We start from the raw sequence: 72,089 nt of genomic DNA on the forward strand, positions 1-72,089 counted from the left end.
TATAATATAATAATAATTTTATAATATTTACAATACAGGGGGTGTGTTTTACAATATATTATATTTTATAATATAATAATAATTTTACAATATTTACAATACGGGGGTGTGTTTTACAATATTATATTTTATAATATAATAATAATTTTATAATATTTACAATACAGGGGGTGTGTTTTACAATATATTATATTTTATAATCTAATAATAATTTTATAATATTTACAATACAGGGGGTGTGTTTTACAATATATTATATTTTATAATATAATAATAATTTTATAATATTTATAATACAGGGGTGTACTTTACAACATATTACACTTTATAATCTAATAATAATTTAATAATATTTATAATACAGGGGGTGTGTTTTACAATATATTATATTTTACAATATAATAATAATTTTATAATATTTATAATACAGGGGATGTATTTAACAATATATTATATTTTATAATGTAATAATAATTTTATAATATTTATAATACAGGGGGTGTGTTTTACAATATATTATATTTTATAACATAATAATAATTTTATAACATTTGTAATACAGGGGATGTATTTTACAATATATTACATTTCATAATACTAATTTTATAATAATTCTAATATGGTGCGTATTTTACAATATATTATATTTTATAATATAATAATTTTATAATATTTATAATACGGGGGTGTATCTTATAATATATTATTAGGTATTTCATAATAATAATTTTATACTATTTATAATATAGTGTGTATTTTACAATATACAATATTTTGTAATATAATAATTTTATAATATTTATAATATGGGTTGTATTTTAGAATATATTATACTTTATAAGATAAAATAATTTCATAATATTTACAATACAGGGGGATGTATTTTACAATATATTTTATAATATAATAATTTTATAATATTTATAATAACGGGGGTGTATTTTACAATATGTTATATTTTATAATATGAGAATAATTTTATAATATTTATAATACAAGGGGTGCATTTTACAATATATTATAACATATTATAAGTTATAATAATAATTCTACAATATTTATAATACAGGTGATGTATTTTACAACATTATATTTTATACTATAAGAATAATTTGAAGATATTTATAATACAAGGGGTGTATTTTACAATATATTATAATCTATTTTATGTTAAAATAATAATTTTATCATATTTATAATACAGAGGATGTATTTTACAATATATTATATTTTATAATATAAGAATAATTTTATAAGATTTACAATACAAGAGGTGTATTTTACAATACATTATAATCTATTTTATGTTATAATAACAATCTTAAAACATTTATAATACAGGTAATGTATTTTACAATATATTATATTTTATATTATAATAATAATTTTATAATATTTATAATACAATGGGAAGTATTTTACAATATAATATACTTTATATTACAATAATAATTTTATAATATTTATAATACAGGGGACGTATTTTATAATATATTATATTATATTTTATACTATAATAATAATTTTATATTATTTATAATACAGGAAATGTATTTTACAATATAACATATTCTATAGTATAATAATAATTTTATAATATTTATGACACGGGGTGTATTTTACTATCTATTGTAATATCTTTGATAATATAATAATAATTAAACAACATTTATAATACAGGGAGATGTATTTTACAATATATTATATTTTATAATGTAATTTTATATTTATAATACAGGGGGACGTATTTTACAATGTAATATACTTTATAATACAATAATAATTTTATAATATTTATAACACAGGGTGATGTATTTTACAATATACTTTATAAGATAATAATTTTATAACGTTTATGACACGGGTGTACTTAACAATATATTGTAATATCTCTGACAATATAATAATTTCATAGCATTTATAATACGGGGGATGTATTTTATAATATAATAATTTTATAATATTTATAATACAGGGGGTGTATTTTACAATATATCATATTTTATAATATAATAATAATTTTATAATATTTACAATACAGGGGGCGCGTTTTACAATATATTATATTTTATAATAGAATAATAATTTTATAATATTTATAATACAGGGGGTGTGTTTTACAATATATTATATTTTATAATATAATAATAATTTTATAATATTTATAATACAGGGGGTGTGTTTTACAATATATTATATTTTATAATACAATAATAATTTTATAATATTTATAATACAGGGGGCGTGTTTTACAATATATTATATTTTATAATACAATAATAATTTTATAATATTTATAATACAGGGGGTGTGTTTTACAATATATTATATTTTATAATATAATAATAATTTTATAATATTTATAATACAGGGGGTGTGTTTTACAATATATTATATTTTATATAATAATAATTTTATAATATTTACAATACGGGGGCGTGTTTTACAATATATTATATTTTATAATATAATAATAATTTTATAATATTTATAATACAGGGGGCGTGTTTTACAATATATTATATTTTATAATATAATAATAATTTTATAATATTTATAATACAGGGGGTGTGTTTTACAATATATTATATTTTATAATATAATAATAATTTTATAATATTTATAATACAGGGGGCGTGTTTTACAATATATTATATTTTATAATATAATAATAATTTTATAATATTTATAATACAGGGGGTGTGTTTTACACAGTGAGGGGGTGGGGGTGGGTCTGTAACGCTCTGCCAAGCAGAGGGTGGACACACTGGGATGGTTTCACACTGATCTATATAAACAGACTGGGAATGGAGGGATTATAAACACAGGCTCCAGTGGGGCCTCATCAAACACCTTCTCTCCCGGCGGGAGCCGGTTTGCTGCTGCTGCAAAATGGCGCCGGCTCCTTCCCCATCCTCACCCTGAGGAGAAGGGGGGGGCGGGGAAAGGGGAGAGAAACCCGGGGATTGGACCGCTGGAGGGGGCGGGCTCAGCGCCGATTGTGCCACGGGGATGTCAATCAATGGGTGAGTGGGGGGGAACCGAGCACCCGATTGGTGAAGCCGGCTCTGCTTTCCATATGACTGGGTCACGCGGCTGTCAGTCACCAGGGGAGAGCGGTTGTAATTGGCAGGCGCTGCGCCGATTGGCACTGCCGCCCACCAATCGGCAGTGAGAGTCCGCCCCCATGGGCGTGAAAACGTGGATTGATGGAATGAGCTGTCGGTCAAGACGCTGCGAGGAACTGATGGATTGGCCATGCTAAATTGTCCCTTAGTGTCCAAAGATGTGTAGGTTAGGGTGGATTGGCCGTGCTAAATTGTCCCTTAGTGTCCAAAGATGTGTAGGTTAGGGTGGATTGGCCGTGCTAAATTGTCCCTCAGTGTCCAAAGATGTGTAGGTTAGGGTGGATTGGCCATGCTAAATTGTCCCTAACTGTCCAAAGATGTGTAGGTTTGGTGGATGCTCCCTTCCTCCAAGCGTAACTGATTGAGAAAAGCTTTGTGCACCCACCAACCTCTCCGACTGAACCTCAATGTGTCCCCCGAGCACCCCACACAGACTAATCACACGTCGCAGGCTAAATGCTTCTCAACTGCATTTATTGGAAAATGTAAGATTATACAGATGCAAGAGCAGTTCAGCAAGCCTTCATGTTTGTCGCTGCACCGCCTGGTGTGCGGAATCCTTTGCTTTACTGTGATTCATTCAAAGCGCCTCTTTAGGTCAAAGCATTCAGCGTTGCTGCTGCGATAGGGAGCCTCCACTGAAATGCCGGTTGAGGGAGTTGGGATCCGGGCCTGGAGGAGTGTCTGGAATTGGGTGACAGACAGTTCATTCGAACCTGATTGGCCTCTGGACCGAGGCTGATCGTGGCACCTCCACCCGGGTGTCATGGGTGATTCCGGAACCCTTGACGGGGTGTTGAGACGGTTGGGGGGGGATGATTGGGGGCGGGGGTGTCTCTCTGATCGACCCCATTCTGAGGTGACCTGGCGACAAAGTATTGTCCTGATTTAGTGTACCCGCTCCGCGGAGATCAGAAGCCAGTCTTGGCGGGGGGATGGGAGTTTATCTCGATCCCCTCCGGTCAAATTGAGGGGCTGGTACCTTGGGCAGGCTGGCAGTTTTGGGAAGCAAGGACCAGGATTCTCCCGGAGGCAGGATCGGGACGGAGCACAGAGGAGCGGGCAACGCTCTTCAGTGGGTGGGGAGAGGAGAGGAAGGTGGGAGGGGAGGGGTAGCCACAAACGGGGACAGGGGGCAAAACCCCAGATCTCAGGCCAGTACGACCGAGGGAGGGGCCTCTTCCGCTGGAGGTGGAGTGGGGAAGACCGGGAGCAGGGTGGAATTGGCGGATCCCAGGTCGGGGGTAAAGGCAGGTCCGTCAGGCCGGGGTGTGTAATCCTGGCAGGTGGAACCCCCAAGGTGGGGACCACAGGTGAAGGTGTAGGAGTAGGTCACCTTGCCGTACTTGAGGTTACAGGTCTTCTCGTGAGTCCCGGAGAAGAGGGTCTCTTTACACTCGCCCAGCAGGTCATCCGCGCTGGTGGAGTCACTGTCCCAGACATCAATGATTAATCTGAGTCCATTTCCTCCCATGACCTCCCCCAAGTCCAGCTTGGTGTTCCAGGTGGGGTTGTTGTTGCCAGAGATGACCGAGGTGTGGGCTTTGGCTAGGCCGTAATTGGCAACGACATAGCCATCCGTGCCACCAAAGATGTCACCCCAGAGGTCGCGGCCTTGCTTGACCATCACCGTCAGCCTCCCAATGCCCTTCTCCTTGGGGCAGCACTGCCTGTCCACTCTTGTGTCCCCCGCGCAATAGCAGGAGCAGGTCTTCCTGTCCCGCCGGAACGAGCCAGCGGGGCAGTGTGTGACCGCGCAGCTCTGGGCCAGGGCGTTGGTTCTGATGTACTTGCTGATGTAGTCCCTCAGGATGGCGTATCGGGCATCGTTGGTGGGCAGGAGGTGGTGGAGGGGCTTCAGGCCGTAACTCACCACGCCCGGCTCGATGTTCAGAGTGTCCATCCAGTGGGTGAAGGCCGACCCAGCCCTCGGGGAGAAGATGTCGACCCGTGTGGCGGAGCCCCCAAATACTTCAATCTCCCGGTCAGAAAATACCTGGCTCATGCTCGCTCGGTGCGCCATCGAAGTGGCCAGTTCTTTGCAGCGCCTATAGCCCAACGACACTCCTATAAATCCCATCTGGACACCGGCTTCTGTCTTGAGGCAGTCCTTTACCTTCTCCACAGTGGCGCCGGAGGATACCGCCTTGCAGGTTTGTATGGCCGTCACCTCCCTGATGCGCCCGCCCAGAGTAACGTCCTGGATGAAGTGGGTGCCATAGGTTTGCACCAGGTCCTTGTACTTGGCATCGTTGTAGCCGTCCCAGGTTTTCGGCAGGACAGCTAGGGCTCGGGCAAATTCGGGACTCAGGCGTGGCTGAGTCTTCACTCGATACCGATATTTACGGCACAGGAACTCCTGTCTGGTGAAGCTGTAATGGTCCAACTTGGCCCGACTGGTGCTGAAGCCGGTCAACTTTGATTTGGACCCGCCGAACATCCAGTTGACGGTGGTGCCGGGGGTGGGGCCCACCTTGAGGTCCATCTCCCAGCCGCTGGAGATCATCGAGGTGGCCGACTCCAGCAGCTCTGCGGCCGAGCGGTAGAGGCGGCTGGACACATCGTGCCGGCACTGCCGCTGGACCCTCCAGTCCACCAGCGAGAGGGGCAGCCGCTGGCGGGCGCCAGAGAGCAGCTGGTTGCGGCAGAGGACGCAGCTGCCATTCGCGTTCCTCCAGGTGTTGACATCGATCACGGAGGCCGCCTTTGTCTGTAGGGTCACCATGTCGTAGCCGGACCCTGCCAGGCTGGCCCCCGGCACGTTGCGGGCATAGCGGCACTCCTCAGCACTGGCCGTGTTGCAGCTGCCAGAGACATTTCCTGCCAGGAGGCAGAGGAGGAGAAAGCGGGTGACCCAGAGTCTTGTGACTGGCACCATGGCATTGAGGGCACAGCTGCAGAAAACCCTGAGAAATGGAGAGAAGATTGTCAGAGTGAGTCTCACCTTCATAGGTGCCTTTGGAAGAAGGAATTTTTGAATGCTTGGCTGAGCTGCTAAAAGATTCTGCTCAGCAGGGGTTGTTGCCACAGCTATTGAGGGGAATATAAACTCCATTTTGATTTAATAATGGGCTGTTCACATAATGCTGCTTTTGCCAAGGGGTGGAGGGTGTAATATAGTCTTTGTTTTTTTTTGACAAATTTTTGAGCATCCCAATGATATCGTAAGACAAGGGTGCTGAGGACAAGCTTGTCAATGGGTAGGTGATGAGGTATTAGTGAGAATGAGATGGTGCAGGGAATGACAGTGCAATGGGGAGTGACTGGTGGATATTGGGAGTGAGGGGTTAAAAGTGAGAGAATGCTTTGAGAATTGTGGGGGAGGTGGTTATGGGGGAGGTACGGTAGGGGTAGTCCTGCAGAGTGAAACATGGGTAATGGGTTCTGAGGGTGGTTGTGTAGAGTAGAGCAAAGAGTTCTGTCTCTCCAGGAGCCAGGCAGGGAAGAATGGCTATTGGGGATTCAGGAATATTCGGGCTGTGTGGAACCTATGAGGTGGGTAGAAGGTATAGAGGGGGCATGAGGTTTCTCGATGGGTTGTCCGGGGACCTGAAATGGAAGGACTATAACAGGGCAATAAGGGGCTATGGCAGGGTGAGTGATGGATGGTGTCTGAGGTGGGTGGGGGGATGGTGACGGTGGAATCTTTGATTTTGATTTTATTTAAGTTTTTATTGTCACAATTTACTGAGATTCCCAGGAGTGACGTACAGACACAATCTCACAGTAAAACACCAAGTTAAAGAGCAGACACAATCTCACAGTAAAACACCAGGTTAAAGAACAGACACAATCTCACAGTAAAACACCAGGTTGAAGAGCAGACACAATCTCACAGCAAAACACCAGGTTAAACAGCAGACACAATCTCACAGTAAAACACCAGGTTAAAGAACAGACACAATCTCACAGTAAAACACCAGGTTAAAGAGCAGACACAATCTCACAGTAAAACACGAGGTTAAAGAGCAGACACAATCTCACAGCAAAACACCAGGTTAAAGAGCAGACACAATCTCACAGTAAAACACCAGGTTAAAGAGCAGACACAATCTCACAGCAAAACACCAGGTTAAAGAGCAGACACAATCTCACAGCAAAACACCAGGTTAAAGAGCAGACACAATCTCACAGTAAAACACCAGGTTAAAGAGCAGACACAATCTCACAGCAAAACACCAGGTTAAAGAGCAGACACAATCTCACAGTAAAACACCAGGTTAAAGAGCAGACACAATCTCACAGTAAAACACCAGGTTAAAGAGCAGACACAATCTCACAGTAAAACACCAGGTTAAAGAGCAGACACAATCTCACAGGAAAACACCAGGTTAAAGAACAGACACAATCTCACAGTAAAACACCAGGTTAAAGAGCAGACACAATCTCACAGTAAAACACCAGGTTAAAGAGCAGACACAATCTCACAGTAAAACACCAGGTTAAAGAGCAGACACAATCTCACAGCAAAACACCAGGTTAAAGAGCAGACACAATCTCACAGCAAAACACCAGGTTAAAGAACAGACACAATCTCACAGTAAAACACCAGGTTAAAGAGCAGACACAATCTCACAGTAAAACACCAGGTTAAAGAGCAGACACAATCTCACAGTAAAACACCAGGTTAAAGAGCAGACACAATCTCGCAGTAAAACACCGGGTTAAAGAGCAGACACAATCTCACAGTAAAACACCGGGTTAAAGAGCAGACACAATCTCACAGTAAAACACCAGGTTAAAGAGCAGACACAATCTCACAGTAAAACACCAGGTTAAAGAGAAGACACAATCTCACAGTAAAACACCAGGTTAAAGAGCAGACACAATCTCACAGTAAAACAACAGGTTAAAGAGCAGACACAATCTCACAGTGAAACACCAGGTTAAAGAGCAGACACAATCTCACAGTAAAACAGCAGGTTAAAGAGCAGACACAATCTCACAGTAAAACACCAGGTTAAAGAGCAGACACAATCTCACAGTAAACACCAGGTTAAAGAACAGACACAATCTCACAGTAAAACACCAGGTTAACGAGCAGACACAATCTCACAGTAAAACACCAGGTTAAAGATCAGACACAATCTCACAGTAAAACACCAGGTTAAAGAGCAGACACAATCTCACAGTAAAACACCAGGTTAAAGAGCAGACACAATCCCACAGTAAACACCAGGTTAAAGAACAGACACAATCTCACAGTAAAAACCAGGTTAAAGAGCAGACACAATCTCGCAGTAAAGCAGCAGGTTAAACAGCAGACACAATCTCACAGTAAAACACCAGGTTAAAGAGCAGACACAATCTCACAGTAAAACACCAGGTTAAAGAGCAGAGACAATCTCACAGTAAACACCAGGTTAAAGAGCAGACACAATCTCACAGTAAAACACCAGGTTAAAGAGTAGACACAATCTCACAGTAAAGCAGCAGGTTAAAGAGCAGACACAATCTCACAGTAAAACACCAGGTTAAAGAGCAGACACAATCCCACAGTAAACACCAGGTTAAAGAACAGACACAATCTCACAGTAAAAACCAGGTTAAAGAGCAGACACAATCTCGCAGTAAAGCAGCAGGTTAAACAGCAGACACAATCTCACAGTAAAACACCAGGTTAAAGAGCAGACACAATCTCACAGTAAAACACCAGGTTAAAGAGCAGAGACAATCTCACAGTAAACACCAGGTTAAAGAGCAGACACAATCTCACAGTAAAACACCAGGTTAAAGAGTAGACACAATCTCACAATAAACACCAGGTTAAAGAGCAGACACAATCTCACAGCAAAACACCAGGTTAAAGAGCAGACACAATCTCACAGTAAAACACCAGGTTAAAGAGCAGACACAATCACACAGTAAACACCAGGTTAAAGAGCAGACACAATCTCACAGCAAAGCACCAGGTTAAAGAGCAGACACAATCTCACAGCAAAACACCAGGTTAAAGAGCAGACACAATCTCACAGTAAAACACCAGGTTAAAGAGCAGACACAATCTCACAGTAAAACACCAGGTTAAAGAGCAGACACAATCTCACAGTAAAACACCAGGTTAAAGAGCAGACACAATCTCACAGTAAACACCAGGTTAAAGAGCAGACACAATCTCACAGTAAACACCAGGTTAACGAGCAGACACAATCTCACAGTAAAACACCAGGTTAAAGAGCAGACACAATCTCACAGTAAAACACCAGGTTAAAGAGCAGAGACAATCTCACAGTAAAACACCAGGTTAAAGAACAGACATAATCTCACAGTAAACACCAGGTTAAAGAGCAGACACAATCTCACAGTAAAACACCAGGTTAAAGAGCAGACACAAACTCACAGTGAACACCAGGTTAAAGAGCAGACACAATCTCACAGTTAAACACTAGGTTAAAGAGCAGACACAATCCCACAGTAAAACACCAGGTAAAAGAGCAGACACAATCTCACAGTGAACACCAGGTTAAAGAGCAGACACAATCTCACAGTAAACACCAGGTTAAAGAGCAGACACAATCTCACAGTAAAACACCAGGTTAAAGAGCAGACACAATCTCACAGTAAAACACCAGGTTAAAGAGCAGACACAATCTCACAGCAAAGTACCAGGTTAAAGAGCAGACACAATCTCACAGCAAAGTACCAGGTTAAAGAGCAGACACAATCTCACAGTAAAACACCAGGTTAAAGAGCAGACACAATCTCACAGCAAAGTACCAGGTTAAAGAGCAGACACAATCTCACAGCAAAGCACCAGGTTAAAGAGCAGACACAATCTCACAGCAAAGCCCCAGGTTAAAGAGCAGACACAATCTCACAGCAAAGCACCAGGTTAAAGAGCAGACACAATCTCACAGCAAAGCACCAGGTTAAAGAGCAGACACAATCTCACAGTAAAACACCAGGTTAAAGAGCAGACACAATCTCACAGTAAAACACCAGGTTAAAGAGCAGACACAATCTCACAGTTAAACACCAGGTTAAAGAGCAGACACAATCTCACAGTAAAACACCAGGTTAAAGAGCAGACACAATCTCACAGCAAAACACCAGGTTAAAGAGCAGACACAATCTCACAGCAAAACACCAGGTTAAAGAGCAGACACAATCTCACAGTAAAACACCAGGTTAAAGAGCAGACACAATCTCACAGCAAAACACCAGGTTAAAGAGCAGACACAATCTCACAGTAAAACACCAGGTTAAAGAGCAGACACAATCTCACAGCAAAACACCAGGTTAAAGAGCAGACACAATCTCACAGCAAAACACCAGGTTAAAGAGCAGACACAATCTCACAGCAAAACACCAGGTTAAACAGCAGACACAATCTCACAGTAAAACACCAGGTTAAAGAGCAGATACAATCTCACAGCAAAACACCAGGTTAAAGAGCAGAGACAATCTCACAGTAAAACACCAGGTAAAAGAGCTGACACAATCTCACAGTAAAACGCCAGGTTAAAGAGCAGACACAATCTCACAGTAAAACACCAGGTTAAAGAGCAGATACAATCTCACAGCAAAACACCAGGTTAAAGAGCAGACACAATCTCACAGTAAAACACCAGGTTTAGGAGCAGACACAATCTCACAGTAAACACCAGGCGAAAGAGCAGACACAATCTTACAGTAAAACACCAGGTTAAAGAGCAGACACAATCTCACAGTAAAACACCAGGTTAAAAAGCAGACACAATCTCACAGTAAAACACTAGGTGAAAGAGCAGACACAATCTCACAATTAAAGTCCTGGGTATCTTTTATTCTATATATAAGTCATGATGTCGAGATGCCGGCGTTGGACTGGGGTAAACACAGTAAAAAGTCGGACAACACCAGGTTTTAGTCCAACCGATTTATTTGATAGTAAACTCACAAGCTTTCGGGTTCCCCCCTTCGTCAGGTGAATGGAGAGTTCTGGCCTCAGACAGAGCATATAAAGCACAGACAGTTTGCAGATTACTGATTAGAATGTGAATCTTTACACCTAACCTGCTGTTCAAGTCTTAAAGTGGCTAACAATGTGTGTGGAAGGAGCACTGATCACAAGTTAAAGAGATGTGTATTGTCTCCAGACAGCACAGTGAGTTAACTTTTGCAAACCCAGGCAAGTCACGGACGTTACAGATAGTGCGACGTGAACCCAAGATCCTTGTTGAGACCATCCTCATGTGTGCGGAACTTGGCTATCAGTCTCTGCTCAGCAACTCTGTGCTGTCGCATGTCATGAAGGCCGCCTTGGAGAATGCTTACCCGAAGGTCAGAGGCTGAATGCCCGTGACCACTGAAGTGTTCGCCAACAGGAAGGGAACAGTCTTGCCTGGTGATTGTCAAGCAATGTTCATTCATCCGTTGTCGTAGCGTCTGCATGGTCTCCCCAATGTACCATGCTTTGGGACATCTTTTCCTGCAACATATCAGGTAGACAATGTTGGCCGAGTTGCAAGAGTATTTACCGTGTACCTGGTGGATGGTATTCTCACGTGAGATGATGGCATCCATGTCGATGATCCGGCATGTCTTGCAGAGGTTGCTGTGACAGGGTTGTGTGGTATTGTGGTCACTGTTCTCCTGAAGGCTGGGTAGTTTGCTGCGAACAATGGTCTGTTTGCAGTTGCGTGGTTGTCCGAAGGCAAGAAGTCGGGGTGTGGGGATGGCCCTGGCGAGCTGTTCGTCTCCATCAATGATATGTTGAAGACTCCGGAGAAGGTGTCGTAGCTTCTCCGCTCCGGGGAAGTACTGGACGACGAAGGGTACTCTGTCCACTGTGTCCCGTGTTTGTCTTCTGAGGAGATCGGTGCGGTTTTTCGCTGTGGCGCGTCGGAATTGTCGATCTATGAATCGAGCGCCATATCCTGTTCTTATGAGGGCATCTTTCAGGGTGTGGAGGTGTCTGTCACGATCCTCCTCATCTGAGCAAATCCTGTGTATATGGAGGGCTTGTCCATAGGGGATGGCTTCTTTAACATGTTTAGGGTGGAAGCTGGAGAAGTGGAGCGTCGTGAGATTGTCTGTGGGTTTGTGGTACAGTGAGGTGCTGAGGTGACTGTCCTTGATGGAGATGCGTGTGTCCAAGAATGCAACTGATTCTGGGGAATAGTCCATGGTGAGTCTGATGGTGGGGTGGAATTTGTTGGTATCATCATATAACAGCCTCTGACCTTCGGGTAAGCATTCTCCAAGGCGGCCTTCACGACACACGACAGCGCAGAGTCACTGAGCAGAGACTGATAGCCAAGTTCCACACACATGAGGACGGTCTCAACAAGGATCTTGGGTTCACGTCGCACTGTCGGTAACCTCCGTGACTTGCCTGGTTTGCAAAACTTCACTCACTGTACTGTCTGGAGACAATACACATCTCTTTAACCTGTGATCAGTGCTCCTTCCACACACATTGTTAGCCACTTTAAGACTTGAACAGCAGGTTAGGTGTCAAGATTCGCATTCTAAACAGTAATCTGTAAACTGTCTGTGCTTTATATGCTCTGTCTGAGGCCAGATCTCTCCATTCACCTGACGAAGGGACTAACCCGAAAGCTTGTAAGTTTACTATCAAATAAATCGGTTGGACAGAAACCTGGTGTTGTCAGACTTTTTACTATTCTATACAGAAACCAGCCCGAACCCCTCGATTAGATTCCAGTCTGTAACTCACTCCCGGGTATCTGTTATTCTATATATAAACCATCCCGAACCCCTCAATTAGATTCCAGTCTGTAACTCACTCCCGGGTATCTGTTATTCTATATATAAACCAACCCGAACCCCTCGATTAGATTCCAGTCTGTGACTAACTCCCGGGTATCTGTTATTCTATATATAAACCATCCCGAACCCCACGATTAGATTCCAGTCTGTGACTCACTCCCGGGTATCTGTTATTCTATATATAAACCACCCCGAACCCCTCGATTAGATTCCAGTCTGTAACTCACTCCCGGGTATCTGTTATTCTATATATAAACCACCCCGAACCCCTCGATTAGATTCCAGTCTGTAACTCACTCCCGGGTATCTGTTATTCTATATATAAACCACCCCAAACCCCTCGATTAGATTCCAGTCTGTAACTCACTCCCGGGTATCTGTTATTCTATATATAAACCACCCCGAACCCCTCGATTAGATTCCAGTCTGTAACTCACTCCCGGGTATCTGTTATTCTGTATATAAACCGCCCGGAACCCCTCGATTAGATTCCAGTCTGTAACTCACTCCCGGGTATCTGTTATTCTATATATAAACCACCCCGAACCCCTCGATTAGATTCCAGTCTGTATCTCACTCCCGGGTATCTGTTATTCTATATATAAACCACCCCGAACCCCTCGATTAGATTCCAGTCTGTAACTCACTCCCGGGTATCTGTTATTCTATATATAAACCATCCCGGACCCCTCGATTAGATTCCAGTCTGTAACTCACTCCCGGGTATCTGTTATTCATTTATAAACCACCCCGAACCCCTCGATTAGATTCCAGTCTGTAACTCACTCCCAGTTATCTGTTATTCTATATATAAACCACCCCGAACCCCTCGATTCTATTCCAATCTGTAACTCACTCCCGGGTATCTGTTATTCTATATATAAACCACCCCGAACCCCTCTATTAGATTCCAGTCTGTAACTCACTCCCGGGTATCTGTCATTCTATATAAAAACCACCCCAAACCCCTCGATTGGATTCCAGTCTGTAACTCACTCCCGGGTATCTGTTATTCTATATATAAACCACCCCGAACCCCTCGATTAGATTCCAGTCTGTAACTCACTCCCGGGTATCTGTTATTCTATATATAAACCACCCCGAACCCCTCGATTAGATTCCAGTCTGTAACTCGCTCCCGGGTATCTGTTATTCTATATATAAACCCCCCTGAACCCCTTGATTAGATTCCAGTCTGTATCTCACTCCCGGGTATCTGTTATTCTATATATAAACCACCCCGAACCCCTCGATTAGATTCCAGTCTGTAACTCACTCCCGGGTATCTGTTATTTTATATATAAACCACCCCGAACTCCTCGATTAGATTCCAGTCTGTAACTCGCTCCCGGGTATCTGTTATTCTATATATAAACCCCCCTGAACCCCTTGATTAGATTCCAGTCTGTATCTCACTCCCGGGTATCTGTTATTCTATATATAAACCACCCCGAACCCCTCGATTAGATTCCAGTCTGTAACTCACTCCCGGGTATCTGTTATTTTATATATAAACCACCCCGAACTCCTCGATTAGATTCCAGTCTGTAACTCACTCCCGGGTATCTGTTATTCTATATATAAACCACCCCGAACCCCTCGATTAGATTCCAGTCTGTAACTCGCTCCCGGGTATCTGTTATTCTATATATAAACCCCCCTGAACCCCTTGATTAGATTCCAGTCTGTATCTCACTCCCGGGTATCTGTTATTCTATATATAAACCCCCCTGAACCCCTCGATTAGATTCCAGTCTGTAACTCACTCCCTGGTATCTGTTATTCTATATATAAACCACCCTGAACCCCTCAATTAGATTCCAGTCTGTAACTCACTCCCTGGTATCTGTTATTCTATATATAAACCACCCCGAACCCCTCGATTAGATTCCAGTCTGTAACTCACTCCCGGGTATCTGTTATTCTATATATAAACCAGCCTGAACCCCTCGATTAGATTCCAGTCTGTAACTCACTCCCTGGTATCTGTTATTCTGTATATAAACCACCCCGAACCCCTCGATTAGATTCCAGGCTGTAGCTCACTCCCGGGTATCTGTTATTCTATATATAAACCACCCCGAACCCCTCGATTAGATTCCAGTCTGTAACTCACTCCCGGGTATCTGTTATTCTATATATAAACCAGCCTGAACCCCTCGATTAGATTCCAGTCTGTAACTCACTCCCAGGTATCTGTTATTCTATATATAAACCACCCCGAACCCCTCGATTAGATTCCAGTCTGTAACTCACTCCCGGGTATCTGTTATTTGCGTTCAGTTCCCTTTACCTCCCCACCCCTCGGCGACCCTCACCTGAAGAAGCTTCGCACTCAGTCAGAGGGCTGGCGATCGGTGTCTGAGACACGAGGCTGTGTGATATTTATACCAACCCAATCCCTGACCACAAGACAGAGCAGATAGCAGTTCACACTCAATGATTCAGACAATGTGGTTTGACAGAGAGACAGAGAGAGAGAGACAGAGAGAGAGAGAGAGAGAGAGACAGAGAGAGAGACAGACAGAGAGAGAGACAGAGATAGAGACAAAGAGTGACAAAGAAAGTGAGAGAGAGAGAGAGACAGTGAGATTGAGATTTAGAGAAAGAGAGAGAGACAGAGAGAGAGCGAGAGAGACAGAGAGAGAGAGAGAGACACAGAGAAACAGACGGACAGAGAGAGAGACAGAGAAAGAGAGAGAGATAGAGATTTCGAGAAAGAGAGAGAGCGAGAGACACAGAGGAAGAGAGACAGAGACAGAAAGACAGAGAAAGAGAGAGGCAGAGAGACAGTCAGTGAGGAAGACAGATAGAGAGAGACAGAGGCAGAGAGAGAGAATGAGACAGAGTTAGAGGGAGAGAGAGAGAGGAAGAGGGAGACAGACAGAGAGAAACAGTGAGAGAGACAGAGTCAGAGAGAGACAGGCAAAAACAGACAGACAGAGTGAGAGAGACCCAGAAGGAGAGAGAGAAGGCGAGACAGAGTGAGAGAGAGACAGAGACTGACAGACAAACAGATAGAGAGAGAGAGTGAGTGATATGGAGAGGGAGGGAGAAAGACAAAGGGTGAGAAAGAGGGGAAGAAAGAGGAGGTGAAAGCTGCCAAGCCCTATGTGCTCAGATCCAGCTGACAGCAGAAACCAAATGGACAGATAATGACACTGGGGTGTTTCCTGATTGGGAGTCAGTCAAGTGGGAGGCACTGAGGCCCTTGCAATGGGCTCGGGTGCCCAGAGTCGCTCGGTGCCTCACCAGCTCTGCAAGGCTTACCAACCTAGCTGGTGCTGAGTGTAAGAGCCCTGAGGAACTGCCCCCACAGCTCGGAGAATTACTAGAGCTCTGAGGCGAACCGGAGTGAATTGCTGAGGGCTGTGGCACACCATGTATTGATGGCCGGAGAAACAATGGAAGTCTCAAGGGCTGGAAATGAGAGGGAAAGTCTTGAGCGGGGTATAAACGTGGAGTGGAGTCCCTGTGCTATCGAGATATTTGGGCTTGGAGAGTTAACGTTGCTGAAATACAGTTATTTTGACCTTCAGTTAACTCTTGGACAGTAGACGCGTTTGATGAAGACATTCGTCCTGAGTGTGACAATTACTGTTAAAGAGGATGTTAAAGATCCTGGTTAAAGAGAGAGTCTCTCCATCAGGGACTCCCCTGTTAAAGAGGGATTTACTGGAGTTCTCTGAGGATGTGTCTAGAGCGGTGGATAGAGGAGAGCCAGTGGATGTGGTCTTTCTTGATTTTCAGAAGGCGTTTGACAAGGTACCTCACAAGAGGTTATTGCAGAAGGTCAGGGGGCATGGAGTTGGGTGTAGGGTGTTAGCGTGGATAGAGGACTGGTTGTCAAATAGGAAGCAGAGAGTGGGGGTCAATGGGTGCTATTCGGATTGGCGGATGGTGACTAGTGGAGTGCCCCAGGGGTCGGTGCTGGGGCCTCAGCTATTTACCATTTATATAGATGATCTGGAGGAGGGAACCGAGTGTAGGGTGTCGAAATTTGCTGATGACACCAAAATTGGTGGAAAGGCAAATTGTGCGGAGTGTGGTGAGAGTCTACAGAAGGATCTAGATAGGCTGGGCGAATGGGCCAGGAAATGGCAAATGGAATTTAATGTTGGCAAGTGCGAGGTGGTCCACTTTGGTAGGAATAATGGTAGGAAGGATTATTACTTACGTGGAGAAAAACTGCAGCAGGCGACGGTGCAGAGGGACCTCGGGGTCCTTGTGCATGAGTCGCAAAAACCCAGCTTGCAGGTGCAGCAGGCGGTCTGGAAGGCAAATGGGATGCTGGCCTTCATAGCAAGGGGGATTGAATATACAAGTAGGGAGGTCTTGCTGCGGCTGTATAGGGCATTGGTGAGGCCGCAGCTGGAGTACTGTGTGCAGTTTTGGGCGCCGTACTTACGCAAGGATATTTTGGCCTTGGAGGGAGTGCAGAGGAGGTTTACTCGGCTGATGCTGGAGTTGAGGGGGTTGAGCTATGAGGAGAGGCTGAATAAATTAGGCTTGTACACGTTAGAGTTTAGAAGAATGAGGGGAGATCTCATTGAGACGTATAAGATGATGAATGGGATGGATAGGATAGAGGTGGAGAGACTCTTCCCGCTCAGAAAGGATAGCAGGACTAGGGGGCACAGCCTCAAGATAAAGGGGGGGCGGTTTAGAACAGAGTTGAGGAGGAACTTCTTCACTCAAAGGGTGGTGAATCTCTGGAATTCTCTGCCCGTTGAAGTGGTGGAGGCTACCTCGCTAAATAGTTTTAAGACGCGGGTTGATGGGTTTTTGATAAGATAGGGGATTAAGGGTTATGGGGAGAGGGCGGGAATGTGGAACTGAGCCACGACAGATCAGCCATGATCTTACTGAATGGTGGGGCAGGCTCGAAGGGCTAGTTGGCCTACTCCTGCTCCTATTTCTTATGTTCTTATGTTCAGTCAGGGACCCCTGTTAAAGAAGGAGTCTCTCCATCAGGGACTCCCCTGTTAAAGAGGGAGTCTTTCAGTCAGGGACCCCTGTTAAAGAGGGAGTCTCCCCGTCAGGGACTCCCCTGTTAAAGAGGGAGTCTCTCCGTCAGGGACTCCCCCTATTAAAGAGGAATTCTCTCTGTCAGGGACCCCTGTTAAAGAGGGAGTCTCTCTGTCCGGGACTCCTGTTAAAGAGGGAGTCTCTCTGTCCGGGACTCCTGTTAAAGAGGGAGTCTCTCTGTCCAGGACTCCTGTTAAAGAGGGAGTCTGTTGATAACTTTGGGGACTGAGCTATCAGGAGGATGTGACAGAGTTTATGGCTCATCAGTTTGCTTGATATGGAACAGTCGAGGTTCTGCTGACCACGGTGAGGAGGACAGATACAGTTCCAGCACCTGTATCGAGCGTGAGGAGAGAGGAGGGTGAGAGCACATGGCGAGGTGTCAACCACTCTTCTCCATTCCTCTGCCCCTCTGAGTCCACCACCCTCCCGTGTGGGAAACTGAGAGAAACCTCAGCCACCATCAGAAGCAGACAGAGACACGGATAGAGGTTTCACACATCAAATATATCTCTACATCAACCTACCCCTTCACTTCACACCACCGGTGCCTGCCTGGACCCCACCAGTAAGAAGTCTCACAACACCAGGTTAAAGTCCAACAGGTTTGTTTCAGAGCACAAGCCACAACTTTCGGAGAGCTTGCTGCACCGACGTCAGGTGAGTGTGAGCTGTGTTCACAAACAGGACAGAAAAAGACACAAACACATAAAGACACAGACACAAACAGAACAATGGTTGGAATGCGAATCTTTACAGGTAAACAAGTCTCAAAGGTACAGACAGTGTGAGTGGAGAGAGGGTTAAGCAGAGGTTAAAGAGATGTGTATTGTCTCCAGACAGGACGGTGAGTGAGGTTTTACAAACCCAGGCAAGTTGTCGGGGTGACAGATAGTGCGATAGGAACCCAAGGTCCCGGTTGAGACTGTCGTCATGTGCGCGGAACTTGGCAATCAGTCTCTGCTCAGCGACTCTGCGCTGTCGTGTGTTGTGAAGGCCTCCTTGGAGAACCCTGACCTGAGGGTCAGTGCCGAGGGAGCGCTGAGGGAGTGCCGCATTGAGAGGGAGATGGGACTGAGAGACACCAGTCAGTGTACAGATACCTCCCTGAGAGAGAGAGAGGGGACTGAGAGACACCAGTCAGTGTACAGATACCTCCCTGAGAGAGAGAGAGAGGACTGAGAGACGCCAGTCAGTGTACAGATATCTCCCTGAGAGAGAGAGAGGGGACTGAGAGACACAAGTCAGTGTACAGATATCTCCCTGAGAGAGAGAGGGGACTGAGAGACATCAGTCAGTGTACAGATATCTCCCTGAGAGAGAGAGAGAGAGGACTGAGAGACACCAGTCAGTGTACAGATATCTCCCTGAGAGAGAGAGGGGACTGAGAGACATCAGTCAGTGTACAGATATCTCCCTGAGAGAGAGAGAGGACCGAGAGACACCAGTGAAGTAGGAAAAGGGTTGATGGATTTTGTACGTAGAATATATCACAAACATAACCCTTCGTCATGACTGATCTCCTCAAGCTTATACTGCTCCTGGCAGTGATATAAGTTATTTGTTCATGTCTTACATGCTTTAACTCATTATTTTATGAAGACAGATAGTTTAACGTGGCTGTTATTTTGTAGACTTTGTGAATCTTACCTGTTTGTGTTAGTTGGACATCGTTACAGAGATGACACTTTCCGATACCGGCTGTTGACAGCTGCTGATGGCAGACGGCGATACCGGATTTGAACAGGAAGACTCCTGCTGGGACAGTCACGGTCACACAAGTAACTTCAAACACAGGGATGCCGTTACTCGCTGCAGAAGGGGTTTCAAATCGCGACCAGATTGAAGACTGTGTCATGACTGCAGGACTGTGATTCCTGATTAAATCTGAGGCTGTGTCACAGCCGATGAAGGAAGAATGGGAAATTTGTACGGTGACTGACACTCAGATTCCTGATGGATAAATCCCCACGTGTGCTTGTCCTCAATGAGAAATCTGGCAGTCCGTGTTTCGATCCAGTTCTCCCAAAGCTCTGGAATAAAAGGCTTCGCTTTGAAATAAAAACCACAGCAATTTGACTCACTAACAGTCTCAGAGGTATTATTTTACCTATAACAGCCGCACTGTGGGAGGGTCGGTGCTGAGGGAGTCCCGCACTGTGGGAGGGTCAGTGCTGAGGGAGTCCCGCACTGTGGGGAGGGTCAGTGCTGAGGGAGCGCCGCACTGTGGGAGTCAGTGCTGAGGGAGCGTCGCACTGTGGGAGAGTCAGTGCTGAGGGAGCGCCGCACTGTGGGAGAGTCAGTGCTGAGGGAGCGCCGCACTGTGGGAGAGTCAGTGCTGAGGGAGCGCCGCACTGTGGGAGGGTCAGTGCTGAGGGAGCGCCGCACTGTGGGAGTCAGTGCTGAGGGAGCGTCGCACTGTGGGAGAGTCAGTGCTGAGAGAGCACCGCACTGTGGGAGGGTCAGTGCTGAGGGAGTCCCGCACTGTGGGAGGGTCAGTGCTGAGGGAGCGTCGCACTGTGGGAGGGTCGGTGCTGAGGGAGTCCCGCACTGTGGGAGGGTCGGTGCTGAGGGAGCACCGCACTGTGGGAGGGTCGGTGCTGAGGGAGTCCCGCACTGTGGGAGAGTCAGTGCTGAGGGAGCGCCGCACTGTGGGAGGGTCGGTGCTGAGGGAGCACCGGACTGTGGGAGAGTCAGTGCTGAGGGAGCGCCGCACTGTGGGAGGGTCAGTGCTGAGGGAGCGCCGCACTGCGGGAGGGTCGGTGCTGAGGGAGTCCCGCACTGTGGGAGGGTCAGTGCTGAGGGAGCACCGCACTGCGGGAGGGTCAGTGCTGAGGGAGTGCCACACTTTTTGAGAGTGTTAAATTTACGCCCCTTCATTCTGAGACTATCCTGACTGGACCTACCCTCTCCCATAAGGGGGAAGCATCCTGCCAGCATGTACCCCGTCAAGCACCTCCATAATCCAACATATTTCACTGAGATCACCTCTCATTCTTCAACTTCCAGTGAGCTGAGTCACTAAAACGTTCACTCTGCTTCACAAGGCAATCTCTCCATCCCTGGGGTCAGCCCAGTGAACCTCCTCTGAACTCTCTCCCTATGAAATATGGAACCGAAGCTCAACTACTCACTTTAGCTACTCCCTTCCTTTTATTTCAAATGCGGGAGAAACTCTTCCTTTCTGCACAGACATCTTTAGCTTGATCCCTCTCATACTCTAATTTCTCCCTCGATTTTCTCTTCTCATCCCTTGCTGGGATTTAGAAGGTCACCTTCCTTATCATCCTTGCTTCCGTCGTCATGGCTGGTACATTGTACCCGCAAAGTCTTCTTTCCACAAGGGAAGACATCTTTGCGGAAATTTGGAATATTTCCTTGATGTCAGCTGCAGAGTCTTTCCTCTCGTCCCGGATTTCATGGTTATCTTAATGCCCTTCCCTTTGACCTCTGCCCCCAGTTCACTTTCACCAATTCCTTCTGCCTGTTTTTCAGTTTAAGACACTTAGCTTAGACCCAAACCTCTCACCTTCCAACTGCGTGCGAAATTCGACCACGTTATGATCACTGTTACCCTGCTTGACAATGAAGTTATTCCTGTCCTCTTACCAGATTGAGAACGGCCCGCTTTCTCTCTCTCTCTCTCTCTCTCTCGCTGGCTCCCGAACATTCTGCTCCAAGAATTTTTCCGGAACGACATTCCATGAATCCCGTTCTTGAGGATATCTTCACCGTTCCTTCACTGTCGCTGAATACAAATGCTGGAACTCCCTTCCAAACAGCAAGGTGGGTGTGCCTACGTCTCACGGGACTGCAGAGATTAAAGAGTAAAATCATTGTTCGTCACTCCTCAGATACTGAAACAGTCCCGTGTCCAAACGCAGAAAAATCTGGACAATATCCAGGCTCAGGTAGACATGTGGCGGATAACGTTCGCCCCACACATGCACACACAGAAGTAACAGGCAATGCCCATCTCCAGCAAGAGAGAATCGAACCATCTCCTCCACGTTCTGTTCCATCACCATCACTGAATCCCCCCGTTCCCCCACATCCTGGGGGTTACCATTGACCAGAAACTGAACTGGGCTCCAGCCAGTTAGTGAGAATCTAACCATCTCCCCCACGTTCAGTTCCATCACCATCACTGAATCCCCCCATTCCTCACATCCTGGGGGTTACCATTGAACAGAAACTGAACTGGGCTCCAGCCAGTTAGTGAGAATCTAACCATCTCCCCCACGTTCAGTTCCATCACCATCACTGAATCCCCCCATTCCTCACATCCTGGGGGTTACCATTGACCAGAAACTGAACTGGGACCCAGCCAGATCAATACTGTGGCTCCCAGAGCAGGTCAGAGGCTGGGAATCCTGCGGAGAGTAACTCACCTCCTGACTCCCCCTCCCCCCCTTCCCAAAGCCTGTCCCACCATCCACAAGGGCACAAGTCAGGAGTGTGATGGGACGCTCTCCCCACTTGCCTGTATGGGTGCGGCTCCCAACAACACTCGAGAAGCTCGACACCATCCGGGACAAAGCAGCCCCTCTCCCTCCCCCTCCGCTCAATCGACACGCTAACCACAAACACTCACTCCCTCCACCACCCAGGCACAGTGTGTACTGTCTACAAGATGCCCCGCAGCGACTCGCCAAGTCTCCTTCCACAGCACCTTCCAAACCAACCACCTCTACCCACCTAAAAGGACATGGGGTGGGGGGTAGCATGGGGATTCCTCGACGTTCCCACACAGTGGCGCGCAGTCTACCGAAAGCAGAACTTGCCTTTGCTATTCTGCAGTTAACTTCTGTATCAATCGTCACTCCTTGGGAGAGGGTGCTGCCAAGATAAGTGAACTGGTCCACTGCCTGTAGTTTCTGCCCTTTGATTGTGATTATGGGTTCTGTGTACGGTGCATGAGGAGCAGGCTGGTGCATGACTTTGGTCTTTTTCATGTTGATGGTGAGTCCAAAGTTGTCACAAGCCATGGAAAATTTATCCGTACTGACTTGCATCTCTGGCTCTGAGCCAGCATACGGGGCACAGTCATCGGCAAAGAGGAAAGAACAGTCTCCTTCACTTTGGTAATAGCTTGAAGTCTCCTCAGGTTGAAGAGCTTCCCATCCACTCTGTACTTGAGGCTGATTCCAGCAACACTGTCCTGGAAGGCATCATTCAGCGTGGCAGTAAACATCATGCTGAATAGTGTGGGTGCGAGCACACAGCCCTGTTTGACGCCACTGGAGACTGGGAATGCCTCAGAGGACTCTCCGCCATCCAGTACTCTGGCCATCATGGAACTGGCGTACCATCTGAATGAATTTTGGGGGGGGGGGGCAGCCGAACTTTGATATGATCCTCCACAGGCCTTGTTGGCTTACAGTGTCGAAGGCTTTCGCGAGGTCAACAAAGGTTGTGTAGAGCTCGCGATTCTGCTCCTGACACTTCTGAAGTTGGCGCCCAGCAAAACTCTTGTCAGTAGTCCCACGCCCTTTGCGGAAGCCACACAGTGACTCTGGAAGCAGACCCAGCTCCAGATGAGTGACCAGACGATTTAGCAGGACTCTTGCGAGGGTTTTTCCTGTGATGGAGAGCAGCGAGATTCCTCGGTGGTTGTCGCATACTTGCCAATTGCCCTTCCTCTTATAGAGGTGTACGATGGAAGCATCTTTAAGTTCCTGAGGAATGGATCTTGCTTTCAAAAGGACTGGAACAACTCGGTGAGCTTCTCGATAAGTACAGGACCGGCAGCTTTATAGATCTCTGCGGGTATGGCATCTGCCCCTGGGGCTTTGCCGCTGGATAGCTGGCTGACAGCTTTCGTGATTTCGGCTACTACCGATGGGTCATCCATGGTGCTGTTGGTATCGACCTGGGGAACCCTGTCGATTGATTCATCATTAATAGATGACGATCGGTTGAGGACGGCTTCAAAGTGTTCAGCCCATCTCTGCAGGATCTGAGCCCTCTCTGTAATGAGAGTTGTATCATCTGTACTCAGGAGGGGGGAACTCCCCAGAGATTGAGGTCTAGAGAGAGTGTTGAGGGCTTCATAGAACTGTTTCAAGTCGTTTGTGTCAGTGTATCCCTGTATTTCATCTGCCTTGGCGCTCAGCCAGGCATCCTGCATTTTACTCAGTTTATAAACAGTTCTACAAAGAACAAAGTGCTTTAAACTTATTTTAAACTGGTTTTTAACAGGTAAAATCTTAGCTGTCTCTCTGCTCCTTCACTCGTCTGCTCCAGCAAACAATGGAATTCTTCAATTCCAATTCTTCCAGGTGGCAAGACGTGGATCTCGCCCAGAAAGTGAGAAGTTGGCTAGGGTGCATTTGAATACATTGCCATAGAATTAGCAAGTTTAAAGTCAGAGGAGCAGCTAGAGAGGTGATTCAAGTGAAGAGAGCTAGTAGGTAAAAGGGATTTTTAACTTACTTTTTTTTGGAGTTTTTTGCTAAGGTAGCCGGAGGTGTAAAATCGGAAGTAGGCCCCAGTGAGACCTAGGAAGTGTTTTTTGCCCAATAAATTTGAACGGGGAGCGTACATAACTGTAGGAGATTAAGTGATCAATGATTATTACTTTTACAGAGCATTCGTTATTTTATTGAGAGTTTATCAAATGTCAGCTGAGTCTGTGGGCATCTGGATTAAAATGTGGCCCAGTGGGAACTTTTCCAATAAGTTCACACTTCATGTTTCTTCACCATCAACAGCACTAATTCAGCATATGTTAGTTACCAGGACCATCAATGAGCTGAGAGTGAAAGGAATTCGGAAGTACAGAGGATAAATGCCACAGTTAAACATGATGCATGGAGTTAACAGCGACACTTACAGGGAACGCCAAGAGCAGCGATGATGGGATAATATATCTTCTGCACTTCCCAGAGTGTGAATAGTGCACGGATGTTTATTGAGAATTCCCGAAGCATGTTTCGACTTTGGCAGCAGAGAGTGAACCAGTCAGCACTCGAGGTTACTGAGGCATTGTGAAAGGGCATTGAAAGAAGCCTCACATTTATGTGGGAGTGGAATCCACAGAGAGGAGTTTCTCTGGGGATTAAAATTACTGACAATGGATAAACAAATGCAATGTTTTCAATATTTCAATTCTAACCCTCTGAGATTTTCAAAAATGCAGCTAAGCAGACACTGGACGGACAGAAAGGGAAAGCGTTCAACAAATAACAACAACCAAAGAACAAAGAATTTACAGGGCAGGAACAGCCCTTTGGCCCTCCAAGCCTGTACCGACCATGCTGCCCGACTGAACTCAAACCCTCTCCCCTTCCGGAGATCATATCCTCTATTCCCATTCTATTCATGTATTTTTCAAGACGCCCCTTAAAACTCACTGTTGTATCTGCTTCCATTCCTTCCCCCAGCATTGGGTTCCAGGCATCCACCGCCATCTGTGTGAAAGATCTGCCTCGTATATCTCCTTTAAACCTTGCCCCGGCACCTTGGACCTGTGCTTCCTCGTAAGTGACTCTTGCACCGTGGGAGGGGGCTTCTTACTATCCACCTTGTCCATGCCTCACAATCTTGTTGTTCATCCATCAGGACCTCAACACCATTAGTCATTTTGAGGCTGGTTGCGGTGTGTCTGAAGATGACTGATCAGGGCCAATTCGGGCACGGAATGTCCTGGCACATATTGGGCAGATTTGTGTGGGCACTGTAGTTGTTGCGCTGGTGGCTCTGGATTTGTGCAACTGGTGTTTAAGTTGTGCTTCAGCACTGCACCTTGCTTCATAAGCTTGACAGCCTTTGTGGGTGAGGCAGCAGCAGGTAGGGCGGTTTTGTGCCAGTCTTTCCCAGGTGGTCGTGTTTATGTCAAGCGACTTCAGGAGGAATTTAGTGTGTTTTTGTAATGTTTCCTCTGCCCTCCATGCGAGCGTCTTCCAGCAGAGAGTTCCCCAAAAAGGAGCTGCTTGGATATGCGCTCGTCCAGCAAATGGATGATGTTAGCGCGAGTGGGCGGACACGATCACTCCGGACTCAGGGTCAGGTTCAACAGCGGGACAGCTTTATTTTAACGTCGACGGAGGTGCAGTCAGGACAGACAGACCGAACTGTCCCGAAAGCACTCTAAAGACCCGCCGCAATGGGTTACAGTTATACCTGAACTTCAATACATTGTACAATTCAAATACGAATGTTTTGTTTCCAGTATTCGTCTCTGACCATCCTGTTTCGATGTCTTCAAGTATTGTAATGATGTTTTTAAGTGTGTGTTAATGGTTTCTGTCTGATGGGTTTATTGATGGTCTAGAATCTCCGGGGTTTGAACAATGGGTGTTCGACTGATCTCAGGAAGTTTGTGGGGCCAGGGATGCTTCCTTAGTTATGCTAATCCTTAGGTTTCTCCATAGAGGGTTGCTTGATTAGAGCAGAGGTGCTGATTTGGTTGGATGGGGGTGTACTTTTTAATTTTGATCCTGTAGGTGCCATCCTGTCCGGTTCCCTTTGTGTGCGAGCCCTCATTTGCATTCTAAAAGCATGTCCTTGCCTGCGAGTCTGTGTCTGTTCCCTTGTGACCTTTAGTGGGGAGGCTCTGAGTGCAACTTTAGTCTGCTTCCATATTGTGTACCCAATTTCATAAAATTTGTTGTCCGATAACAATGACATGACCTGCCCACCGGGTCTGTGCTCTCATCAGCCGTGTGTGGACTGATGGTAGACTTGCTCCAGAGAGAACTTAAGTGTCTGGTACTTTGTCTTGCCATCTAATGTGTAATATTCTGCGAAGACAAGTCATGTGGAAATGATTGAGCTGTCTTGCATGCCTTCGAAAGACAGTCCACATTTCATAGGCGTACAGGAGGCTAGTGCGTACCATGGTGCTGCAGACCTTCAGTTTTGTTTGTGAGCTGATTCCTCGATGTTCCCATACAGTGGAGCGCAGTCTACCGAAAGCAGAACTTGCCTTTGCTATTCTGCAGTTACCTTCTGTATCAATAGTCACTGCTTGGGAGAGGGCGCTGCTAATATAAGTGAACTGGTCCACTGCCTGTAGTTTCTGCCCTTTGATTGTGATTATGGGTTCTGTGTACGGTACATGAGGAGCAGGCTGGTGCATGACTTCAGTCTTTTTAATGTTGGTGGTGAGTCTAAAGTTGTTACAAGCCATGGAAAATTTGTCCATACTGACTTGTATCTCTGGTTCTGAGCCAATAAACAGGGTGCAGTCATCGGCAAAGAGGAAGTGTCTCAGAACAGTGTCCTTCACTTTGATAATGGCTTGAAGTCTCCTCAGGTTGAAGAGTTTCCCATCCACTCTGTACTTGAGGCTGATTCAGGGGGGGTAGTTATAGGACGGATGTCAGGGGTAGGTTCTTTACCCAGAGGGTGGTGAGGGATTGGAATGCCCTGCCTGCTGCAGTTGTAAATGCGCCTAGTTTGGGGGCGTTTATGAGATCCGTGGATAGGTTTATGGACGAGAAGGGATTGGTTTAGGTTAGTGGGTCATTGTTTTTTAACTGGTCGGCGCAACATCGTGGGCCGAAGGGCCTGTTCTGCGCTGTAATGTTCTATGTTCTATTCTGGACTGCCCTGCGAGCACTGGGAAAAGCATTTTTCTTGGCAGCTGAAGATGGGTTGGTCTGACAGGCCCGATGAAGATGGTGCTTTTCAACAAGTACAGCCTGTATCTCCTCATCATTTTCATCGAACCAATCATGCTGCTTGTGGGTGGAGGGCCCGAGCGTGTTCAGTGGAGATGTTTGGATAGCATCCCTGAAGCATTCCCAGTCATCCTCAGCGCTGCCTGCGAGGTGTAGGTCAGCAAGCTTGATTTCTCAGTCTTCAGCCAGTGTTGAAGCTACGCTGGGGTTCTTTAGCTCGGCCGCACTGATTCTTTTCATAACCTTGTTTCCTTGTGGTCGCCTCTTGGGTCTGATGCGGAGCCTCATTTTGGAGACAATGAGCCTGTGATCTGTCCAGCAGTCAGCACCACAATGGCCTTGGTCACTCTGACATCCTGCCTGACTTTTCTCCTGACAATGACATAGTCGGTAAGATGCCAATACTTAGAGCGAGGGTGCATCCAGGAGGGCTTGTTCCGGGTAGGCAGACGGAAGTTTGTGTTGGTGATGAGGAGGTCGTGTGCTGCACAACTCTCCATTAAGAGTAGGCCGTTACTGTTACACTTGCCCACTCCATGCCTCCCAGTGACTCCCTGCCAGATTGCAGAGTCACACTCTACTCATGCATTGAAATCGCTAAGCAAGATCAGCTTGTCAGTACTGCTCCCTGCTGATAGTAGGGTGTCTAGTTCTTTGTAGAACTTGTCTTTCATCTCGTCCGGGTTGTTCATTGTGGGGGCATAGGCGCTGATCAGGGTGGCTTGACTTCTGTTCTGTAGCGGAAGCTGTAATGTCATGAGCCAATCGTTCACACCCTTGGGTAGACTATCAAATTTCCGAACAAGGTGACTCCTGACGGTGAATCCAACTCCAGCATCACGACGCTCATCACTGCCACAACCGCTCCAGAAAAAAGTGTATCCACCTCCAGTTTCAGTCAACTGACCTACGTTAGCAAGACGAGTTTCACTCAGGGCTGCAATGTCCATGTTGTATCTTGCAAGCTCTCTGGCACCTAAGGCTGTTCTTCTCTCTGGACTGTCTGCTATAGTGTTGTCCAAAAGCGTGCGCATGTTCCAAGTGCCAATGGTGAGCGGTGTCACCTTGTGTTTTATTTTGTTTGTTCAACGGCAAGATGGGATCGCCGCCAGCCGCGGTAAACTGGCCAGGGTGTAGTGAAGCAGGCAATGTTTAGGGCACCTTTTCTCGTCCTTTCCTCATCCTACGGAGGTGAGCAGTATGTTCCTGAAGAGGACTGCTCAGTCCCTCAGGGAGACACCGAGTTCCACTGCTGCTTCGGTCAGAGGAAAATGACCATTAGACCTGAGCTGCCTGCGTGCAGGTCCGTGACTACAGCTCCCAGTGTATCCACACCTGCTGCTTCGTCACTCACCCATCGCCACAGGAATTCAAGGGTTGAACAGGACACTGATGATGATGATGGTGTCGAAACGAGCGCTTGATTTGGGTTAAACTGAGGGAGAGTTGTGCAGCGTCAGCCTCACTCTCTCTTCCCAATTCCCATCTAGATCCAGTGGCAAGACAAGAGGCCGGCTGGAGGCGGGACTAGGCACAGTGGATGACCAGGGTGTCTTCTGTGTCTTGTCCTGCTCTTCACGTTCCACGACACTTGCAGAGACCACCTTCTTGACCGTTGGACCTTCCATTGGTCTCTTCCGCTCAATCCACCGGACTCTGTCTTCACATGCTGGGATAGACATCTCCCTATCTCACCGAGGGTCCAGACCCATCAGCTACCCTCACCTGGTTTAGCCGGCTTGTCAAGGCCATTGCCTGGAGTGTGGCTGCTGTCGCATGCAAACAGCTACGGGGAGCCACAGGTGAGAGCTGAGTGCCAGGTGGGGACAAAGGGTGGACAAACTGCCCTGAAAAGGGCGCGACATGTTCCCCCATCAAAGCTATTACTCATCCCTGACACTCCAAACACTCCCCATCCTGACTTGGAAATATATTGGCCATTCCTTCACTGTGGTTGGGCTTCAATCCTGGAACTCCCTCCCTAACAGCGCTGCCAGTGTACCTACACCACTAATGGGGGGGGGGACTGGAGCGGACTCAAGATGGCGGCTCACCCACTCCCCTCTCGAGGGGGAGCAATTAGAGAGGAAGGAGGATGCTGGGTTTAACCCCCACATCGCCTTGAGCAAAAGAAGGCAAGAATTGTGGCCGTATCTTTCTCACATTGGTCCTCGGAGTGGGCCTAGTGTCCACCAATTAAGAGGCCGTTAAGAGGCCTGTGGACCAATCCCACGAGGGTTTCCTTATCTCTACTGGAACAAATTGTACCTCTGGTGTTTCCTGAGTGGAGACCAGAGCTGGTTCTTGTCGCAATGCCCTTCTGAATGAGCTGAGCTGACCTGCTACCCTCTTTCCAATCCCTTCAGAGGCGATCAGACTCTGAGCTGAACAGATAAGATGCCTCTCTCTGCGATGGCTATCGCCTGATGCAGAGCTATTTCTGTTTGTGTGGCCAGCTGACCCTGCCACATGGTTACCGTAGCTGGTTCTCAATCAGATATGGAGCTTTTAGTTTTGTACTCCGTTTGGTTTTGTATCAGTTTCGCAAACTCTGGGCCTCGTCTCCCTCCCGCTGCACACGGGGTGAGCCCCATCAGGGCTATCGACAATCCCCCCTCCCCCCCAAGTATCGCGACGTGGTCTTGTCTTCACCCTGCCCTCATCATGGGATCTCCCCAACTCCGATCTCCTCCCTCCGCCCCTCACCAATCCCCACAAACACTCAGTCAGACTCAGTCACAGTGACATTGCCCAGGTGGAAATCATAGAATCGCTACAGTTCAGAAGGACGCCATTCAGCCCATCGGGTCTGCACTGACCACAATCCAACCCAGGCCCTATTCCTGTAACCCCATGCATTCACGCTAGCAAGTCCCGCTGACACTAAGGGACAATTTAGCACAGCCAATCCACCTAACCTCCACATCCTTGGACACTAAGGGATAATTTAGCATGGCCAATCCCCCCTAACCTACACATCTTTGGACACTAAGGGACAATTTAGAATGGCCAATCCCCCCGAACCGACACATCTTTGGACACTAAATGGTCTGATTTTACCATTTTCATTCGAAGTGCTGAATCCGGGCGTGATTCAGATCTGACTCAGAAATCTGCTTTCAGACACCCCCAGACACACTCAGCCTGAAAAAAAAATCATGGGTCCCATTCGCACTGTGGGTGGGGGTTAGCGCTGCCGGAACGATCGGAGCTCTGAACCGCGCACGCACAGTTAGATAATAATGTGAAAAACAAGCCATCACATCACTCCCGAGCCACAGAAAGCGGAGAAAGCAGCCGGGGAAACAAAGGGGGAGCGATGGCCCCACCACCCCAACATCACTGTCCCCTTTATCCACCCCCCCCACTACCCACACACATCACTGTCCCCCTTATCCACCCCCCCACTACCCACACACATCACTGTCCCCCTTATCCACCCCCCCATTACCCACACACATCACTGTCCCCCTTATCCACCCCCCACTACCCACACACATCATTGTCCCCTTTATCCACCCCCCCCACTACCCACACACATCACTGTCCCCCTTATCCACCCCCCCATTACCCACACACATCACTGTCCCCCTTATCCACCCCCCACTACCCACACACATCACTGTCCCCCTTATCCACCCCCCACTACCCACACACATCATTGTCCCCTTTATCCACCCCCCCCCACTACCCACACACATCACTGTCCCCCTTATCCACCCCCCCATTACCCACACACATCACTGTCCCCCTTATCCACCCCCCCCATTACCCACACACATCACTGTCCCCCTTATCCACCCCCCCACTACCCACACACATCACTGTCCCCCTTATCCACCCCCCCCACTACCCACACACATCACTGTCCCCCTTATCCACCCCCCCCACTACCCACACACATCACTGTCCCCCTTATCCACCCCCCCGATAAAATACTGACCTCTGAAAGACAGAGAGAGAGAGAGACAGACAGACACAGAGAGAGAGAGACAGAGAGACAGAGACAGAGAGTGAGATAGAGAGAGAGTGAGAGAGAGAGAGAGGCATACAGAGACAGAGAGAGAGAGACAGAGGGAGAGAGACAGAGAGAGAGACAGAGGGAGAGAGACAGAGAGACAGCGAGAGAGAGACAGAGAGACAGAGACAGAGAGTGTGAGACAAAGAGTGTAAGACAGAGAGAGAGTGAGAGAGAGAGAGAGACGGAGAGAGAGAGACAGAGTTCAGTTACAAGTGGTGTACCTCAAGGATCTGTTTTGGGGCCACTGCTGTTTGTCATTTTTATAAATGACCTAGATGAGGGTGTAGAAGGATGGATTAGTAAATTTGCTGACGACACCAAAGTTGGAGGAGTTGTAGACAGTGAGGATGGATGTTACAGTTTGCAGAGGGACATAGATAAGCTGCAGAGCTGGGCCAAGAGGTGGCAAATGGAGTTTAATACGGAAAAGTGTGAGGTGATTCACTTTGGTAAGAGTAACAGGAGTACAGAATATCAGGCTAATGGAAGGACTCTTAGTAGTGTTGACGAGCAGAGAGATCTCGGGGTACATGTGCATAGATCCCTGAAAGTTGGCATCCAGGTTGATAAGGTTGTTAAGAAGGTGTGTTAGCTTTTATTGGGAGAGGGATTGAATTTCGGAGCTGTGAGGTCATGTTGCAACTGTACAAAACTCTGGTGCGGCCGCACTTGGAGTATTGCGTACAGTTCTGGTCGCTGCATTATAAGAAAGATGTGGAGGCATTGGAAAGGATGCAGAGGAGGTTTACCAGGATGTTGCCTGGTATGGTGGGAAGGTCTTATGAGGAAAGGCTGAGGGACTTGAGGTTATTTTCATTGGAGAGAAGGTTACGAGGTGACCTGATTGAGGCATACAAGATGATCAAAGAATTGGATAGGGTGGACAGTGAGAGCCTTTTACCTCGGATGGTGATGGTTAACACGAGGGGACATAGCTTCAAATGAAGGGGTGGTAATTATAGGACGGATGTCAGAGGTAGGTTCTTTACTCAGAGGGCAGTAAGGTCGTGGAATGCCCTGCCTGCAGCAGTTGTGGACTCGCCAACTTTAAGGGCGTTCAAATGGTCAGTGGATAGGCATATGGATAACATTGGAATAGTTTAGGTTAGAGGGTCACTAGATTGGTTCCACTGGTCGGCGCAACATCAAGGGCCAAAGGGCCTGTACTGCGCTGGAATGTTCTATGTTCTAGAGAGAGAGAGTGATAGAGACAGAGAGAGAGAGAAATAGAAAGAGAGAAATAGAGAGAGAGAAATAGAGAGAGAGAACTAGAGAGACAGAGAGTGAGGGACAGAGAGAGACACAGAGAGAGAGGCACATGGAGAGAGAGAGAGAGAGACAGAGAGAGACAGAGCAAGAGAGAGAGACAGACAGACAGAAAGAGATGTGTGTCTCCTCTCTGTACTCTATGAACGGTACGCTTTGTCTGTATAGCACACAAGAAACAATACACTGTATTGTGTATTGGGATACAGTGTATTGGGATACACGTGACAATAATTAATCAAATCAAATCCTTTTCCTTCTCCCCTCTGTACTCTATGAACGGTATGCTTTGTCTGTGTAGTGAACAAGAAACAATGCTTTTCACTGTCTCCCAATACACGTGACAATAATAAATCAAATCAAATATTCAGCTGATCTTTCTCTACACCCTCGCTATGACTGTAACACTGCATTCTGCACCCACTCGTTTCCTTCTCTATGAACGGTATGCTTTGTCTGTACAGCACGCAAGAAACAATACTTTTCACTATATCCCGATACGCAGGACAATAATAAATCAAACCAAATCCAAATCAGTGTGTGTGCGTGTCTGTATGTGTGTCAGTACATGTGTGTGAGAGTGTGGGCGTGTGTCAGTGTGTGTGCGTGTCAGTGTGTGTGTGTGTGTGTGTGTGTCAGTGCGTGTGTGTGTGTCTGTCTGTCTGTCTGTCTGTGTGTGTGCGTGTGTTTGTGTGTCAGTGTGTGTGCGTGTCTGTGTGTGCGTGTCTGTGTGTGTCAGTGTGTGTGTGTGTCAGTGTGTGTGTGTGTCAGTGTATGTGTGTGGGTCAGTGTGTGTGTGTATGTGTGTGTGTATGTGTGTGCCACTGGATACTGCAGGGATCTGTTCACATTATGAATGGTTTGGGAGAGGGAACTGAATGTATTATCACCAAATTTGCCGATGATACAAAGTTGCGTGGGAGGGTGAGCTGTGAGGAGGATACAGAGATGTTTCAGTGTGATTTGGACAGGCTGAGTGTGTGGGTATCTGTGTGGGAAATGGTCTGTAGGCCTTCAGAGCGAGAGGATTGGAGTATAGGGACAGGGATGTTTTACTGCAATTGGACAGGGTGGGGCCACACCTGGAGTATTGGGAGCAGTTTTGGTCTCCTTGTCTGAGGAAGGATGTTCCTCGTTATAGCGGGAGCACAGTGAGGGGTTTCCCAGGCTGACCCCTGGGACGGCGGGTCCGTCAATACGAGGAGAGACTGAGTGGGTTCGAACTGTATTCACTCGAGTTTGGAACAGAGAGAGGGGGATCTGATAGAAACTTATCAAATTCGAACAGGGACGATTCAGAAAGAATGTTCCCCATGGTGGGGGAGTCCAAAATCGGGGCGGGGTGGGGGGGGGAGGAGGTCACAGTTTGAGGATAAGGGGGTGAACCTTTTAGGGACTGAGGGTGAGGGGGAAATATCTTCACCCAGAGGGTGGGGAATGTGTGGAATTCACTCCCACAGAAAGGAGTTGGAGCCGGGGGTCACAGTTTGAGGATGAGTAACCTTCGAGTAACCCTCTCTCTTCCAGGCCCCCATTACCTCTCACCGTCCCGGGGCCCTTGGTTAACCATCTCCTGTCCCAGGCTTCGAGTGACCCTCTCTCCTCCAGGCCCCCATTAACCCTCACCGTCCCAGCCCCTCGAAGATCCCTCAGCAGCCCAGCTCCTTGCACACAGGGCTATCAGCCTTTTACCCTGAGCTCTCGGATAAATTGCTCGAAACTGCTGCCTGCTAACCAAGGCCCCGCCAACCACAAACAGCACGACAGCAACAAAAGCACAGGCCAGGGATGTCAAGAAAAGCAGGCAGCAGCAGGCAGTGAGCTGACACGCTGGGGGGACAGCGAGTCACACCTCGGTCAAGGCAGATAAGGGAGGATCTCAGAGGCCAAGTTCCCACGTCTATTCTGGGATACCTGTGAAAACACAAGGCAGCTTTGCAGCTTAGAGCAGAAAGAAAGCCTGGAGTTCCAGGCCTACTAAACTTCTGTTTGAGCCCCACAGGCGACAGGCCTCAGGCTACGCAGCAGGTCACTGAGAAACAAGCCCTTTTCTGCAGGGACGCACACAATGGTGGCACCAACACAACCAGGCGAAAGGCCCACTCACATTCTCATGAAGGATACCAGCATTCAGAGAGACAGGGCAGTGTATCTGTGCACAGGAACTGTCTCCCTGAGAGAGAGAGAGGGGACTGAGAGACACCAGTCAGTGTACAGATATCTCCCTGAGCGAGAGAGAGAGGACTGAGAGACACCAGTCAGTGGACAGATATTTCCCTGAGAGAGAGGGGACTGAGAGACACCAGTCAGTGTACAGATATCTCCCTGAGAGAGAGGGGACTGAGAGACACCAGTCAGTGTACAGATATCTCCCTGAGAGAGAGAGAGAAGACTGAGAGACACCAGTCAGTGTACAGATATCTCCCTGAGAGAGAGAGAGGGGACTGAGAGACACCAGTCAGTGTACAGATATCTCCCTGAGAGAGAGAGAGAGAGAGAGGGGGGACTGAGAGACACCAGTCAGTGTACAGATATCTCCCTGAGAGAGAGAGAGGGGATTGAGAGACACCAGTCAGTGTACAGATATCTCCCTGAGAGAGAGACAGAGGGGACTGAGAGACACTAGTCAGTGTACAGATATCTCCCTGAGAGAGAGAGAGGGGACTGAGAGACACCAGTCAGTGGACAGATATCTCCCTGACAGAGAGAGAGGGGACTGAGAGACACCAGTCAGTGTACAGATATCTCCCTGAGAGAGAGAGAGAGGGGACTGAGAGACACCAGTCAGTGTCCTTGGACCTGTTTCCATCTCTCTGCACCGTTAGTTCATCCACTTTGTTGCAAATGCTCCGCGGGTTAAGGCACAGAGATTTTAAGCCTGTCTTTTTAACATCATTTGCCTTGCTCCCGATCTCTTTGTCTCTCGTCCTGTGTCCTTGGTTTCTCTGCCTATCAAGTTTCTTATTCCCTGTTCTACCTTGAGAGAGGTGACTGCAGCCAGAACCTTTCCTGATGTGCTGCAGTTTCATGTGTTCACATTTACAAACTTTACAACCATTCTGACCAGCAACTGGGTTTCTGATAAGTTCTTTTGTCAGAGCTTTCTTCACAAGTGAAGATAGAGATCTGGCAGTGTTACCACTGCAGTGTTACCAAAGATTCACACGGACATGTAGACAGAATTGTCTCTTTCTATACATCACTCCATTTCATTCTGCAAAGCTCGAAACATTACAGACTGTCTGAATATCACAATTCCACACACTGGACACATTGCAGGCAGTGGGAGTGAACGGGAAGGGGATTGGGATTGGGATTGTGTACAGTGGGAGTAAAGGCAAAGAATTTGGGATTGGGATTGGGATTGTCTACAGTGGGAGTGAACAGGAAGGGGTTTGGGATTGGGATTGTGTACACTGGGAGTGAACGGGAAGGGGTTTGGGATTGGGATTGTGTACAGTGGGAGTGAACGGGAAGGGGTTTGGGATTGGGATTGTGTACAGTGGGAGTGAACGGGAAGGGGTTTGGGATTGGGATTGTGTACCGTGGGAGTGAATGGGAAGGAGTTTGCGTCCACTGGGATTGTGTACCGTGGGAGTGAATGGGAAGGGGTTTGGGTTCATTGGGATTGTGTACAGTGGGAGTGAACGGGAAGGGGTTTGGGATTGGGATTGTGTACAATGGAGTGAACGGGAAGGGGTTTGGGATTGGGATTGTGTACAGTGGGAGTGAACGGGAAGGGGTTTGGGATTGGGATTGTGTACAACGGGAGTGAACGGGAAGGGGTTTGGGTCCACTGGGATTGTGTACAGTGGGAGTGAACGGGAAGGGGTTTGGGATTGGGATTGTGTACAGTGGTAGTGAATGGGAAGGGGTTTGGGATTGGGATTGTGTACAGTGGTAGTGAACGGGAAGGGGTTTGGGATTGGGATTGTGTACAGTGGGAGTGAACGGGAAGGGGTTTGGGATTGGGATTGTGTACAGTGGGAGTGAACGGGAAGGGGTTTGGGATTGGGATTGTGTACAGTGGGAGTGGACGGGAAGGGGTTTGGGATTGGGATTGTGTACAGTGGGAGTGAACGGGAAGGGGTTTGGGATTGGGATTGTGTACAGTGGGAGTGAACGGGAAGGGGTTTGGGATTGGGATTGTGTACAGTGGGAGTGGACGGGAAGGGGTTTGGGATTGGGATTGTGTACAGTGGGAGTGAACGGGAAGGGGTTTGGGATTGGGATTGTGTACAGTGGGAGTGAACGGGAAGCGGTTTGACTCCATTGGGATTGTGTACAGTGGGAGTGAAAGGGAAGGGGTTTCCTTGTTTGTCTCCATGTGTGTAACTACAGACAGTTACCCATATATTCGACCAAAAAACACACCCCTCAACTCAACAGACTGATCAAGACCTTTGATCCGGACTTTCAGAGCACACTCTGTGCTCTCTTCCCACGTACTCACTGCATTGGAGATCTCTACTGCCTCCTGAAGATACACAAGGCAAACACACCCGGCCGTCCCATCGTATCGGGCCCTGTACGAGAACCACTCCAGCTTCACTGTACAAAGAACCCCCAGCTTTTGTCGTGACACTACGGACTTCCTACAGACACTCAGCACACATGGAGCAGTTGAACCAGAAGCACTCCTGGTCACAATGGATGTCTCCGCACTCCACACCAACATCCCCCACGACAATGGCATTGCTGCAACTGCCTCAGTTCTCAATACCGACAACTGCCAGTCTCCAGATGCAATTTTACAACTCATCCGCTTCATCCTGGACCACAATGTCATCACCTTCAACAACCAGTTCTTCAGCTAGACACACTGAACAGCCATGGGGACCAAATTCGCACCTCAAGATGCCAACATCTTCATGCACAGGTTCGAACAAGACTTCTTCACCGCACAGGGCCTTCAACTGTTGCTGTACACTAGATTCATTGATGAGATTTTCTTCCTTTGGCCTCATGGTGAACAATCACTGAAACAACTATATGGTGATATCAACAAGTTCCACTCCACCATCAGACTCACCATGGACTACTCTCCAGAATCGGTTGCATTGTTGGGCACACGCATCTCCATTAAGGACGGTCACCTCAGCACCTCACTGTACCGCAAGCCCACAGAGAACCTCAGGATGCTCCACTTCTTCAGCTTCCACCGTAAACATGTTAAAGAAGCCATCCCCTTTGGACAAGCCCTCCAAATACACAGGATCTGCTCAGATGAGGAGGATCGCAACAGACACCTTCAGACGCTGAAAGATGCCCTCATAAGAACAGGATATGGCGCTCGACTCATCGATCGATAGTTCCGACGCGCCACAGCGAAAAACCGCACCAACCTCCTCAGAAGACAAACACAGGACATGGTGGACAGAGTACCCTTCGTCGCCCAGTACTTCCCCAGAGTGGAGATGCTATGACATCTTCTCCGGAGTCTTCAACATATCATTGATGGAGACGAACATCTCGCCAGGGCCATCCCCACACCATAAAAAGTCTGACAACACCAGGTTTCACCTGACGAAGGGACTAACCCGAAAGCTTGTGCGTTTACTATCAAATAAATCGGTTGGACTAAAACCTGGTGTTGTCAGACTTTTTATTGTGTTTACCCCAGGCCAACGCCGGCACATCCACATCATCCCCACACCCCCACTTCTTGCCTTCAAACAACTGCACAACCTCACTCAGACCATTGTCCGCAGCAAACTACCCAGCCTTCAGAAGAACAGTGACCACAACACCACACAACCCAGTCACAGCAACCTCTGCAAGACATGCCGGATCATCGAAAAGGATACCATCACCTCACGTGAGAACAGCATCCACAAGGTACACGATACATACTCTTGCAACTCGGCCAACGTTGTCTACCTGATATGCTGCAGGAAAGGATGTCCCGAAGCATGGTACATTGGGGAGACCATGCAGACGCTACGACAATGGATGAATGAACACCGCTCGACAATCACCAGGCGAGACTGTTCCCTTCCTGTTGGCGAACACTTCAGCAGTCACGGGCATTCAGCCTCTGATCTTCGGGTAAACGTTCTCCAAGGCGGCCTTCACGACACACGACAGCACAGAGTCGCTGAGCAGAGACTGATAGCCAGGTTCCGTACACATGAGGATGGCCTCGACTGGGATCTTTAGTTCATGTCACACTATCGGTAACCCCCATGACTTGCCTGGAGTTGCAAAATCTCACTAACTGTCCTGTCTGGAGACAATACACATCTCTCTAACCTGTGCTTAACCCTCTCTCCACTCACACTGTCTGTACCTTTGAGACTTGATTACCTGTAAAGACTCGCATTCCAACCATTATTCTGTAAGTTGAGTTTGTGTCTTTATACGCCCAGTTTTGTGATCAGAACTCCCACTCACCTGATGAAGGAGGGAGCGCTCCGAAAGCTAGTGGCTTGTGCAGATGGACTTTAACCTGGAGTTATGAGAATTCTTACTCTGTTAACTCCATGTCTCCAAGATTGTCCCAATCTCCCGGTCTCTCCAGGCCCTCCTGCTGTGCAGAGAAAGACTCCGATGTATCACGTGTTAACGCATTCACCCTTTGCGAAAGAGGAACCACCATCAGACATCCCTGAGTGTGAAACACACAAACAGTTAATCTCACACCTCAACACACCCCAGATGGATGATTTTCACCACAACATTGGCGATCTTAGTTCCCACATCAAAAACGTGGCTAACACCTTGAAAGGGCGGACAGTGCAGCATCCTGGGATGCTCAGTGGTCTATATTAAATCCTACGCAACACGAACCATTAGCATCTGAACATCGGAGACTGAGACGGGGAGCGCTGAACTTTCCGTGCAGGTGAGTGATGAGATATCCCCCAGTCCAAACAGCAAAAACAGGGGAAGAGGTTTCACTAGAAGCAATTCTTAATCCACATTACACATGTTAGCAAGGCTTCAAAACAACAGACAGCACAGACAGTTCAAAAGAAATGCTGAGTTACAGAACAGAATAACAGATACCTGGGAATGAGATACAGACTCAAAGCCAATCGAGGGATCAGGGTGGTTTATATACAGAGTAACAGATACCCGGGAGTGAGTTACAGACTGGAATCTAATCGAGGGGTTCGGGATGGTTTATATATAGAATAACAGATACCCGGGAGTGAGTTACAGACTGGAATCTAATCGAGGGGTTCGGGGTGGTTTATATATAGAATAACAGATACCCGGGAGTGAGTTACAGACTGGAATCTAATCGAGGGGTTCGGGGTGGTTTATATACAGAATAACAGATACCCGGGAGTGAGTTACAGACTGGAATCTAATCGAGGGGTTCGGGGTGGTTTATATACAGAATAAGAGATACCCGGGAGTGAGTTACAGACTGGAATCTAATCGAGGGGTTCGGGATGGTTTATATATAGAATAACAGATACCCGGGAGTGAGTTACAGACTGGAATCCAATCGCGGGGTTCGGGGTGGTTTATATATAGAGAATAACAGATACCCGGGAGTGAGTTACAGACTGGAATCCAATCGAGGGGTTCGGGGTGGTTTATATACAGAATAACAGAAACCCGGGAGTGAGTTACAGACTGGAATCTAATCGAGGGGTTCGGGGTGGTTTATATATAGAGAATAACAGATACCCGGGAGTGAGTTACAGACTGGAATCCAATCGAGGGGTTCGGGGTGGTTTATATATAGAGAATAACAGATACCCGGGAGTGAGTTACAGACTGGAATCCAATCGAGGGGTTCGGGGTGGTTTATATACAGAATAACAGAAACCCGGGAGTGAGTTACAGACTGGAATCTAATCGAGGGGTTCGGGGTGGTTTATATATAGAATAACAGATACCCGGGAGTGAGTTACAGACTGGAATCTAATCGAGGGGTTCGGGGTGGTTTATATACAGAATAACAGATACCCGGGAGTGAGTTACAGACTGGAATCTAATTGAGGGGTTCGGGTGGTTTACATACAGAATAACAGATACCTGGGAGTGAGTTACAGACTAGAATCTAATCGAATGGTTCGGGGTGGTTGATATATAGAAGAACAGATACCCGGGAGTGAGTTACAGACTGGAATCTAATCGAGGGATTCAGGGTGGTTTATATATAGAAGAACAGATACCCGGGAGTGAGTTACAGACTGGAATCTAATCGAGGGATTCGGGGTGGTTTATATACAGAATAACAGATACCCGGGAGTGAGTTACAGACTGGAATCTAATCGAGGGGTTCGGGGTGGTTTACGTACAGAATAACAGATACCCGGGAGTGAGTTACAGACTGGAATCTAATCGAGGGGTTCGGGGTGGTTTATATACAGAATAACAGATACCAGGGAGTGAATTACAAACTGGAATCTAATCGAGGAGTTCAGGGTGGTTTATATACAGAATAACAGATACCCGGGAGTGAGTTACAGACTGGAATCTAATTGAGGGGTTCGGGTTGGTTGATGTATAGAATAACAGATACCCGTGAGTGAGTTACAGACTGGAATCCAATCGAGGGGTTCGGGGTGGTTTATATATAGAATAACAGATACCCGGGAGTGAGTTACAGACTGGAATCCAATCGAGGGGTTTGGGGTGGTTTATATACAGAATAACAGATACCCGGGAGTGAGTTACAGACTGGAATCTAATCGAGGGGTTTGGGGTGGTTTATATACAGAATAACAAATACCCGGGAGTGAGTTACAGACTGGAATCTAATCGAGGGGTTCGGAGTGGTTTATATACAGAATAACAGATACCCGGGAGTGAGTTACAGACTGGAATCTAATCGAGGGGTTCAGGGTGGTTTATATATAGAATAACAGATACCCGGGAGTGAGTTACAGACTGGAATTTAATCGAGGGGTTCGGGGTGGTTTATATACAGAATAACAGATACTCGGGAGTGAGTTACAGACTGGAATCTAATTGAGGGGTTCGGGGTGGTTTACATATAGAATAACAGATACCTGGGAGTGAGTTACAGACTGGAATCTAATCGAGGGGTTCGGGGTGGTTTATATATAGAATAACAGATACCCGGGAGTGAGTTACAGGCTGGAATCTAATAGAGGGTTTCGGGGTGGTTTACATCTAGAATAACAGATACCAGGGAGTGAGTTACAGGCTGGAATCTAATCGAGGGGTTCGGGGTGGTTTATATATAGAATAACAGATACCCGGGAGTGAGACACAGACTGGAATCCAATCGCGGGGTTCGGGATAGGTTTATATATAGAATAACAGATGCCCGGGAGTGAGTTACAGACTGGAATCTAATCGAGGGGTCCGGGGTGGTTTATATATAGAATAACAGATACCCGGGAGTGAGTTACAGACTGGAATCTAATCGAGGGGTTCGGGGTGGTTTACATATAGAATAACAGATACCCGGGAGTGACTTACAGACTGGAATCTAATCGAGGGGTTCGGGGTGGTTTATATATAGAATAACAGATACCCGGGAGTGAGTTACAGACTGGAATCTAATCGAGGGGTTCAGGGTGGTTTATATATAGAATAACCGATACCCGGGAGTGAGTTACAGACTGGAATCTAATCGAGGGGTTCGGGGTGGTTTATATGTAGAATAACAGGCACCAGGGACTTGGTGTTTTTTCTGTGAGATTGTGTCTGCTCTTTAACCTGGTGTTTACTGTGAGATTGTGTCTGCTCTTTAACCTGGTGTTTTACTGTGAGATTGTGTCTGCTCTTTAACATGGTTTTTTACTGTGAGATTGTGTCTGCTCTTTAACCTGGTGTTTTACTGTGAGATTGTGTCTGTTCTTTAACCTGGTGTTTTACTGTGAGATTGTGTCTGCTCTTTAACCTGGTGTTTTACTGTGAGATTGTGTCTGTTCTTTCACCTGGTGTTTTACTGTGAGATTGTGTCTGCTTTTTAACCTGGTGTTTTACTGTGAGGTTGTCTCTGCTTTTTAACCTGGTGTTTACTGTGAGATTGTGTTTGTAACTCACTCCCGGGTATCTGTTGTACTGTATATAAACCACCCCGAACCCCTCGATTTGATTCCAGTCTGTAACTCACTCCCAGGTATCTGTTATTCAATATATAAACCACCCCGAACCCCTCGATTAGATTCCAGTCTGTAACTCACTCCCGGGTATCTGTCATTCTCTATATAAACCACCCCGAGCATCTTGATGAGATTCCAGTCTTAACTCACTTCTTGGTATCTGTTACTTTATATTAAACCATCTTTGTCTCTTCACTGGACACAGGTGAGGTCCCAGATGATTGGAGGATAGCAAATTTGTTCTCTTATTTAAGAAGGTTAGCAAGGATAACCAGGGTAATTATAGGCCGGTGAGCTTGACGTCTATGGTAGGGAAATTGTTGGAGAAGATTCTTAGAGATAGGATGTATGCATACTTAGGACGGAATAATCTCACTAACGATAGACAGCATGGTTTTGTGAGAGGGAGGTCAAGCCTCACAAATTTGGTTGAGTTCTTTGAGGAGGTGACAAAAACGCTTGATGAGGGAAGGGCCGTGGATGTCGTCTATAGGGATTTTAGTCAAGTATTTGACGAAGTCCCTCGTGGCAGGTTGGTGCAAAAGGGATAAAAGGTGAGGTGGCTCGATGGGTGGAGAACTGGCTTGGCCATAGAAGACAGAGGGTAGCAGTGGAGGGGTCTTTTTCCGGCTGGAGGTCTGTGACTAGTGGTGTTCTACAGGGCTCTGTACTGGGACCTCTGCTATTTGTCATCTATATAAATGATTTGGAAGAAAGTGTAACTGGTGTGATCGGTAAGTTTGCAGACAACACAAAGATGGCTGGACTTGGGGATAGTGATGAACATTGTCAGAGAATACAGCAGGGTACAGAACATAGAAAAACTACAGCAAAAACAGGCGCTTCGACCCACAAGTTGTGCCGATGATATCTCCACCTCCTAGGCTTACCTGTAACCATCAATCCTATTAAATCCCATGTACTCATCCAGAAGTCTCTTAAAAGACCCTATCGAATCCGCCTCCACCACCACCGACGGCAGCCGATTCCACTCACCCACCACCCTCTGAGTGAAAAACTTACCCCTGACATCTCCTCTGTACCTCCTCCCCAGCACCTTAAACCTGTGTCCTCTCGTGGAAGCCGTTTCAGCCTCTGGGAAAAAGCCTCTGGGAATCCACTCGATCAATACCTCTTATACACCTCTATCAGGTCACCTCTCATCCTTCGTCTCTCCAGGGAGAAAAGACCGAGCTCCCTCAACCTATCCTCATCAGGCATGCCACCCAATCCAGGCAACGTCCTTGTAAATGTAGATAGGCTGGAAAATTGGGCAGAGAAATGGAATTTAATCCAGATAAATGCGAAGTGATGCATTTCGGTAGAACTGATGTTTGGGGGGGTGGGAGGGAGCTGTACAATAAATGGCAGAACCATCAAGAGTATAGACACAGAGGGACCTGAGGGTGCAGGTCCATAGATCCTTGAAGGTGGCAGCGCAGGTGGAGAAGGTGGTGAAGAAGGCATGCTTGCCTTTATAGGACGGGGCACAGAGTATAAAAATTGGCATATGATGTTTCAGCGTTGGTTAGGCCACATTTAGAATACTGCGTCCAGTTCTGGTCGCCGCACTGCCAGAAGGACGTGGAGAGAGTTACAGAAAAGGTTTACCAGGATGTTGCCCTGGTTATGGAGGGTCTGAGCTATGGAGGAGAGATTGGGCAAACTGGGGGGTTGTTCTCCCTGGAAAGACGGAGGATGCGGGGGGGCGGCGGCTGGTGGCGGGGGTGACCTCATAGAGGTGTATAAAATTATGAAGGGCAATAGATAGAACAAAGAAACCCTACAGAGCAGAAAGAGGCCCTTCAGCCCATCGAGTCTGCATCAACTACAATCCCACCCTGGCCCTATCCCCATATCCCGACAAGTTATTCCTGCTAATCCAACTAATCTACACATCTCAGGACACTAAAGGACAATTTAGCACGGCCAATCCACCCTAACCTACACATCTTTGGACACTAAGGGGCAATTTAGCATGGCCAATCTACCTAACCTGCACATCTTTGGGACACTAAGGGAAAATTCAGCATGGCCAATCCACCCTAACCTACACATCTTTGGGACAGTGGGAGGAAACCAGAGCACCCGGAGGAAACCCACACAGACACAAGGAGAAGGTGCAGACTCCGCACAGACAGTGGACCCAAGGCCGGGAATAGGGTGAACAGTGGGGAAGTGTTTTTTTTCCACAGGGTCGGAGGTGACAAGCACGGGGACGGGGGTTGGGTCACAGGTTTCAAGGTGACGAGGAGGCGAGGTTTAACACAATATCTGAGGGATGTATTTTATATAATAATTCTATAATACTTATAATACTTATAATTTTACATTATATTTTATAATATAACAATTTTATAATAATTGTAATACAATGGGACGTATTTAAAATATTTTATCATATAATAATAATTTTATAATATTTATAATACAGGAGATGTATTTTATAATATAATAATTTTGTAATATTTATAATATGGGGGTGTGTTTTACAATATATTATATTTTATAACATAATAATAATTTTATAATATTTACAATACAGGGGATGTGTTTTACAATATATTACATTTTATAACATAATAATAATTTTATAATATTTACAATACAGGGGGTGTGTTTTACAATATATTATATTTTATAACATAATAATAATTTTATAATATTTACAATACAGGGGGTGTGTTTTACAATATATTACATTTTATAACATAATAATAATTTTATAATATTTACAATACAGGGGGCGTGTTTTACAATAAATTACATTTCATAACATAATAATTTTATAATATTTACAATACGGGGGTGTGTTTTACAATATATTACATTTCATAACATAATAATAATTTTATAATATTTACAATACAGGGGGTGTGTTTTACAATCTATTACATTTTATAATATAATAATAATTTTATAATATAATAATAATTTTATAATATTTACAATACAGGGGGTGTGTTTTACAATCTATTACATTTTATAATATAATAATAATTTTATAATATTTACAATACAGGGGGTGTGTTTTACAATGTATTATATTTTATACTATAATAATAATTTTATAATATTTATAACACAGGGGGTGTGTTTTACAATGTATTATATTTTATAATATAATAATAATTTTATAATATTTATAATACAGGGGGCGTGTTTTACAATATATTATATTTTATAATACAATAATAATTTTATAATATTTACAATACAGGGGGTGTGTTTTACAATATATTATATTTTATAATATAATAATAATTTTATAATATTTATAACACAGGGGGTGTGTTTTACAATATAATAATAATTTTATAATATTTACAATACAGGGGGTGTGTTTTACAATACAATAATAATTTTATAATATTTACAATACAGGGGGTGTGTTTTACAATACAATAATAATTTTATAATATTTACAATACAGGGGGTGTGTTTTACAATATATTATATTTTATAATATAATAATAATTTTATAATATTTACAATACAGGGGGCGTGTTTTACAATATATTATATTTTATAATATAATAATAATTTTATAATATTTACAATACAGGGGGCGTGTTTTACAATATATTATATTTTATAATATAATAATAATTTTATAATATTTACAATACAGGGGGCGTGTTTTACAATATATTATATTTTATAATATAATAATAATTTTATAATATTTACAATACAGGGGGCGTGTTTTACAATATATTATATTTTATAATATAATAATAATTTTATAATATTTATAATACAGGGGGCGTGTTTTACAATATATTATATTTTATAATACAATAATAATTTTATAATATTTACAATACAGGGGGTGTGTTTTACAATATATTATATTTTATAATATAATAATAATTTTATAATATTTACAATACGGGGGCGTGTTTTACAATATATTATATTTTATAATATAATAATAATTTTAGAATATTTACAACACGGGGGTGTGTTTTACAATATATTATATTTTATAATATAATAATAATTTTATAATATTTACAACACAGGGGGCGTGTTTTACAATATATTATATTTTATAATATAATAATAATTTTATAATATTTACAACATGGGGGCGTGTTTTACAATATATTATATTTTATAATATAATAATAATTTTATAATATTTACAATACAGGGGGCGTGTTTTACAATATATTATATTTTATAATATAATAATAATTTTATAATATTTACAATACAGGGGGCGTGTTTTACAATATATTATATTTTATAATACAATAATAATTTTATAATATTTACAATACAGGGGGCGTGTTTTACAATATATTATATTTTATAATACAATAATAATTTTATAATATTTACAATACAGGGGGCTGTGTTTTACAATATATTATATTTTATATAATAATAATTTTATAATATTTATAATACAGTGGGCGTGTTTTACAATATATTATATTTTATAATATAATAATAATTTTATAATATTTATAATACAGGGGGCGTGTTTTACAATATATTATATTTTATAATATAATAATAATTTTATAATATTTATAATACAGGGGGCGTGTTTTACAATATATTATATTTTATAATATAATAATAATTTTATAATATTTACAATACAGGGGGCGTGTTTCACAATATATTATATTTTATAATATAATAATAATTTTATAATATTTACAACACAGGGGGCGTGTTTTACAATATATTATATTTCATAATATAATAATAATTTTATAATATTTATAACACAGGGGGCATGTTTTACAATATATTGTATTTTATAATATAATAATTTTATAATATTTATAATACGGGGGTGTGTTTTACAATCTATTATATTTTATAATATAATAATAATTTTATAATATTTATAATACAGGGGGTGTGTTTTACAATATATTATATTTTATAATATAATAATAATTTTATAATATTTACAATACAGGGGGTGTGTTTTACAATATATTATATTTTATAATATAATAATAATTTTATAATATTTATAATACGGGGGTGTGTTTTACAATCTATTATATTTTATAATATAATAATAATTTTATAATATTTATAATACAGGGGGTGTGTTTTACAATATATATTTTATAATATAATAATAATTTTATAATATTTACAATACAGGGGGTGTGTTTTACAATATATATTTTATAATATAATAATAATTTTATAATATTTACAATACAGTGGGTGTGTTTTACAATCTATTATATTTTATAATATAATAATAATTTTATAATATTTATAATACAGGGGGTGTGTTTTACAATATATTATATTTTATAATATAATAATAATTTTATAATATTTATAATACAGGGGGCGTGTTTTACAATATATTATATTTTATAATACAATAATAATTTTATAATATTTATAACACAGGGGGTGTGTTTTACAATATATTATATTTTATAATATAATAATAATTTTATAATATTTATAACACAGGGGGTGTGTTTTACAATATAATATATTTTATAATATAATAATAATTTTATAATATTTATAATACAGGGGGTGTGTTTTACAATATATTATATTTTATAATATAATAATAATTTTATAATATTTATAATACAGGGGGTGTGTTTTACAATATATTATATTTTATAATATAATAATAATTTTATAATATTTACAATACAGGGGGCGTGTTTTACAATATATTATATTTTATAATATAATAATAATTTTATAATATTTATAATACAGGGGGCGTGTTTTACAATATATTATATTTTATAATATAATAATAATTTTATAATATTTACAATACAGGGGGCGTGTTTTACAATATATTATATTTTATAATACAATAATAATTTTATAATATTTACAATACAGGGGGCGTGTTTTACAATATATTATATTTTATAATATAATAATAATTTTATAATATTTACAATACAGGGGGCGTGTTTTACAATATATTATATTTTATAATATAATAATAATTTTATAATATTTACAATACAGGGGGTGTATTTTACAATATATTATATTTTATAATATAATAATAATTTTATAATATTTATAATACAGGGGGCGTGTTTTACAATATATTATATTTTATAATATAATAATAATTTTATAATATTTATAATACAGGGGGTGTGTTTTACACAGTGAGGGGGTGGGGGTGGGTCTGTAACGCCCTGCCAAGCAGAGGGTGGACACACTGGGATGGTTTCACACTGATCTATATAAACAGACTGGGAATGGAGGGATTATAAACACAGGCTCCAGTGGGGCCTCATCAAACACCTTCTCTCCCGGCGGGAGCCGGTTTGCTGCTGCTGCAAAATGGCGCCGGCTCCTTCCCCATCCTCACCCTGAGGCGAAGGGGGGGCGGGGAAAGGGGAGAGAAACCCGGGGATTGGACCGCTGGAGGGGGCGGGCTCAGCGCTGATGGGTCCAGGCGGCTGTCAATCAAACCGTCGCTGCGCAGAATGGTCAGCTGAGCTGTCAGTCAGCGCTGAAGGATGTCCCGAATGGCACAGGCAATGGGCGGGCAGTACTCTGAATCGGTCAGCTCAGCTGTCAGTCACCGTTGAGGCAGATGCGTATTGGCGTAGCCAAAGGGCGCAAAATCGCTGATTGGTCAGTCTAACTGTCAATCAGAAGGGACTGAAGTCCAATTGGCCGAAGCCGCTGTCCGTCAGGAAGCGGCGAGGAACTCACTGGTGCACTGGTGACGGGCCCTGCTCTGATTGGTTTACTCGGCTGTCAGTCAGGAGGCTCTCTGCAGGGGCACGTCAGTAACGCCCCGTGGAAAAGGCGCCTCAGGGAGAGAAACTCCCTGACAGAGAGACTCCCTCTTCAACAGGGGAGTCCCTAACAGAGAGACTCAATCTTTAACAGGGGCGTCCCTGACAGAGAGACTCCCTCTTCAACAGGGGAGTCCCTAACAGAGAGACTCAATCTTTAACAGGGGCGTCCCTGACAGAGAGACTCCCTCTTTAACAGGGGAGTCCCTAACAGAGAGACTCAATCTTTAACAGGGGCGTCCCTGACAGAGAGACTCAATCTTTAACAGGGGAGTCCCTGACAGAGAGACTCCCTCTTTAACAGGGGAGTCCCTGACAGAGAGACTCAATCTTTAACAGGGGAGTCCCTAACAGAGACACTCAATCTTTAACAGGGGAGTCCCTAACAGAGAGACTCAATCTTTAACAGGGGAGTCCCTGACAGAGAGACTCCCTCTTTAACAGGGGAGTCCCTAACAGAGAGACTCAATCTTTAACAGGGGCGTCCCTGACAGAGAGACTCAATCTTCAGGGGTCCCTGACAGAGAGACTCAATCTTTAACAGGGGTCCCTGACAGTGAGACTCCCTCTTTAACAGGGGTCCCTGACAGAGAGACTCCCTCTTTAACAGGGGAGTTCCTAACAGAGAGACTCAATCTTTAACAGGGGCATCCCTGACAGAGAGACTCAATCTTTAACAGGGGCGTCCCTGACAGAGAGACTCCCTCTTCAACAGGGGAGTCCCTAACAGAGAGACTCAATCTTTAACAGGGGCGTCCCTAACAGAGAGACTCAATCTTCAGGGGTCCCTGACAGAGAGACTCAATCTTTAACAGGGGTCCCTGACAGAGAGACTCCCTCTTCAACAGGGGAGTTCCTAACAGAGAGACTCAATCTTTAACAGGGGGGTCCCTGACAGAGAGACTCAATCTTTAACAGGGGTCCCTGACAGAGAGACTCCCTCTTTAACAGGGGTCCCTGACAGAGAGACTCCCTCTTCAACAGGGGAGTCCGTAACAGAGAGACTCAATCTTTAACAGGGGTCCCTGACAGAGAGACTCAATCTTTAACAGGGGTCCCTGACAGACTCAATCTTTAACAGGGGAGTCCCTAACAGAGAGACTCAATCTTTAACAGGGGTCCCTGACAGAGAGACTCAATCTTTAACAGGGGAGTCGCTAACAGAGAGACTCAATCTTTAACAGGGGAGTCCCTAACAGAGAGACTCAATCTTTAACAGGGGTCCCTGACAGAGAGACTCAATCTTTAACAGGGGAGTCGCTAACAGAGAGACTCAATCTTTAACAGGGGAGTCCCTAACAGAGAGACTCAATCTTTAACAGGGGAGTCCCTAACAGAGAGACTCAATCTTTAACAGGGGAGTCGCTAACAGAGAGACTCAATCTTTAACAGGGAAGTCCCTAACAGAGAGACTCAATCTTTAACAGGGGAGTCCCTAACAGAGAGACTCAATCTTTAACAGGGGAGTCCCTAACAGACAGACTCAATCTTTAACAGGGGAGTCCCTAACAGACAGACTCAATCTTTAACAGGGGAGTCCCTAACAGAGAGACTCAATCTTTAACAGGGGAGTCGCTAACAGAGAGACTCAATCTTTAACAGGGGAGTCCCTAACAGAGAGACTCAATCTTTAACAGGGGCGTCCCTGACAGAGAGACTCAATCTTTAACAGGGGTCCCTGACAGAGAGACTCCCTCTTTAACAGGGGTCCCTGACAGAGAGACTCCCTCTTCAACAGGGGAGTTCCTAACAGAGAGACTCAATCTTTAACAGGGGGGTCCCTGACAGAGAGACTCAATCTTTAACAGGGGTCCCTGACAGAGAGACTCCCTCTTTAACAGGGGTCCCTGACAGAGAGACTCCCTCTTCAACAGGGGAGTCCCTAACAGAGAGACTCAATCTTTAACAGGGGTCCCTGACAGAGAGACTCAATCTTTAACAGGGGTCCCTGACAGACTCAATCTTTAACAGGGGAGTCCCTAACAGAGAGACTCAATCTTTAACAGGGGTCCCTGACAGAGAGACTCAATCTTTAACAGGGGTGTCGCTAACAGAGAGACTCAACCTTTAACAGGGGAGTCCCTAACAGAGAGACTCAATCTTTAACAGGGGAGTCCCTAACAGACAGACTCAATCTTTAACAGGGGAGTCGCTAACAGAGAGACTCAATCTTTAACAGGGGAGTCCCTAACAGAGAGACTCAATCTTTAACAGGGGAGTCCCTAACAGAGAGACTCAATCTTTAACAGGGGAGTCGCTAACAGAGAGACTCAATCTTTAACAGGGGTCCCTGACAGAGAGAATTCCTCTTTAACAGGGGTCCCTGACAGACTCAATCTTTAACAGGGGAGTCGCTAACAGAGAGACTCAATCTTTAACAGGGGAGTCCCTAACAGAGAGACTCAATCTTTAACAGGGGAGTCGCTAACAGAGAGACTCAATCTTTAACAGGGGTCCCTGACAGAGAGAATTCCTCTTTAACAGGGGTCCCTGACAGAGAGACTCCCTCTTTAACAGGAGCCCCTGACAGAGAGACTCCCTCTTTAACAGGAGTCCCTGACAGCGAGAATTCCTCTTTAACAGGGGTCCTTTACAGAGAGACTCCCTCTTTAACAGGAGTCCCTGACAGAGAGACTCCTCTTTAACATCAGTCCCTGATGGAGAGACGGCCTCTTTACCAGGGGAGTCCCTGATGGAGAGACTCCTTCTTTACCAGGGGAGTCCCTGACAGAGAGATTCTCTCTTTAACAGGAGGCCCTGACAGAGAGACTCCCTCTTTAACATCAGTCCCTGATGGAGAGACTCCACTGTTTCGGCAAAAGCAGCCGGCACAATCAATGACCACTGCCCCCCCCCCCCACCCCGGCCCCCACCCCGCACCCCGGACATTCTCTCTTCTTCCGTCGGGAAAAAGATACAAAAGTCTGAGGTCCCGTACCGACCGACTCAAGAACAGCTTCTTCCCTGCTGCTGTCAGACTTTTGAATGGACCTACCTCGCATTAAGCTGATCTTTCTCTACACCCTCACTGTGACAGTAACACTACATTCTGCACCCTCTCCTTTCCTTCTCCCCTCTGTACTCTGTGAACAGTATGCTTTCTCTATATAGCATACAAGAAACAATACTTTTCACTGTATCCCGATACACGTGACAATAATAATTAAAATCAAAATCAAAGATTCCACCGTCACCATCCCCCCACCCACCTCAGACACCATCCATCACTCACCCTGCCATAGCCCCTTACTGCCCTGTTATACTCCTTCCAATTCAGGTCCCCGGACAACCCATCGAGAAACCTCATGCCCCCTCTATACCTTCTATCCACCTCATAGGTTCCACACAGCCCGAATATTCCTGAATCCCCAATAGTCACTCCCCCGCACCATCTCATTCTCACTAATACCCCATCACCGACCCATTGACAAGCATGTCATGCATACACTAGTCCTACAATAACATTGGGCTGCTCAAAAATCTGTCCAAAGAAACAAAGAATATCTCACACCCTCCACTCATTGGCAAAAAACATGATTATGTCAACAGCCCTTTATCAAATCAAAATGGAGTTCAGATTCCCCTTAATAGCTGTGGCAACAGCTCCTGCTGAGCGGAATCTTTTGGTCAAATTCGCAGCTCAGCCAAGCATTCAAAAATTCCTTCTTCAAAAGGCACCAATGAAGGTGAGACTCACTCTAACAATCTTCTCTCCATTTCTCAGGTTTTTCTGCAGCTGTGCCGTCGATGCCATGGTGCCAGTCACAAGACTCTGGGTTGCCCGTTTTCTCCTCCTCTGCCTCCTGGCAGGAAAAGTCTCCAGTGGCTGCAACACGGCCAGTGCTGGGGAGTGCCGCTATGCCCGCAACGTGCCGGGGGCCAGCCTGGCAGGGTACGGCTACGATGTGGTGACCCTACAGAGCAAGGCGGCCTCCGTGATCGATGTCAACACCTGGAGGAACGCGAATGGCAGCTGCGTCCTCTGCCGCAACCAGCTGCTCTCTGGCACCCGCCAGCGGCTGCCCCTCTCGCTGGTGGACTGGAGGGTCCAGCGGCAGTGCCGACATGCCATGTCCAGCCGCCTCTACCGCTCGGCCGCAGAGCTGCTGAAGTCCGCCACCTCGATGATCTCCAACGGCTGGAAGATGGACCTCAAGGTGGGCCTCACCCCCGACATCTCCGTCAACCGGATGTTTGGCGGCTCCAGATCAAAGTTGACCGGCTTCAGCACCAGTCGGGCCAAGTCGGACCATTACAGCTTCAGCAGACAGGAGTTCCTGTGCCGTAAATATCGGTATCGAGTGAAGACTAAGCCACGCCTGAGTCCCGAATTTGCCCGAGCCCTGGATGCCCTGCCAAAAACCTGGAACAACAAAAACGATGCCAAGTACAAGAGCCTGGTGCAAACCTATGGCACCCATTTCATCCAGGACGTTACTCTGGGCGGGCGCATCAGTGAGGTAACGGCCATACAAACCTGCAAGGCGGTATCCTCTGGCACCACTGTGGAGAAGGTAAAGGACTGCCTCAAGATAGAAGCCGGTGTCCAGGTGGAATTTATAGGAGCGTCGGTGGGCTATGAGCACTGCAAAGAACTGGCCACTTCGATGGCGCACCGAGCGAGCATGAGCCAGGTATTTTCTGACCGGGAGATTGAAGTATTTGGGGGCTCCGCCACACGGGTCGACATCTTCTCCCCGGGGGCTAGGAGGGCCTTCACCCACTGGATGGACACTCTGAACACGCAGCCGGGCGTGGTGAGTTACGGCCTGAAGCCCCTCCACCACCTCCTGCCCACCAATGATGCCCGCTACCCCGTCCTGAGGGACTACATCAGCAAGTACATCAGAACCAACGCCCTGGCCCAGAGCTGCGCGGTCACACAATGCCCCGCTGGCTCGTTCCGGCGGGACAGGAAGACCTGCTCCTGCTATTGCGCGGGGGACACGAGAGTGGACAGGCAGTGCTGCCCCACGCAGAAGGGCATCGGGAGGCTGACGGTGACGGTCGAGCAAGGCCGCGACCTCTGGGGTGACATCTTTGGTGGCACGGATGGCTATGTCATTGTCAAGTTCGGCCAGGCCAAAGCCCAGACCACGGTCATCTCCAACAACAACAACCCCAACTGGAACTCCAAGCTGGACTTGGGGGAGGTCATGGGAGGAAATGGACGCAGATTAATCATTGAGGTCTGGGACAGCGAGTCCATCACCAGGGATGACCTGCTGGGCGAGTGTGAAGAGACCCTCTTCTCCAGGACCCACCAGAAGACCTGTTACCTCAAGTACGGCAAGGTGACCTACTCCTACACCTTCACCTGTGGTCCCCACCTCGGGGGTTCCACCTGCCAGGATTACACACCCCGGCCTGACGGACCTGCCTTTACCCCCGACCTGGGATCCGCCAATTCCACCCTGCTCCCGGTCTTCCCCACTCCACCTCCAGCGGAAGAGGCCCCTCCCTCGGTCGTACTGGCCTGAGATCTGGGGTTTTGCTCCCTGTCCCCGTTGGTGGCTACCCCTCCCCTCCCACCTTCCTCTCTCCCCACCCACTGAAGATGCCGGTCCCCGCTCCCCTCTGCTCCGTCCCGATCCTGCCTCCGGGAGAATCCTGGTCCTTGCTTCCCAAAACTGCCAGCCTGCCCAAGGTACCAGCCCCTCAATTTGACCGGAGGGGATCGAGATAAACTCCCATCCCCCCCCCCACCAGACTGGCTTCTGATCTCCGCGGAGTGGGTACACTAAATCAGAACAATACTTTGTCACCAGGTCACCTCAGAATGGGGTCGATCAGAGAGACACCCCGCCCCCAAACATCCCCCCCAACCGTCTCAACACCCCGTCAAGGGTTCCGGAATCGCCCATGACACCCGGGTGGAGGTGCCACGATCAGCCTCGGTCCAGAGGCCAATCAGGTTCGAATGAACTGTCTGTCACCCAATTCCAGACACTCCTCCAGGCCCGGATCCCAACTCCCTCAACCGGCATTCCAGTGGAGGCTCCCTATCGCAGCAGCAACGCTAAAAGCTTTGAGCTAAAGAGATGCTTTGAATGAATCACAGTAAAGCAAGGGATTCCGCACACCAGGCGGTGCAGCGACAAACATGAAAGCATGCTGAACTGCTCTTGCATCTGTATAATCTTATATTTTCCAATAAATGCAATTGAGAAGCATTTAGCCTGTGACGTGTGATTAGTCTGTGTGGGGTGCTCGGGGGACACATTGAGGTTCAGTTGGAGAGGTTGGTGGGTGCACAAAGCTTTTCTCAATCAGTTACGCTTGGAGGAAAGGAGCATCCACCAAACCTACACATCTTTGGACACTAAGGGACAATTTAGCATGGCCAATCCACCCTAACCTACACATCTTTGGACACTGAGGGACAATTTAGCATGGCCAATCCACCCTAACCTACACATATTTGGACAGTAAGGGGCAATTTAGCATGGCCAATCCATGTAACCTGCAGATCTTTGGACACTAAGGGACAATTTACCATGGCCAATCCACCCAACCTGCACATCTTTGGACACCAAGGGACAATTTAGCATGGCCAATCCACCCTAACCTACACATCTTTGGACACTAAGGGACAATTTAGCACGGCCAATCCACTCTAACCTACACATCTTTGGACACTAAGGGACAATTTAGCATGGCCAATCCATCTAACCTGCACATCTTTGGACACCAAGGGACAATTTAGCACGGCCAATCCATCTAACCTACACATCTTTGGACACCAAGGGACAATTTAGCATGGCCAATCCATCTAACCTGCGCACCTTTGGACACTAAAGGGCAATTTATTGGGGAGGTGGATAAGGGGGACAGTGATGTGTTTGGGTACTGGGGCCAGGGGGTGTGGATAAGGGGAATACACACACATCGCTGCCCCACTTACCCACCTCCCCATTACCCAGACCGAACGCCACACCTGCCCCCCTTTTCCCCCCCACCTCCATCCCCAGAGATCCATCTGATCTGCCTCCCTCCTCCCCCAACCCTAGGCAACGATCTGGCCTCACTACCGCCCGACAACAAACGTACCTCACTCCCAACCCCCCCAGAGAATGGTCTGGCCTCACTCCCCCAACTCCCCTCCAGAAGAACATCTGAACCACCCCCTCCCCGACCCCCACCACCAGACAATGATCTGACCTCCTTCCCCAACCTCCACCACCAGATAACGATCTGACCCCCCACCCCCACCACCAGACAACGATCTGACCCCCCCAACCCCCACCACCAGACAACGATCTGACCCCTCCCCCAACCCCCACCACCAGACAACGATCTGACCCCTCCCCCAACCCCCACCACCAGACAACGATCTGACCCCCCAACCCCCACCACCAGACAACGATCTGACCCTCCCCCAACCCCCACCCCCAGGCAACGATCTGACCCCCCACCCCCACCACCAGACAACGATCTGACCCCCCCCCACCCCCACCACCAGACAACGATCTGACCCTCCCCCAACCCCCACCCCCAGGCAACGATCTGACCCCCCACCCCCACCCCCAGGCAACGATCTCACCTCCCCCCACCCCCACCACCAGACAACGATCTGACCTCCCCAACCCCCACCACGAGACAACGATCTGCCCTCCCTCCCCTCCTCCCCCATTCCAACCAGGCTCCAATCGAACTCCAATCGGGGAGCGGGGGGGGCGGTGATCAGTCCCAAGTGCTGTGGGACGCTGGAACCTGAAGAACAGGAAATGCTGTGAAATCTCAGCGGGTCCACCTGCGTCTGTGCGGAGAGAATAGAGCCAACGCTCTGATTCTGGGTCACACTTCATCAGAGCTGAGGACAGGGACAATCCGGATGATCCTCAGCACTGTGAGGGTGAGGGCGGCTGTAACTGATAACACAGACACAGGGGCTGGAAACAGCGGCACTGAAGGCTAGGAATGGTGCTAATAGCGGCCAAATCCAGAACAGCTTCTTCCCTGCTGCTGTCAGACTTTTGGATGGACCTACCTTTCATTAAGCTGATCTTTCTCTACACCCTCGCTGTGACTGTAACACTACATTCTGCACCCTCTCCTTTCCTTCTCTATGAATGGTATGCTTTGTCTGTATAGCGCGCAAGAAACAATACTTTTCACTGTATCCCGATACACGCGACAATAATAAATCAAATCTAATCCAACTAAGTGTGTGTCTGTGTGTGTCATCATGTGTGTGTGTGTCAATGTGTGTATATGTGTGTGACAGTGTGTGTGTCAGTGTGTGTGTCAATGTGTGTGCACGTCAGTACTTGTTTGTGTGTGTGGGTCAGTGTGTGTGCATGTGTGTGTCTGTGTGTGTGTCAGTATGTGTGTGTCAGTATGTGTGTGTCAGTGTCTGTGTGTGTCCATACGTGTGTCGGTGTGGTGTGTGTGCGTGTCAGCGTGTGTGTGTGTATCAGTGTGTGTCAACGTGTGTGTATGTGAGTGTGCCTGTGTCAGTGTGTGTGCACATCAGTATTTGTGTGTGTGTGTGTGTGTGTGTGTGTGTGTCAGTGCGTGTGTGTGTGTCAGTGTGTATACGTGTGTGTATGTGTGTCAGTGTATGTGTCAGTGCGTATGTGCGTGTCAGTGTGCGTGTGTCAGTATATGTGTGTCGGTGGCAGTGTGTGTGTGTATGTGTGTGTATTTGTGTGTCAGTGTGTGTGTGTGTCAGTGTGTGTGTGTATGTGTCACTATGTGTGTGTCAGTATGTGTGTGTGTACATGTGTGTCTGTGTGTGTGCGTCACTGTGTGTGTGTCAGTGTGTGTGTGTGTCAGTGTGTGTGTGTCTGTGTGTGTGTGTGTGTCAGTGTGTGTATGTCTGCATATGTGTGTGTGTCAGTGTGTTTGTGTCAGTGTGTGTGTGTGTGTGTGTGTGTATGTGTGTGCCACTGGATCCCGCAGGGATCTGTTTACATTATGAATGGTTTGGGAGAGGGAACTGAATGTATTATCACCGAGTTTGCCGATGATACAAAGTTGAGTGGGAGGGTGAGCTCTGAGGAGGATACAGAGATGATTCAGTGTGATATGGACAGGCTGAGTATGTGGGAGATACAGCATCATGTGGATAAATGTGAGGGGATTCACTGGGGGAGCAATAATAGAGACAGATTATTACCTGAATGGGTGTAAATTCAGAGAGGCGGGTACTCAGCGAGACCTTAGAGTCCTCGTCCATCAGTCGCTGACAGGAAGCCTGCAGGTAGAGCAGGAACTAACAGTTAAAATTTATTTACTAGTCACAAGTAGGCTTACAGTAACACTGCAATGAAGTTACAGTGAAATTCCCCTCGTCGCCATGCTGCGGTGCCTGTTCGAGTCAATGCACACTGACTGGTGTCTCTCAGTCCTCTCACTCTCTCTCAGGGAGATATCAAGTGGATGGGGGTAAGGCAGTTGACGTGGTATACATGGATTTTAGTAAGGCGTTCGATAAGGTTCACCATGGTAGGCTTCTGCAGAAAATGCAGATGTATGGGATTGTGGGTAATCTAGGAAGTTGGATCAGGAATTGGCTATCAGATAGGAGACAGAGGGTGGTGGTGGATGGTAAATATTCATCATGGAGTGCAGTTACGAGTGGTGTGCCTCAGGGATCTGTTTTGGGGCCACTGTTGTTTGTAATTTTTATTAATGATCTGGATGAGGGTATAGTTGGGTGGATTAGTAAATTTGCTGATGACACCAAAGTTGGAGGTGTGGTAGATTGTGAGGAAGGGTGTCATAGTCTGCAGGGAGACTTAGATAGGTTGCAGAGCTGGGCCGAGAGGTGGCGGATGGAATTTAATGCGGAGAAGTGTGAGGTAATTCACTTTGGTAGGAGCAACAGATGTGTCGAGTATAGGGCTAACGGGAGGACTTTGAATAGTGTGGATGAACAGAGGGATCTAGGTGTGTGTGTACATAGATCCCTGAAAGTTGGGAATCAAGTAGATAAGGTTGTCAAGAAGGCGTACGGTGTCTTGGCGTTTATTGGTAGGGGGATTGAATTTAGGAGTCGCAGTGTAATGTTGCAACTGTACACTACTCTAGTGCGGCCGCACTTGGAGTACTGTGTGCAGTTCTGGTCCCCGCATTACAAGAAGGATGTGGAGGCGTTGGAGAGGGTGCAGAGGAGGTTTACTAGGATGTTGCCTGGTATGGTGGGGAGGTCCTATGAGGAGAGACTGAGGGATCTAGGGTTGTTTTCGTTGGAAAGAAGGCGGCTAAGAGGGGATCTTATTGAAACATATAAGATGATTAGAGGTTTAGATAGGGTGGATAGTGATAGCCTTTTTCCTCGGATGGAGAAAGCTAGCACGAGGGGGCATGGCTTTAAATTAAGGGGGGGTAGCTACAGGACGGATGTCAGGGGTAGGTTCTTTACCCAGCGGGTGGTGAGGGATTGGAATGCCCTGCCTGCTGCAGTTGTAAATGCGTCTAGTTTGGGGGCGTTTAAGAGATCTCTGGATAGGTTTATGGACGAAAAGGGATTGGTATAGGCTAGTGGGTCATTGTTTTTGTAACTGGTCGGCGCAACATCGTGGGCCGAAGGGCCTGTTCTGCGCTGTAATGTTCTATGTTCTATGTTCTATGTTCTATCTGTACACTGACTGGTGTCTCTCAGTCCTCTCACTCTCTCTCAGGGAGATATCTGTACACTGACTGGTGTCTCTCAGTCCCCTCTCTCTCTCTCTCAGGGAGATATCTGTACACTGACTGGTGTCTCTCAGTCCCCTCTCTCTCTCTCAGGGAGACATCTGTACACTGACTGGTGTCTCTCAGTCCCCTCTCTCTCTCTCTCTCAGGGAGATATCTGTACACTGACTGGTGTCTCTCAGTCCCCCCTCTCTCTCTCTCAGGGAGATATCTGTACACTGACTGCTGTCTCTCAGTCCCCCCTCTCTCTCTCTCTCAGGGAGATATCTGTACACTGGTGTCTCTCAGTCCCCTCACTCTCTCAGGGAGATATCTGTACACTGACTGGTGTCTCTCAGTTCCCTCTCTCTCTCTCTCAGGGAGATATCTGTACACTGACTGGTGTCTCTCAGTCCTCTCTCTCTCTCAGGGAGATATCTGTACACTGACTGGTGTCTCTCAGTCCCCTCTCTCAGGGAGATATCTGTACACTGACTGCTGTCTCTCAGTCCCCTCTCTCTCTCTCAGGGAGATATCTGTACACTGGCTGGTGTCTCTCAGCCCCCCCTCTCTCTCTCAGGGAGATATCTGTACACTGACTGCTGTCTCTCAGTCCTCTCTCTCTCTCTCAGGGAGATATCTGTACACTGACTGGTGTGTCTTGGTCGCCTCTCTCTCTCTCTCTCTCTCTCTCAGGGAGATATGTGTCCCCATACAGATGGATTCAACTTGGATAAATGTGTAGTGGTCCATTTTGGTAGGTCCAATGGGATGAAGGATTACAATATCAAGGGTAGGAATCTTAGCAGTGTTGAAGAGCAGAAGGACCTTGGGGTCCGGGTCCATAGGACTCTTAAATCGGCCTCGCAGGTGGAGGTTGTGGTCAAGAAGGCGTATGGCCTTCATTAATCGAGGGATTGAGTTTAGGAGTCGGGAGATAATGTTGCAGCTTTGTAAGACCCTTGTCGGGCCCCACTGGAGTACTGTGCGCAGTTCTGGTTGCCTCACTACAGGAAGGATGTGGAAGCTATTGAGAGGGTGCAGAGGAGATTTACAAGGATGTTGCTTGGATTGGGAGGCATGCCTTATGAGGATAGGTTGAGGGAGCTCGGTGTCTTCTCCCTGGAGAGACGAAAGATGAGAGGTGACCTGATAGAGGTTTATAAAATGTTGAGAGGTATAGATAAGATGGATTCTCAGAGGCTGAAATGGTCGCTACGAGAGGGTCACAGGTTTAAGGTGCTGGGGAGCAGGTACAGAGGAGGTGTTAGGGGTAAGTTTTGCACTCAGAGGGTGGTGAGTGAGTGGAATCGGCTGCCATCGGTGGTGGTGGAGGCGAACTCGCTGCGGTCTTTTAAGAGACTTCTGGATGAGTACATGGGATTTAATGGGATTGGGAGTTACAGACAGTTCTATGGCCAGGTAGCTATGGATATGATCGGCGCAACTTGTGGGCCGAAGGGCCTACTTGTGCTGTAGTGTTCTATGTTCTGTGTACTAAACTTCTCTAAATGTTCATAAATCCTGTCCCTCAGAATTCTCTGCATCAACTTAAAAACCACTGAGGTCAGACTTACCGGTCGGTAGTTTCCTGGTCTATCCCTGTTCCCTTTCTTGAACAGGGGCTCTGCAATCACCTCCCTCACCTCCCACAGTAACCTGGGGTACACCCCATCCGGCCCTGGCTACTTATCTATTTTGATAGAATTTAAAAGTTCCAACACATCCTCTTTCTTAATATCCACAAACTCAATCTTTTCAGTCTGCCGCAAACCTGTAGTACAACCTCCCAGATCAGTTTCCACCGTGAATACCGAGGCAAAGTACTCATTAAGCACCTCCGCCATTTCTTCTGGTTCCACACAGACTTTTCCCCCTTCACCTTTTATAGGTCCAATCCCTTCACTTCTCATCCTTATACTCTTCACATATTTGTAGAACGCCTTGGGGTATTCCTTAATCTTACCCGCCAAGGCCTTCTCATGACCCCTTCTGGCTCTCCTAATTTCCTTTTTAAGCTCCTTTCTACAAACCGTAGACTCCTCTAGATCCTTAACATCTCCTAGCTCTCTGAACCTTTTGTACACCTGACTAGGTTCATCACAACCTTCGTGCACCACGGTTCCCGCGACCTACTAAAACTTCCCTGTCCCAAAGAACAAACAACAAACAAAGAACAACACAGCACAGGAAACAGGCCCTTTGGCCCAACAAGCCCGCGCCGCCATTTTAACATTGTGAGTGCCCTCTTCTACCTCTGACCTTTGTCTACGCCTATTGGACTCCACAATAAAGGAATTATAACCAGATTGACGGAAGACTAATTTAGGGACAATTTGTTATACCAATCAGCCTAAGAGCGTTTTTGGGGTGTGGGAGGAAACCGGAGCACCCGGAGAAAACCCGCGCAAGCACGGGGAGAATGTGCCAACTCCCACAGACACCGACCCAAATCCATGTATCTGCACAGCTGACAGTGACAGTCACTGAGCTGTCGTGTTGCCTGTCAGTTGGTCCAGTTTAAGCGTACACTAACGACGTGAAGCACGAGGCAACTCTCGAAATATCCAAGAGCAGCCCTCGCACGACCCACCACGTGTATGCACCTTGTTGGACAACAAGGCGGTCCGAATCTCTTGTGGATGTTAAAAAAAAGACATCAGTCAACATACACAACTTATACAGACATTCACAGAATCCCCAAAACCTCAAACGTAAGACAGGTGAGCCATAAAATATGTCGGTCGGTCCATAGGAATCTATTGATTCCCAGGAACGTCCCAAGGCTCTTGATCCTTATTTAGAACAACCTTTTGTATCCCTCCATCTCTAGTCCGCTCATGTGCCTATCTAGGTAAGCCTTAAATAACTCTAGCGTGCCTGCCTGCACCACCCTACTTGGCAGTGCATTCCAGGCCCCCACAACCCTCTGTGCGAAAAACCTCCAACATCTGAGTTATACCTCACCCCTCTCACCCTAAGCCCGTGGCCCCTCGTAATTTTCGTGTCCAACCTGGGAAAAAGCTTACCTCTGTTCACTCTATCTATACCCTTCATAATCTTATGCACCTCTATTTCATCTCCCCTCCTTCTCCGTCTTTCTAGGGAGAATAGCCCCAATTTGCCCAATCTCTCCTCATACCCCAGTCCTTCCATACCAGGCAGCATCCTGGTAAACCTCCTCTGCACTCTCTCCAGGGTCTCCACGTCCTTCCGGTAGTAAGGCGACCAGAACCAGACGCAGTACTCCAAATGCAGTCTAACCAACATTCTATACAACTGCAACATTAGACGCCAGCTTTTATACTCTATGCCCCTCCCTATAAAGGCAAGCATACAATATGCCTTCTTTGCCACCTTCTCCACCTTGTACTGCCACCTTCAAGGACTTGTGTACTTGCACCCCAAGATCCCTCTGTGTTTCTATACCCTTAATAGACATACCATTTATCGTGTAACTCCCCCCTACATTATTTCTTCCAAAATGCATCACCTCGGATTTATCTGGATTAAATTCCAGCCGCCATTTCTCTGCCCAATATACCAGCCTATCTGTATCCTGTTGTATTGCCTGACACTGCTCATTACTATCAGCAAGTCCAGCCATCTTCGTGTCATCTGCAAACTTGCTGATCACACCACTTACTCCCTCTTCCAAGTCATTTATGTATATTACAAATAGCAAAGGTCCCAGTACTGAGCCCTGTGGCACACCACCAGTCGCAGATCTCCAGCTAGAAAAAGACCCTTCCACTACTACTCTCTGTCTCCTGTTACCAAGCCAGTTCTCAATCCATCTAGATACCTGTCCTTGTATCCCATGAGCCTTAACCTTTTCCACCAACCTACCATGAGGGACTTTGTCAAACGTCTTACTGAAATCCATATAGACGACATCCACGGCTCGTCCTTCGTCGACTGTTTTTGTCATCTCCTCAAAAAAATTCTACTAGATTCATAAGGCGAGACTTCCCCTAAACAAAGCCATGCTGAGTATCCCTAATCAGATCGCAACACTCTAAATGCGTATACATCCTTTCTCTAAGAATCCTCTCCATCAACTTTTCTACCACTAACGTCAAAATCACCAGCCAATAATTACCCGGGTTATCCCTACTACCCTTTTTAAACAACGGTACCAGGTTCGCTATCCTCCCGTCCCCTGGGACCTCACCTGTGTCCAAAGAAGAGACAAAGATTTGCGTCAGAGGCCCAGCAATTTCATCTCTCGTCTCCCTAAGCAGCCTAGGATAAATGCCATCAGGCCCTGGAGATTTATTAGTTTTAATACTACCTAAAAACCCTCACACTTCCTCCCTCGTAATGGATATTTCCTCCAACGGGTCTAAAACTCCCTCTAAGACAGTACCAGACATCAAGTCCCTCTCCTTCGTCAATACTGGCGCAAAGTATTCATTCAGGATCTCCCCCATTCCCTCAGGCTCTAAGCATAGTTCCTCTCCTCTGTCCCTAAGAGGACCAATTTTTTCTCTTTTGTTCCTAACATACAAGTAAAATGCCTTTGGACTTTCCTTAATCATGTCTGCCAAGACCATTTCGTGCCCCCTTTTCACCCTTCTAACTCCCCGCTTGAGTTCCCTCCTACTCTCTCTGTATTCCTCCAAAGTTCTCTCCGTTCCCAGTTGTCTCATCAGAACGTTGTCGTGCAGAGCTCCAGACAAACATTCCTTGAAAATCCGCCACCTTCCTTCAGTACTTTTCCCCAAGAACACCTCCTTCCAGTTTACTCGTTCAATTGTCTGCCTGATGTCTTCATATTTCCCCTTACTCCTGACAAACACCTTCCCAGCCTGCCTGATCCTATCTCTTTCCAATGCTATCGTGAAGGCGATAGAATTATGATCTCCATCCCCGAGATGCTCTCCCACCAAGAGATCCGACGACACCTGTCCTGGTTCAGTAGCCAATACCAGATCAAGTACAGCCTCTCCTCTCGTAGGCTTATCCACGTGCTGTGTCAGGAAACCCTCCTGAACACACCTAACAAACTCCTCCCCATCCAAACCCCTTACCCTAGGGATATTCCAGTCGATGTTTGGGAAATTAAAGTCTCCCATCACGACAACTCTGTTATTACTACATTTCTCTAGGATCTGTTTCCCTATCTGCACCTCAACTTTCCTGTCACTATTGGGCGGCCTATAGAAATCACCCAGCAGAGTTATTGACCCTTTGCTGTTTCTAACTTCCACCCACAGAGACTCCGTAGACAATCCCTCCACAGCATCCACCTTCTCTGCAGCCATGACACTGTCCCTGATCAACAGTGCCACTCCACCACCTCTTTTGCCTCCCTCCCTGTCCTTCCTGAAACATCCGAATCCCCGCATCTGAAGTACCCAGTCCTGTCCCTGAGACATCCAAGTCTCTGGAATGGCCACCACATCACATTCCCAAACAGCAATCCACCCCCTAAGCTCATCCACTTTATTCACTACACTCCTGGTCTTAAAATAGACACACCTCAGACCCTCGGTCTGGGCACTTCCCTTCTCCATTACCCGTCTAACCTCCCTCTCATACTGTCTACAGTCCTTCTCTACCTGGGAGCTAACCTCCTCGCTCTCAGTCACCTCACCTCTATTCCCTCCCCACAACCTTTCTAGTTTAAAGGCCCCCAGTAGCCCGAGCCAACCTTCCCGCCAGGAGATTGGTCCCCCTGGGATTCAAGTGCCACCCGTCTTCATTGTACAGGTCACACCTGCCCCTAAAAAGGTCCCAGTGATCCCTGCCCCCTGCTCCAGTCCCTCAGCCACGCATTCATCCTGATTATACTCACAACATAATAATAATTTTATAATATTTATAATCTAGGGGGATGTATTTTACAATATGTTATCATATATTTAATAATATAATAATAATTTTATAATATTTATAATTCAGCAGGTGTATTTTACAATATATCATAATATATGTTAGAATAATTTTATAAATATAATACAAGGGGATGTACTTTACACTGTTATATTTTATAATAATAATTTTATACTACTTATACAGTGGGATGTACTTTAAAATTTACTATGTTTTATAACATAATAATAATTTTATACTATATATAACACAGGGGGATGTATTTTACAATATATTATATTTTATAATACAATAGTAATTTTATAATATTTATAATAGTGATGTATTTTACAATACGTTGTAATATAGTTTATAATATAATAATAGTTTTATAATATTTAAAATATGGGGGAAGTATTTTACAATATATTACAATATATTTGTAATAATAATATTATAATATTTATAATACACAGTGATGTATTTTACAATATATTTTATCATATAATAATTATTTTATAATATTTTTAATAGAGGGATGTATTCTGCAAAATATGTAATAATATAATCATTTTATATTTATAATAATGGGGGATGTACTTTACAATACATTATATTTTATAACAATAATTTTATAATATTTATAAAACAGAGGGATGTATTTTACATTATATCATAATAAATTTTATAAAATAATAATAATTTTACATTATTTATAATACAGGAGGTGTATTTTATAATATATAATAATATATCTTATAATACAATAATTTTATATTTATAATATAAGAGGATGCATTTTATAATATATTTTATAACATAATAATTCTATAATATTTATAATACAGGGTGCATTTTGCAATATATTATATTTATAATATAGTAATAATATTTTAATATTTATGGTACGGGGATGTATTTTACAATATATCATAATATATTTTACAATATAATGATAAGTTTATAGTATTTATAATACTGGGGGTATATTTTACAATATATTGAAATGTATTTTATGATATAATAATTTTATAACGTTTACATAAACGGGATGTGTTTTACAATATATTATATTTTATAATATAATAATTTTATAATATTTATAATACAGGGGGTGTGTTTTACAATATATTATATTTTACAATATAATAATAATTCTATAATATTTATAATACAAGGTGATGTATTTTACAATATATTACATTTTATAATACAATAATAATTTTACAATATTTATAATGCAGGAGATGTATTTCACAATGTATTACATTTTATAGTAATAGTTTTATACTATTTATAATACGGGGGATGTATTTTACAATATATATTATAAATTAATAATAATTTTATAATATTTATACAGGGGGTGTATTTTACATTATATAATATATTTTATATAATAATTATATAATATTTATAACATAAGGGGATGTATTTTACAATATATATTTTATAACAATAATCATTTTATAATATTTATATGACGGGGTGTATTTTGCAATATATTATATTTATAATATAGTAATAACTTCATAATATTTAAAATACAGGGTGATGTATTTTGCAATATGTTATAATATATCCTATGATAATAATTTTATCCTATTTATAATACAGGGGGTGTATGTTACAATATATTGTAATATATTTTATAATAGAATAATAATTTTATAATATTTATAATACAGGGGGTGTATGTTACAATATATTATAATATATTTTATAATAGAATAATAATTTTATAATATTTATAATACAGGGGGTATATGTTACAATATGTTATAATATATTTTATAATAGAATAATACTTTTACAATATTTATAATACAGGGGGTGTATTTTACAATATATTATATTTTATAATATAACAATACTTTTACAATATTTATAATACAGGGGGTGTATTTTACAATATATTATATCTTATAACATAATAATTTTATAATATTTTTAGCACGGGGGATGTATTTTACATATATTGAAATGTATTTTTCAATGTAATACTTTCACAATGTTTATAATAAAGGTGATGTGTTTTACAGTATATTATGTTTCATAATATAATAATTTCATAATATTTATAACATGGGGTGCATTTTACAACATATTTTATATAACAATAATTTTATAATATTTATAATACAGGGGGTGTGTTTTACAATATATTATATTTTATAATATGATAATAATTTTATAATGTTTATAATACAAGGGGTGTATTTTACAATATATTATATTTTATAATATTTACAATACAGGGGGTGTGTTTTAGAATTTATTATATTTCATAAGATAATAATAATTTTATAACATTTATACTATGGGAGATGTAATTTAAAATATATTTTATAACATAATAATAATTTTATAATATATATAATACGGTTGGGTGTATTTTACAATATCAGTTACAATACAATAATTTTATAATATTTGTAATACGGGGATGTATTTTACAATATAGGTTACAATACAATAATTTTATAATATTAGTAATATGGGGGTAATTTGATGATATTTATAATACAAGGGGTGTATTTTACAATATATTATAATCTATTTTATGTTAAAATAATAATTTTATCATATTTATAATACAGAGGATGTATTTTACAATATATTATATTTTATAATACAATAATAATTTTATAATATTTATAATACGGGGGTGTGTTTTACAATATATTATATTTTATAATATAATAATAATTTTATAATATTTATAATACAGGGGTGTGTTTTACAATATATTATATTTTATAATATAATAATAATTTTATAATATTTATAATACAGGGGGTGTATTTTACAATCTATTATATTTTATAATATAATAATAATTTTATAATATTTAAAATACAGGGGGTGTGTTTTACAGTATAATAATAATAATTTTATAATATTTATAATACGGGGGTGTGTTTTACAATATATTATATTTTATAATATAATAATAATTTTATAATATTTACAATACAGGGGGTGTATTTTACAATATATATTTTATAATATAATAATAATTTTATAATATTTATAATACGGGGGTGTGTTTTACAATAATATTATATTTTATAATATAATAATAATTTTATAATATTTATAATACAGGGGGTGTGTTTTACACAGTGAGGGGGTGGGGGTGGGTCTGTAACGCCCTGCCAAGCAGAGGGTGGACACACTGGGATGGTTTCACACTGATCTATATAAACAGACTGGGAATGGAGGGATTATAAACACAGGCTCCAGTGGGGCCTCATCAAACACCTTCTTTCCTGGCCAGGGGAAGGGGAGTGATTTTATACTATTTATAATACAGGAGGACGTATTTTACAATATATTATATTTTATAACATAAAAATAATTTTATAATACTTATAACACAGTGGGGTGTATTTTATAATACATTATTATATATTTTATAATATAATAATAATTTTATAACATAGTACAAGGGGATGTATTTTATAGTATATTTTATGATAAAATAATTTTATAATATTTATAATACAGGGAGACGTATTTTACAAGATACCATATTTTACAATAATAATTTTACAATACTTATACTACAGGGGGATGTACTTTATAATATATTATGAATATTACGTTATTATTATATTCATAATAGACGGGATGTATTTTACAATTTATAATAATATATTTTATAATATAATAATAATTTTACAATATTAATACTACAGGGGATGTATTTTACAATATATTACAATATATTTGAAAATATAATAATTTTTTAGTATTTATAATACAGGGGGATGTATTTTACAATATATTGTAATATATTTTATAATGCAATAATAATTTTATACTATTTATAATATGGTGAATGTATTTTACAATATATGATGATATATCTTATAATATAATAATAATTCTATACTATTTATAATAGACGGTGTAATTTACAAAATATTATTATATATTTTATAATATAATTTTATAATATTTCTTCTACAGGGGTGTGTATTTTACAATATATTATAGAATATTTCAAGACATAATAATAATATCATAGTATTTATAATACAGGGGACGTACTTTATAGTATATTGTAATATATTTTATAATATAATAATAACTCTATAATATTTCTAATAGCGTATTTTGTATTTTATGATGAAATTATGATTATATTATAAAATATATTGTAATATATTACAATATATTATGTAATACATTTTATATAATATTGTAATATATTATGTATTATATAATATAATACATTTTATATAATATTGTAATATATTACAAAATTATAATACATTACAATATATTATATAATACATAAAAATAATTTTACAATACTTATAATACAGGGTGTGTATTTTACAATATATTGTAATGAATTATAAAATATTCATAATTTGGGGGATGTATTTTACAATATGTTATAAATTTTATAATAAAATAATTTTATAATATTTCTAATACAGTGGGATGTATTTTACAATATATTATAATACATTTTATAATAATAATGTTATAATATTTATAATACGGGGATGCATTTTACGATGTTATATTTTAAAATATAATAATTGTATCTTTTTTTACAAGGGTTGTATATTAAAATATATTATATTTCAGGATATTTATAATACTGGGTAATTTATTATACAATATATTCTATTCTATAATATAATAATAATTTTATAATATTTATAATACGGGGATGTATTTTACAGTATATTACATAATGTTTTATAATATAATAATAATTTTATAATATTTATAATACAGGGGGTGTGTTTTACAATCTATTATATTTTATAATAGAATAATAATTTTACAATATTTACAATACAGGGGGTGTGTTTTACAATCTATTATATTTTATAATAGAATAATAATTTTACAATATTTACAATACAGGGGGTGTGTTTTACAATCTATTATATTTTATAATAGAATAATAATTTTACAATATTTACAATACAGGGGGTGTGTTTTACAATCTATTGTATTTTATAATAGAATAATAATTTTACAATATTTACAATACAGGGGGTGCGTTTTACAATCTATTATATTTTATAATAGAATACTAATTTTACAATATTTTCAATACAGGGGGTGCGTTTTACAATCTATTATATTTTATAATTGAATACTAATTTTACAATATTTTCAATACAGGGGGTGCGTTTTACAATCTATTATATTTTATAATAGAATAATAATTTTACAATATTTTCAATACAGCGGGTGCGTTTTACAATCTATTATATTTTATAATAGAATAATAATTTTACAATATTTTCAATACAGCGGGTGCGTTTTACAATCTATTATATTTTATAATAGAATAATAATTTTACAATATTTTCAATACGGGGGGCGCGTTTTACAATATATTATATTTTATAATACAATAATAATTTTACGATATTCACAATACGGGGGGGCGCGTTTTACAATATATTATATTTTATAATACAATAATAATTTTATAATATTCACAATACGGGCGGCGCGTTTCACAATATATTATATTTTATAATACAATAATAATTTTATAATATTCACAATACGGGGGGCCGTTTCACAATATATCATATTTTATAATACAATAATAATTTTATAATATTCACAATACGGGGGGCGCGTTTTACAATATATTATATTTTATAATACAATAATAATTTTATAATATTTACAATACAGGGGGCGCGTTTTGCAATATATTATATTTTATAATACAATAATAATTTTATAATATTTACAATACAGGGGGCGTGTTTTACAATATATTATATTTTATAATATAATAATAATTTTATAATATTTATAATACAGGGGGCGTGTTTTACAATATATTATATTTTATAATATAATAATTTTATAATATTTATAATACAGGGGGTGTGTTTTACAATATATTATATTTTATAATATAATAATAATTTTATAATATTTATAACACAGGGGGTGTGTTTTACAATATATTATATTTTATAATATAATAATAATTTTATAATATTTACAATACAGGGGGCGTGTTTTACAATATATTATATTTTATAATATAATAA

General features: G+C 43.9%; 1 long non-coding RNA gene and 2 pseudogenes across 4 annotated transcripts; 1 reads left to right on the forward strand and 2 right to left on the reverse strand.

The window, feature by feature from the left end:
• Positions 1 to 4,178: 4,178 nt before the first annotated feature.
• On the reverse strand, positions 4,179 to 19,979 carry LOC145338716 (perforin-1 pseudogene; annotated as a pseudogene). Its single transcript, XR_013885867.1, has 2 exons — positions 19,521 to 19,979; positions 4,179 to 6,034 (listed from the first exon to the last, which is right to left on the reverse strand). The product of XR_013885867.1 is annotated as a perforin-1 pseudogene (transcript).
• An 840-nt stretch (positions 19,980 to 20,819) lies between these two features.
• On the reverse strand, positions 20,820 to 39,640 carry LOC145338715 (uncharacterized). Its single transcript, XR_013885866.1, has 3 exons — positions 39,503 to 39,640; positions 39,254 to 39,390; positions 20,820 to 21,681 (listed from the first exon to the last, which is right to left on the reverse strand). It is a non-coding gene; the product is annotated as an uncharacterized LOC145338715 (long non-coding RNA).
• LOC145338714 (perforin-1 pseudogene) lies at positions 39,608 to 55,166 on the forward strand (annotated as a pseudogene). 2 transcript variants are annotated; one of them, XR_013885864.1, is made up of 2 exons: positions 39,608 to 39,627; positions 53,327 to 55,166. The product of XR_013885864.1 is annotated as a perforin-1 pseudogene, transcript variant X1 (transcript). The 2 variants fall into 2 exon arrangements; XR_013885865.1 differs by lacking the exon at positions 39,608 to 39,627 and adding an exon at positions 43,341 to 43,352.
• The last annotated feature ends 16,923 nt before the right edge of the window (positions 55,167 to 72,089 follow it).

This window comes from Carcharhinus amblyrhynchos, unplaced genomic scaffold (assembly GCF_965287045.1).
Source record: "Carcharhinus amblyrhynchos unplaced genomic scaffold, sCarAmb.v2.hapA chromosome_153, whole genome shotgun sequence".
Lineage (NCBI taxonomy): Eukaryota > Metazoa > Chordata > Chondrichthyes > Carcharhiniformes > Carcharhinidae > Carcharhinus > Carcharhinus amblyrhynchos.